Source organism: Danio rerio, chromosome 14 (genome assembly GCF_049306965.1).
Source record: "Danio rerio strain Tuebingen ecotype United States chromosome 14, GRCz12tu, whole genome shotgun sequence".
NCBI lineage: Eukaryota > Metazoa > Chordata > Actinopteri > Cypriniformes > Danionidae > Danio > Danio rerio.
The window spans coordinates 8,481,980-8,554,068 of record NC_133189.1 but is presented as its reverse complement, the minus strand read 5'-3'; the positions used below and the strand labels follow the sequence as shown (position 1 = coordinate 8,554,068).

The window sequence follows — 72,089 nt, the reverse complement described above, 5'->3', positions numbered from 1 at the left end:
GGCCTATTTCGACTGAGTGGTACAGTACGGTAAGGTATGGGTCACCTTTTTTAAGCTTGCATTCCCACTGCCAAAAGGTTACCCTTTTGGTGAGTGTGGTGTATGACAGAAAATTTCAGACGACGCCATTTTTACTTGAGGAAATGTCACAGTAAAGCCATACGGGTCGTTTACATATCATATAAGAAGCACTTTTTACAAAACAGCTGCTTTATATACCTTTCTATGAACATGATATGGTTATTACTGCAGATCAATGAGTGCAAAATAGCCTACTGTAACGACTGCAATTATGTAAAATAAATAAATAAATGCAACATATATGAACACATACAGACCCTTACAGTCTTCGATATGTGACCACTTGCAGAAAAACTACACACAGCATACATTTAGTCCTTATTTGGGTTCAAAAACAACACAAAATATTGCCCACAGTCAGAGCAAACCTCTCATCTGTGTCTTTAATCTTCACCAGCACATGTAAACTCTTATTAGAAAGCAATTCCATCATTCAGAGTTCATAATAGTCCAAAAGGTGATGATAATAATTAAACATGGCAGTTTGTTCATGTTTTAGGTTGCAGAAGCATCATTTGCTGCTGTTTTTTTCCGGCTTCTCCTTTATTTTTCCGCACTTCACTCTCACGTGTGTCTCTTTTCTGAAAGGATCAGATATCAGAGCATTTCAATGATAACGCGCACATTATTAATATCAGCTCAAAAAGTTAGTTTTTTTTCAAATATAGACATGTATAGAAATATATAAAGCAAATAAAGTAAATAAATCATTTTAACTAAGGTATGTTTTTAAAAACTGAAAGAGTACTGCAGACGAAAGTACACTGATGGCTCACTTACCACATCTGTAGAGACAGGACAATCAACACACCAACTGGAACAGCGTCATTTTTAAAAGAAGACGAGCGGCAAATCCAGATTTCACCATTCCCAGATGTAAAAAGCTCTCGGGTAAAAAATGTTCCTTACAAATGTATTTATGTCGAATGTTAGCAGACCACTGTAATCCACACGTGAGTCCAGCTGCGCTCTCATAGCGGGGAAATGGAAACAAAACCTTTGTTGCAGCACATTTATAAACGCAACACTGACGGCACATGTCTCCAAACAATTCTTTTTTTTCCCTCTTGTTTGATTTACGGTTGGCAACACAATGGGGCGTCTCTCTGCCATCTGAAGCTATCTTCGAAGCTATCATGCATATGAATGAAGTTGCACCTCATACACAATAGAGCAATTGGTTCGAACCAAGTCTTTCTCCTAAATTATTGCTAAATGCTCAAAGACGTCATGTTGTACTTGTCAGTACAGACATCAAGTCTACACACTGGAATTCACTCAAGGATCTAATCAGCGTGATGCAGCTTCAAATATTTTTTTAGAACCGAAAAACGAATTTGCTCGAAATACAGCAAAAACAACCAATTTTCACTTTTTTGAGAAGTATATGTGTCCAAATAGAGTTTTTAGCAGCATAAGACACATCTATGACTGTAAACAGCTCAAAAATGTGTTTTGAGACCCTTTAAAGTGCTGTATTGTTGCCATTTGTAAGCTGTTTGGGGTAAAACATTGACAAGGTAATAAATATAAATGTTATCTGGTGTATATTGCGGCCTTCATGGCTAAAATTTCTTAAAAAAAACTTATAAGTATCTCAGCTCTGCAGTGGAAGTTGGATCTGAAACCTGTCAAATACTATTGACCTTATTCTGAAATGCGGAAGTGTGCTCATTGATTCAGTTGCCATTTGGAGAAATGACTAGGAATAATAAACAACAGAAAACAGTCAAACTACAAGCTCTACAAACAAGTGTGTTCATGATTATACATAAAAAGTAGAATATGACAATAAGAAAATATTAGTTTGCAACATCAAGCAGCATAAAGAGCTGTTTTTAACATAAAAAAAGGAAATGAATGAGACCGTAAGTCTTGAGCCAAAAAGATTTCAATGGCTGCACACATGAAGAATAAGGTCAATAGAACCACTCCAAACATCTAAGCAACCACATAGCAATAACTTGGCAACACCCCAGAACATCAGAATGGGGGAATATCTCATGCACCAGTAGGCAATCCACCCAAAACACCCTAGCTATCATAAGGCAACACATTACAAAGCAAAACCTCACAACAGCATAATGACAACTTTTGAAAATACTTCAGCAACAGCAGAGCAACACCCTGGCAACCAGCCAGAATCTGAAGACTACCGCCGAGACTGGAGATTTGGTTTTCTTAACTTGGGCTAGTGAGTAACAACCTAGCAGCTCCCTATAAAGTGACCACACAGCAAAGTGCTAATAACCTCTCCCAATGCCTTAGCAACCACATAGCAACAACCTGGAAACCAGCCAAAACACTGCAGTAGGGAGAATCTAACAGAGACTGGGCTTTCAGAAAAGTGCCAATGTACCACCTAGCTATCACTCATAAGCCTATAGCAATACATTAAAAATGACACAGACGACCTTAGCAGCTACACAGCAATGTGCTGACTACTCAATTGGGCTAGAGAGGAAACACCAGCAATGCACTAGCATGCCAATATAAGAAAAGAAAACAGCTAAAAGCACATGGTGGAAATCCCATAGCAACACCCTAGCAACCAGATAGGAACAGGCTAAAAATCAATGCTGTTCCTAAACGGAATGGTCCAGAGTGTGTTTTTAAGGATTGATTGTATGTATAAGATGCAAAGAAATGTGTGCTCATGCTTCATTTGTAAATAATAACATGATTTTTTCATATTTCTTACTTTGATTATTCAAAGCTACTCAGCTAACATGAAAATGACTACCATTTTTCCTAATTCCTCTGAAAGCCCTGCTGAAAAATCCAGCTTAAACCATCCTAGGCTGGCTGGCTGGTTTTAGCTGGTCGACCAGGCTGGTTTTAGAGGGGTTTTGGCCATTTCCAGGCTGGTTTCCAGCCATTTCCAGCCTGGTCTTAGCTGGTCAGGCTGGAAAATGACCAGCTAAATCCAGCTAAAACCAGCTTGACCAGCCTGGTTTAAGCTGGACATAGCTGGTTTTAGCTGGTCATCTCCCAGCCTGACCAGCTAAGACCAGGCTGGAAATGGCTGGAAACCAGCCTGGAAATGGCCAAGCCCCCTCTAAAACCAGCCTGGTCGACCAGCTAAAACCAGCCAACCAGCCTAGGCTGGTTTAGGCTGTTTTTTTAGTAGGGAGGCCCGCCCTCAAGAGGCTCTGATTAGTCATCTAACATAATGTGCTGTGACCGTTATCTGTGGTGTGTCCGCATCACCAGGAAAAGCTTCACACCTCTAAAGCCCCGTTTACACTTGTGCGTTTTAGTTTTAAAACGGCATTTTAGAATGAAAACGATCCATGTCTACACTAGCGTTTCACTAGCGTGACCACACAAACACACACACTCTGGCATGCGCTGCAGCATATTTACCCAGATGAGAGCTCTGCTCGTCAGACTGCTCATTAAGCATCTCCCGCTGGATCTAATCTCACTATATTTGTTAAACGTGGTATTTCATTCATCTTGTTGTCTTTATCTAACGACATATTCCTCGAGTTTGGTCTTTTGAATCTATTACTTGTTCTCAGGTATCGTGTTTTGGCTGAGGGCAAAGATAAGTTAATGTAACCACGTACATTCTGTATATTGACTGATCGCTTGCCTTTATTTCCTTTAATGTATAAACTTATTGTACGTTACACTTTTATAATGGCCATTATTGATTATTAAAATTAATATTCAGGAAAAGAGTGTATGTCTCGTATTTTTAATGAAAATGAAAGGAGGCAGTGATGTGATAGGCTCTGTCTTGTTATAAATATCAACACAGTGAAGATGACGCTCATGTATGCTGCACGACGCCTCAACATTTCAGCTTTCTGTTAAGTTGTTAATATCAAGTGAAAATAGGCAGTTCCTTAAATCATGTATTCATTTTGTTGTTGAGAAAGTTAAACAACATAGCCAGGGTGATGTAAATGAGATTATAAAGTACACTGTTCCCTTTGAAGAAGGAGAGGATGCAAGACTGAACTGTGTGTGTAGGCTACGTAATATTGAGGAAAAGCCCCAATCAGGTAGGCGAATGTCTGCAGCTCCACCTCCGTTTTCAGATTTCTCTGTTTTCCCCCATCCACACTGAGACGGAGTAGCAACGTTTTAGAATGAAAACGGCCTCTTCAGCGTTTCCAGTGTGGATGAATGGCGTAACCGTAGCAAAACTTTTACATTTTAAAACGAAAACGCATTAGTGTAAACGGGGTCTAATAGCATATGCTTTGCCTCTGCTGTGTCAATATTGTCAGTCATAGTAGCTGTTGGCTGTATCTACGGTGGCCGAGAAAGCTTAACACGCTGCAATTTAGGAAAGCACATGCAATTACAAAAAACACCAGCAAATAAAGAAACGATCTGAGCGATCTTCATCAATTTGACAGAACGTGTTGCAAATTCTCACAACACAATCGAAGAAATGCGCAGCAAATTGGTCACAACACTTGCAAATATGCACGTAGCACAACAGCAATGTTTCAAGGGGACCCAAAAACATGACGGACCCTGCTGAGATTTATTTTTTAGAAATTTAAAAATAAATAAATAAATAACACAACTGTCCATGTAGCATCGCCAGAATCACTGACAGTTCACATGACTTGGTGGTATAGGGGGAATCCTAATTATTATGAGAACTTTGATATTTTCCCACCACATATATATATATATATATATATATATATATATATATATATATATATATATATATATATATATATATATATATATGTCCCGTGTTTTTTGTGGGAAGGGAAAGCATAATTCACATGGTGCAAAGCTATAAAATCTTGCACATGAAGCTTTCTAAACTATTTCTCTTTGTGCTCTGTGGGCTCTCTCTTTAAGCTCTCTCAATTGAAAATGGGCTCTAAGCAAAGGTTTTCTGTCAGAGTTTTTGTCACAGTTTTTTGACATTGAAAGTGACACAGAAGAGGATGTGTTTGAGACAGGATAATTTTGTGGAGGACCCTTATTATGGGGAATCCTCCTCAAATGAGAATGAGACTCCTTGTGTTGACCCTCCTATTGTCTCTCAACCACCAGCAGACACATTACATCGTACCACACAACAAGAGAGTTAAACAAACGTCATTTTGACGTCAAATACAGACACTTATGGCAAACAAAATCCAATGTCTGACAGACGTCATAGTGGTAACGTCCACACAATGTCAAGCTGTAACATCGTTGATATTTTGTTGTTTTTAGGTTGTGTTGGAAAGTAACCAAAATGCAATGCCTCTCTGACGGACATTGATGTTGGCCTGACATTGGGTTCTGACGTCAACTCGATTTTCATTTCCAAAAAAAATGCAACGTCCCACGACGTTGGGGTTCAACATCAATCTCACGTCATGTTGACATCCTATGCCTGCTGGGTAGATTGTAATCTTACAGCTTGTCATACGATTTTAACTCTTGTACGTAACTCGATGCATACCCTATATGTTTACATTTACTAGGCTTAAATTCGTTTTGGTAGTCGTATTGTACACATTTGTTTCATTGAACAACATTAGAAAGAGAGTAAAAATTAAAACATACAGATTTTAATCTAGATATAAAACTATACTCAATACAGAGATATACCACATATGACAATTCAGCTTAAATATTTTATATGTTTATTTATTTATTTACCTAATTATTTAAATGTAAATGTACTTATTCATTTTTAAAATATCGCCCAAACCCTTATAGCAACAACTAAAAATTATCTGGAACATGTTGATATCTTGATAGCAGTGCCCTGACAACCAGAAGACCAGACAAATGGAAACTTCACAGGCATACAGTGCAAGCTACATTGCAATACCCTAGCAACCACATGACAATATGCTAAAAACCATTGAAAGAATTTTCATAGCAGTCCCCGACAACCATCCAGAACACCAAAATGGGGGACTATATTAAAGACACTGAAAAAAAAACACCTAGCAACACCCTAGCAACCACATAAAAGCATCCTAAAAACCATCCTAGCTGAGTGGCAGCATTTTGGACTGAAAAACAGAACTCCAAAATCTAGTTTTAAGAGGAAGACTGTTTCCTACTGCCACCGACAGCAGAGAGGCATGTAGAGATCACATTGATGGGTTGTAGCAAATAAATGTTAAAGACAGATAGACAGAGAGAGGCATGATGGCCCAGGAGTGGAGAAGCAAGACACTGAAATGGAGAAACTGGCAGAGAGGAAGAGAAGAGAGAGAGAAAGAGTGAGAGAGAGAGGAGAGAGAGGACAGGCGGCTGTAATTGGCAGTCATTCTTTGTTGGAGAAGGCCGCTGGCTTTAATAGGCTCTGTTGGTGACTCGAGCAGTGAGGTGAAAACTGTGTACACATACACACACACACATACACAAGCACCCATCCCCCAGATCTGGGAAGTGCCTGACCGCCCCTCTCACCTCCCATTGCCCTGCACCATACCATCAGAGCGAGAGACCGAACGCTCATGTCGTATTACAACAACAGCAAACAAAAACACATAAACACACATAAAACATCCTGAGTTGGTGTTGATGTGGATATGAAGCAGGTTTCACTCTGATTTTGACGTACCCACTGGTCAAGCAGAACAAGGCTGTTGTTGATTTGTGAGCGCACACGTGTCTCACTGCATTAGGGTGTAATTGTCGAATGGGCCATAATTCCCGTCGGTAAATGCTGTGTATTGATTGGTTTGGAGAGGAGATTGTTGGATAGCGGCAGTGTCCAATTAGAAGCCAGATGGACCTCTCACAGTTCCCAAGGCTAAGAAACATGACATCATCATGTCTGACGGCCACATAAGATGTGATTTTAACACTGACCACAGTATGTTTTGTCACATTACTAATTAACTTCACTGTGAAAGAGAACCTATATATATATATATATATAGATAGATAGATAGATAGATAGATAGATAGATAGATAGATAGATAGATAGATAGATAGATAGATAGATAGATTGATTGATTGATTGATTGATAGATTGATAGATTGATAAATATGAAGAGTTTAGATGCAAAAAACTCTAAATGCCGTTTGATATTTTCTTCTAAAATTAGCATCAGCTAATTCTTCTAAAATTCCTGTAGGTAGTCGATAATTTTACTTTTATAGTGACAAATAAGTTATTTTCATTGCCTTTAAAGTGAAACGTAAACATAGGAGACGGAGAAAAAACTAATTTTAAGATAAATTTTCAGTTTTTTTTTCAGTTTTTTTGCCTCAGAACTCTTCATTTATATAAATGTACATACTTACTGCCCACTTTATCAGGTACACCTTACTAGTATCGGGGTCGACACCTTTTTGCCTTCAGAACTGCTTTAATCTTTTGTGGCGTAGATTCAACCAGATTCTGGACATATTCCTCAGAGATTTTGGTCCATATTGTGGTCATAAAGGAATGGAAATGGTAAGCAACAATACTCAGGCAGGTTGTGGCGTTGACACAATGCTCAATTGGTACTAATGGGCCCAAAGTGTGCCAAGAAAACATCCCCCTCACCATGGAAGAAGCGCAATGTTTATGAAAAGTGGATGGGGGGGGGTGCAAGGTGTTAGAAACATAGTGGCAGGCCATATAGACCGTCAGGCCACCAGGAAATGTCCCGGTGGTCCATATGGCCAGTCGACCTCTGGATGGATCCATGCTTTCATGTTGTTGATGCCAAATTCTGAACCTACCATCCGAATGTTGCAGCAGAAATCAGGACTTATCAGACCAGGCAAGGTTTTCCAATCTTCTATTGTCCAATTTTGGTGAGCCCGTGTAAATTGTAGCCTCAGTTTCCTGTTCTTAGCTGACAGGACTGGCACCCGGTGTGGTCTTCAGCTGCTGTAGCCCATCTGCCTCAAGGTTTGACATGTTGTGTGTTCAGAGATGCTCTTCTGCATACTTTGGTTATAACGAGTGCTTATTTGAGTTACTGTTGCCTTTCTATAAGCTGCAACCAGTCTGGCCATTCTCCTCTGACCTCTGGCATCAACAAGGCATTTGTGCCCACAGAACTGCCACTCACTGGATATTTTCTCTTTTTCCGACCATCTCTGTAAACCCTAGAGTTTGTGCCTGAAAATCCCAGTAGATCAGCAAGTTCTGAAATGCTCAGACCAGCCCATCTTGCACCAACAACCATGCCATGTTCACCTAAAACCCCTTTCTTCCCCATTCTGATGCTCGGTTTAAACTGCAACAGATTGTCTTGACCATGTCTACATGTCTAAATGCATTGAGTTGCTGCCATGTGATTGACTGATTAATAATTGGCTAATTTTCCTATTTAAAGCTCGATACTTCTGTAGTTAGACTATGTACTAAAGGCCAAGACACACTAAACTGACACCAAACAATTAGCGCAGACAAAAAACAATTGTGTTGTCGCCTCACATTGGTTTGCGTCTAGTTCCATATAGACCAAAAAGCTGCCTGTGAACGCACCAAACGAACATCGGTGAAAACAATCAAGAGCATACATTCTGCATCTGCGTGAGAGGATTTGTCTTTCTGCACCCTTGGGGGGCAGTACTCTGACTTCTCATTCCACTAAAGGAATATGGAACTTCTAACGCGCACATGCATAGAGTAAACAAAGCAGCATTTAGCACCATTTGCCGATGTAATGTAGTGAAATTACTGCTGGCTTCTATGTGTGTTCCTCCTTTATTTAAATTGTCAGCTTGCTATATAAGCTGGGTGATACAGCAAAAAAAAAAAAAAAAGTTAAATCACAATATAATATTACATATAATTCGGTATTAATAATTATCGAATACTTTTTACAACACATTTAGGAATATTAAGATGTTTTTATTTATTTAACCACTTTATTTTAATTCATGAGCATTACTAAGGCAAATCGTTTTAATCTTAAACTTGATAAAGAAAGTGTTACAATGTGTGCAATGGTAAAGTGAAAACTTAAGAATCAAAGCAAAAATTAAGGTAGAATGACATCTTTTATATGTCAGTAATGATACAGTAAACCTCAAAATTTGTAAACAAAACAAAATTATGGTAATCAAATCTGAGCTTCTCAAATAAAGGAATTCAAAAACACACTGCAACATTGATGAAGTTGAATGACTTTATTGCCACCTATGCTAAATAACTCTTTCAGATGGGGTGCTAGTGGCTGGATGAACAAGAAAAAACAAAAAGCCACTCTGGCGACATCCGTACTGTACATCCTTTTTTATTTACAATCTCCTCACTGCTGCTAGTCACAACATTGATTTCTGCGTGTGTTATTCTGACCTAAGGTGGTGATGACGCAATCCAACCTGTGTCCATTCACATATTGCATCTAAAAGCACATGAAAAGCACTCCCCTGGCATCTCTCATAACAAACGGACAAATTATTGTTGAAGTTCTGATACAAGTTTTATTTATGGAGGAAATTAAAAAGCACTGCAGTGTTTGGGTATGTTTTTCTAAAGTAATTAGTCTGCCGTTATTACTGAAATGTGTATACACTATCATACAAAGTTTGAAGTAGATTGATTAGTTCTAGTTACATGAATCGTCATGCGCTCATGGCATTCTAGAAAGTTGGAATGTTTTCAACTGGTTGCGCCTGGAAAATGCGAGAGCATCATGCACACCATGTGCACGTCAATCCCTTTTTGCGCACAGCCTTGATTGGAAATAACCCTAAGCTAATTGGCATTTCTTCCAAGGCACACGCTCAGCAGCCACATTTTAATAAACTATAGCACCTCATATCAAAACTTCATACCAAACATTTAATTTATTGTTACTGACAATGATGTTTGGTCAATAAATACTGATACCAGTTTTATCGGCCGATTTTCGGACATACTCATACTATGCTATTCGAACTGTGCCCAGACCCGTTTCCTGGATCGTTTGAGAAATAAGTGTGACTGCTCTGAATCGGGCTCAGGCGCGATTCAGTGGGCCGGCCCTGGCCCAGTTGGAAGAGGTGTGCCAGAGTGCTGCTCACTTGGGCTTTGGGGCGGTATGCTTGTAGTGTGCAAATCGCACCTGAGCTTAAAACTGAAGACGAGACATATCTTTTAAGGGACTGTTTCATATGGATTTCAAGTGTTGACACTTGAAATGCTGTCCCGGGAGAGAACCCTAAGCTCATAAGATCCTCAAGCCCGAGGCTCCCTCCCATTTGCAAGGCGAGAGAGGAGTTTAAGCTCAGGTAGATCTCGAGAACTTCCCTGCTGTAGCAGATGATGAACATCATCTACTTACTAAGAGCATGCCTATGGTGCCGATTAAGATGAGTCAATTAAATTAAGTTGCATGTTTTTGGATGGTGGGAGGAAACTGGGGAACCCGGGGGAAACCCACGTGAGCATGGGGAGAATGTGCAAACTCCACACAGAAACATTGGCTGGCTTGGTAAGGACTAGAACCAGTGACGTTCTTGCTGTGAGGCAACAGTGCTAACCACTGGGCCACCGTGCCACCCATCTGGGAACGGTGGAGGAGTAGGTGTGGAAGGGGGATTCTTCAAAATAAAGATGGCTGTTATATAGAACTTAGGGTATTTAAAGTGGCTTAGGAATCATCTGGTTGGTGAATCATAAATTGGATAATGCGGGACCTGCTGCAAGCAATCATAAGCACGTAATCCTCTCGAAAACAGTTTATAAATAAACTTCACTCATTAATCATTCTTACTGTTCGATGAACGCAAACTGTCATAGATTATTAAATATGCAAACCCCTCACTGCACGACAGCTGCACCTTCAGCAAACCTCTTAATTCCTGCAGCACAGGGACGTTTATATTTATAAGCCTCAAAATTGGCTCATCTGTTTGGCGAAATATTTGACTACGTGTCACTGCATCCCAAATGACTAAAACAGTATAACTGAAGAAATCTCCACTGTGCTGAGCGAGAGCGCTTCTTAAACTGAACAGTGCATAATCGATGACGTAAGCGTGCTCAGGCTCGAACGCAATGTGAGTGCAGGATGTCAGAGGAGACGGGAGGAGGGACAATCGTGCTTCGGCCCGGTTTATGGCAACTGTACATAGTGTAAAGGCTGATTTATACTTCTGCGTCAAACGCTGGCGTATGCTACGGCGCTGACGCATAGCCCTTCGCCGTGGCCATCGGCGCTGCTGACGTGCACCTCTCAAAAAATGGAACTACACGTCGCAACAACGCGTAGCGCAAGCTCTGTGATTGGTCGGCTTGGTAGCGCTGACGAGTCTGGGCGGGACCGAGAGCCACGCGAATGGCGCGAGCGATTGTTTACAAGTGTGGAGTCCCGTGAAGGAGCTCCGGATGGAAAGTTTTGTTCGGTGTTTACCTCATGAATAAAGTTGTTTCACGTCTGCCAATTCCTGCCTCAAAATGAGCGAGTTTGAGTCACGTGTACATCCAGGAAGTGTTCAGGAAAAGCAAAACAGCAGCGAAGAAACTCGACACAGAGGAACATTTACACCTCACTGCCAACTAGCGTTTCGGAAGTGTTAATGCAGACCAACAGAGACAGCGCGCAGAAGTATAAATGCACAGCTACGTGCGTTGCCTGCGCCGTGAGTTGCGCCGGTCACTTGACGCAGAAGTATAAACCAGGCTTAAGTATGCCCTTAGTTTTATTGGCCCAGCCCTACTTAGTATTTTAAGTTTTTGCTCTTGCACTCTGATTTGTTGCTGAATAACCAATCAGATCGCTCTCTTTAGCTGATGCCAGAAGCCAATTCTACACGCTGAATTGAGACAACTACCTCCAATATTAGGCGACGAGTGGAACACACCAAACCAACTAGCCCAGGGGTGTCAAATTCAGCTCCTGGAGGACCGCAGCCCTGCACAATTTAGTTCTAACTTTAACTGAAACACACCTGATCAAACTAATTAAGTCATTTAGACTTGTTTAAAACCTACAGGCAAGAGTGTTGAAGCAGGATTGGAACTAAACTGTGTAAGGTTGCGGCTCTCCAGGAACTGAGTTTGACACCCCTGAACTAGCTGGACTGATGCTGACTGACGATCTAACAAAGTCTAACAGCTGACTCTTTGCTTGGTGTATCCCGGCCTTAAGACAAACAGCAAATAAAATGTTGCTATTTTCCAAACCAATGTGGAAAGGACCTATGCTCTCATTACAGAAATAGGACAATTATCAAAACACATTCAATGACTTATGCTAAGCTAAGCTAAAAGTGCTCCCACCAGACCCAGCTATCACCTGAAATTTAGTAAAATTCAACTTTTTACCTCTAGGGATGTATACCTTTAAATGTATATTTGGTGCAGGACTTGTGGGTTGTGTGCACTGATGTTGTTTCAGTTGTAAATATGTGTGTTGTGTGTATTACAGCAACTGGTAAACACTGTGGCGCAAGATCTAATCTGAATCTGACATGGTGTTTGAGCACTGATGTGTGTTCATGTTGTATGCAAACAACCTTTTACTGAACAACCTTTCCAGTACTTGTTTATTAATCATAATTAAGTGTCTGAAAAGTCCCACCCATGCTGACAATCTGCCCTATTAGCATAGATCAACCATATTATTCTTATTCAGCTACTAATGTTCAACAGCATAGACAACATTAGGCCAATCATTTGAATTTAAATATCAAATTTAAATGTGATTTCGTTTTTTTTTTCAGCTGGTTAAATCCACTAAGGTAACAGGCTGTGTTAAAGTGAACTTATTTGTGTGTGTTTTTGATAAAACATTATGACTATTTAAAAGTTTTGGTTAAATAAGATACTGGCTTCTGTATATATATGTGCACAGAAAATAGTATATCAGGAGTTAAAAACAACAGGCTAAAATATCTGCATGATTCAGAAGTTGCTGCAGTATTATGATGTATTTCCAATCGAAAACAGAGTATTGATTTTTTTTTGTTTGTTTGTTTTTTGGTGAGGGGGTTACAAAAGCATGCAGTTAATACACTTGCACAATTTACCGAACTATTAAAGTGAACTGCAATATAAACCAAACCAAAGAGCTGTTCTGTCTTGAGAAAATCTGATAGACTGGCTGTAAAGGCTCCACCTTCTTCTGAAAAGGGGTGGGGTACAACAGCTCATTTGCATTTAAAGAGATATATAGGGAAGTAGCAAGTTTTTGCTTCAAATTAAGCATTTACAGTTTGGTATGGTAAATTATCTAAGGGGTATTTACAGCTGAAACTTCATAGATATATTCTAGGGACACCTGAGACGTATTATAGGTCTAAAATATTATTATATTTCTTCACACAGAGATTTTTTTTAAGTTTTTGTCAAAACATAAGCATAAAATGTTTACCAAAGTGACAGTGTACTTATTGGCTTTAATGAGGGAAGGAACTACAGCGAAGAACTTTGACTGTCCCAATCACAGTAAAAATGACATTCATTCATTCATTTTCTTTTCGGCTTAGTCATTGTGAAAAGTGCTATTTAAATATGAATTTATTTAAAAATTTAATGGAAATACTCAAACCATTTTTAGTCTGCATTGACTCACTTAGTGTTTTCCCTTTACAAGACAGTGGAAACCATCAGTTTTATTTGGTTTCCAACATTCTTCAAAATATCTTCTTTTGTGTTCACCAATAAAAAACATCATATGCCTGGAATAACTTGAGAGTGAGAAAATAATGAGTAAATATTTATTATGGGTGAACTACCTCTTTAAGAGCTGTTCGGTAATAACTAACACAATAGCTAGACCTATACTGTTTTAATAATCATTGTATCTCCATCAGAACAGGAAAGTCCTCATCACAATTATAAAGATGGCAACACAGGGAAGCAGTATTATTGGAACCACTTTCAGAACATATTATCCCCCAGTTAGCTGGTTTTATGAACCATTAAAACACTGACAATCAGAATCCAACATATTTTAAAGTGCTTAAGCATTTAAAGTGGCATACGACATAACTGCAGCATGTGCTTATAATAAACAGACCATAATTGTCCGTTGGTGGATGCTATTATAGTTATTGACGTAGATGTATTTATAGTTTTCATTCTTCATGTAGACAATCTGTTTTTGTCAGTTAATAGACTTCATGCATATATATTGAACGTCATGTGGCTATTTGATTATTATTGGTTAAAATCTCATTTGGTCTGTCTCCATTCTATCATGTCTAATTTTCTGTTTAACTTAAAAACAAATGATATATTAAAAGAAACTGTTGCATCAGCCTTGGAAGAATGATTATTATTTCCAAACAGGTTTCCCTTCGTTAACATATCTATCCCATCATAGCGTCACATTCAGTGTGTTACAACGAAAAGGTTTTGTACTGATACACCAACACAATCTCACGGCAATTCGAAACTTTTTCATTTAGTGGCTAATTCATATGAATTCGTACGATCTAATTCGTACAATTTAGTACGATTTGCTTATCCCCCAATGACGGTTGGAGATAGGGGTGGGGTCAGGTGCCATGCCTCCTTTTTAAAATCGTACCATTTCGCACGACTGAACTCTGGCAAAACATAAAATACTTATGTTTTCTCGTGAGATCAGGCTGGATACACTCTCAGAAATAAAGGTATGCTAGCTGTCACTGGGGTGGTACCTTTTGAAAAGGTACAAATTTGTACCTAATAGGTCCATATTTATACATTAAGCGTAGATATTATCTAAAATAGTATAAAAGTGTTCCTCCTAAAATTTAAAGGAACTAGTATATACTTTTGAGGTACCAAAATGAGCCCTTTAAGTATAAACGTGTATCTTTTCAAAAGGTACCACCCCAGTGACAGCACGTGTACCTTTTTTTCTGAGAGTGTGAAAAGAGCTCAATAGTGATGATTTAAGCGCATAATCTAAAGCGCATGGCACTGGTGGATTTAGGGCATGTCCAAATCCACATTTTACATTTTAAGGATGGGTCTAAAAGGGTTTCTTTTTTCTCTCAATGATTTATAGGTGTGTTTTGGGATCGGCGTGATGGCACAGTGGTTAGCACTGTTGCTGGTTCGAGTCCCAGGATGCCTTTCTGTGTTGAGTTGGCTTGTTCTCCTTGTGTTCACGTGGGTTTCCTCTGGGTTCTCTGCTGTAGGTTATTTGGATAAACTAAATTAGCTGTAGCCCATGTGTGTGAATGAGTGTTTCCCTGCACAGGGGGTTTATAAGTTGGTGTAATAGTGTAATTGGTGATTCATTTCACTGTTACGACTCGATACGAAAAGTGGAATATTTCACTAAAGATGAAATGGATCTGAGAGGTTTAACCAGACCATCTACAGCTGGGATGTCCAAACTCGGCCCTGGAGGGCCAGTTTCCGGGAGAGTTTAGCTCCAACCCTAATTAAACACACCTGATCCAGCTAATCACGCTCTAACTAGGTACAGTATACTAGAAACTCCCTGGCAAGTTTGTTGAAGCAAGTTGGAGCTAAACTCAGCATGACACCAGCCCTCCAGGACCGAGTTTGGACACCTAGGATCTACAGTAAGATACCACAAAAATCTTCTAAGGATAAAGAAGGCATGGAAGGAGGTGTATTTCTTTAAACAATAGTAATCTTTTACCTTTTATGTAATTTATGTAATAATGTATGTAATAATTATGTAATAAAACAAACATGTTTGTGTGCAGTCTATTGGTCGGTCAGTCGTTCAGTCACTCAGTCAGTCATTCAACAGCGGCCTCTGGTGGGTTTGTGCGAGAACAGCAGGCGCAAATGGCACTGGCCAGAGAAATTTGAGATATAAAAAAGTGGACACTGCAGCTTCTCGAGGATTCGTGAATACAAAAAAATATGTACCTCCTGGGACCTTTTTCGCGGTCTCTAAAAAAAGTATATAGGACTACATTTTCAGAATAAGCCTGGGTTGAAAACATCTTAACACACCTCCTGATCAGACCAGCACACCCATGGGTGCAAATATGGATGCAAATGCATGCTATTTAAAAATCATTGCAAACACTGAAAATAAACCTAGTGCTGGGCTGAAACTAGCAAACAAACACTTGCGTCAATTTGGCCTGGTGTCACATTGAGCCAGGTGTATGATATCTCCCAAAATTGCGGTCTCAAGGTGTATTCAAAGTTTTGATTTTGTATTGTCTTTAAAGTAAGTAGAACGGTGGCTCAGTGGTTAGCACTGTTACCTCACAGCAAGAAGGTCACTGGTTCAAGTCCCTGGGTCAGTTGGCATTTCTCTGTGGAGTTTGCATATTCTCCCTGTGTTGGCGTGAGTTTCCTTGAGCTGCAGTCCAAAGACATGCGCTATAGGTGAATTGAATAAACTAAATTGGCCATATTGCATGAGCGTGAATGTGAGAGTGTATATGTGTACTGTGTTGCAGCTGAAAGGGCATCCGCTGTATAAAACATATGCTTAATAAGTCGGTGGTTCATTCCGCTGTGGCGACCCCTGATGAATAAAGGCACTACGCCGAAGGAAATGAATGAATGTTTTTAAAGTTGTGAGGTGAACTGATGTTTTGGGCCATATTGCCTTTCATTGAGGGTGAATAATGTTGTCATTTGGAGTGTACTATCCCTTCAATGCCTCATTATGAAACCAAATCCATATGTTAAGGAAAAATCAATCAACCAATGAGAAGCCTTGACATACCAAGAGCAAAGGTCAAAACAAAGGTAATAAAACTAGCTCTAGCATCATAATCAACAAAGCTGTCTACTTACAAGTGCGCAAAGACGTTAATCAGTGTCACATTGTCAGTTATACGGGACTAATGTAGTTATATTGTGATGTAATTCTGTCACATCTCATGACAAAACATACTCCTATTGTGCAGTGTAGTAGTGGTTACACCAAAAAATAAAAATACATTATGTCTACTAACCTAGAGAGGATTACAATAATGTAAAATGTTGACATTTTCAGAGATTATTTTACTATTTTGTGTGTTCAAACATGAAAGATGTGGTCTTATGTGTTGCCTGTGTTTGACAAAGGAGTGAAAATCTAGAGAAAAGGTCGCAGGAGATTCAGCTCGGCGTCAGCTGTGCGGCTTGCGTGTTTGCGGCGTGGAAAAGGAGGGGGGGGGATGAATTAGATGGCTTCCTCTCCGAGAGACCTGACCGTGGCCAGCAGCGTTTCCCTGCCACCGTACGCAATTAAAGCCAGACACTGCCTGGACAAAGGGGGGTGAGGGGGACCGGCAATCTCCAAGAGAGGAAAAAGAAATCTCTCTTTCCGTCTGTGGTGATAGCCCTCTCCTGAGCCTCCGTTCTGCTAGATTGGCCTGCGAAAGCCACTGTCACCCTGTGAGGTTTCACTTCAAAAACGTTGGGTATTTTTGCAGATGGAGCCAAAATTACACGTCCCTTTTCCAGTGTGTGCTTTAAATGAACTCAAATGACAGCGTGTGATTGTTTCCCCCCCCTTGTGAATTAGTGGTTGATTCTTCAAATTCATCGAATGTCTGAGATTTCTGATTGGACGCGCCACTGTAAATAGCCAAATTATGTAGTGTTCACGTCATGTTGGAATTACCGTAATCATGGGTAAATAAGAACTTTGGGATTCTGCTGAGGGCGGTTCACGTCCGACTCCTCAGACTCTAAGTTATTTGTTTCTATGGCAACGAACGCCAACACTGGTGCATGTGAAACTTTGCTGCTATTGTTTACACCAAAATAAGTAATCAGTGAATCACCTCTGACTTCTATTTAAGAACTTAGAAAATACAGAAGGAAATTCATTTATTCATTCATTTTCTTTTCAGCTTATGCCGAGTTCAGACTGCTTGATTTTCAAATTAGTCGTGTCACAGATGTTTTCACACTGCATGACTATCTGGGCTAGCGTTTCGTCGCTGCTTTGTTTACACTGCAAGATGGTTCGGCGACATGGACATTCACATTGCATGACTTTACTATAGGGAGAATCGCCGACAACTTCGTCCAAACTACGTCTCACAGCCAAAAACATGTAGTATATCTTTTGTTATTGACTACATAATGAGAAAGAAGCCTTTAATGGGGTAGAACATGTACATGTTTGCTCACCTGGGTTTAAAGGGAATTAGCCATTTCTCCTCAACTTAAGTTGATAATAAACTAATTTCTTTCTGTATGAAACGTCAAACAGACACGGTTGCTCCTGAGTCCTGTCAAACCTCCACTAGTTTTTCCTCCATTTCGTGGGTCCAAATAAACCGAAAAAGAGCGCTTTTAACTTCTCCCCCAGCCTCCCGCTGGCCTGCAGCAGGTATACACACACGCACACACAAGTGAAAGCTGCTCTCTCATTGGCTGTAGGCGATCGCTGATGTTATTTTCAGTCAAAACTCAATTCACACGGCATGATTTGAATCGCCGACAGCTTCAAATATTTAGCACGCCAAATATCTCGCAGGCATCGGCGACTCATCGACGATTCTCTCAGATCGCGTCTTTGATCGTTCATACTGTGTGATTGTCACTCACGTGCGCGAGCAGCGATTTGCCTGTGATTTCAGGCATTTGTCGGCGATTTCTCAAAACCTGTCGGCGAGCCAAAATCGGGGCTAAAATCACGCAGTCTGAACTAGGCATTAGTCCCAGCAGAATGAATCGCCAACTTATCCAGCATATGTTTTATGCAGCGTAAGGGTGTCACGATCATCCAAATCCTCGATTCGATTACATTTTTGATTCTAAAGTGACTGTTCGATTCAATTCTCGGTTTAAAAAGGAAAAATTTGAAAGCACAAGCTATGCCATTTTAAGACAATATAATAATGTCTGACCTTTGTGCGCTGTGACAGTCATGAAGCTCTGTGTTGCTCTGGAGATCCAACAATCTTCAATAACTTTCTTCTTCACATTATTGTAAATGTAGGGTCTCATCATAGCTGCAAAATGTGTTCTACTTGGGATTTCGCATTGTGGTTCTAGCACGCTAATTAAATACCTAAAACTGTTTTCTACCACTGAATAAGGTCACATGTTCGTCGCTATAAGTACGTCTACCATGCTGGTAATTGACTTTGCACGTGTTGAGTTACTTGGAAGTTTTATTCCAAATGAAGACAGGAGAGTAGTTTGTGTTACACTTGTCGGTTTAACAAATAAATCTGTTTCAGCCTGATCTCACGAGAAAACGTAAGTATTTTACGTTTTGCCAGTTTAGTGGCTAATTCGTACGAATTCGTACGAGTTCAGTCGTACGAAATGGCACGATTTTAAAAAGGAGGCGTGGCACCTGACCCCACCTCTAACCCCAACCGTCATTAGGGGAAAAGCAAATCGTACTAAATTGTACGAATTAGATCGTACGAATTCATACGAATTAGCCACTAAATGAAAAAGTTACAAATTGCCGTGAGATTGTGTTGGTTTTTGTGGTGCCTGCGGAGATGCCCTGCCATGTTAGTCGTGCCCCTGGTGGAATAATGTGGTATACGTACATAGCAGAGCTTGCAGAGCTTTTTTTTTTGTCCACAACACGTAGAATGTGAACATAACTCACTGGAAATCCAAAATATTTGCTCACTTGACATGGGGGGCGTGGCAGCACCGACGATTCCATTTTTTGATTCGATAATCGAATTTGTGCATGAATTTCGATCGATTTCGATTTATAATCAAAATCGTGACACCCTTAACACAGCGGATGCCCTTCCAACTGCAACCCATAACTGAGAAACACCCATACACTCTAGCATTCACACACATATACTACAGACAATTTAGCATACCCAATTCACCTACAGCACATGTCTTCAGACTGTGGGGGAAACCGGAGCACCCGGAGGTAACCCACATGAACATGGGGAAAACATACAAACTCCACACAGAAATTCCAACTGACCTGACATCTGAGGCTAGAACCAGCGACCTTCTTGCTTTGAGGCGACATCACTACCCACTGCGCCACCACGTCACCATTAGACGCCATTAATCAGATATTACAGCATTTTTCCCCACTCATTTTTAGCATCATAGGAGTAGGTGAGGCGATGGCTTACTTTTCGTGATTTTGATGGCTTTACTTTTTACTGATCGTGCGTAAGGTGAAGGAGCGTAATTTGTAGTAAGTTAGGGTCGTAACTTGCAGTTATCGAAATCCCATTGAACCATGCAAGATGTCACAACCACATGTTGTTGGCAAAATGGTGGAAATACTAACCAGAGAACATTTTCACCAAATGTTTTCATGAGTTTTCTTCAAATTTATCCACAACTCATTCATTTGATATATTGTTATTTTCATTAATTTAGCAACTCCACCATGTAACACCACTCGCTGACTTCTTCATTCGTTTTGTCATGACAGTTAGCCTACTCAGCGTTGTCCCATGTGGTTGCAAATAACAGTACAATGGCGCGAAAGTCAAGTATGAAAGCCTCCGCAACTCGCGGCTGTCAATAATGGCTGTAATGGTTGGGTTTAGGGTTGGGGAAGGTGTAGATGTTTATAACGATGATGGTTGGGTTTAGGGTTGGGGAAGGTTTAGACATTAATAACTGTGATGGTTGAGTTTAGGGTTGGGGAAGGTGTACCTTGTTATAACTATGATGGTTGGGGAAAGTGTAGATGTTTATAACGATGATGGTTGGGTTTAGGGTTGGGGAAGGTATAGAATTTAATAACTGTCATGGTTGGGTTTACGGTTGCGTAAGGTGTACCTTGTTATAACTATGATGGTTGGGGGAGATGTAGTTGTTTATAACGATGATGGTGGGGTTTTGGGTTTGGGAAGGTGTAGACGTTAATAACTATGATGGTTGGGGAAGGTGTAGACATTTATAACAATGAAAATTGGGTTTAGGGTTGGGGAAGGTAAAAACATTTATAACGATGATGGTGGCGTTTAGGGTTGGAGAAGGTGTAGACGTTTATAATGATGATGGTTGGGTTTAGGGTTGGGGAAGGTGGAGGCGTTAATAACGATGATGGTTAGGTTTAGGGTTGGGGAAGGTGTAGATGTTAATGACTTAAGGTTGGGTTAAGGGTTGGGGAAGGTGTAGACGTTAACAATTATGAAGGTTGGGTTTAGGTTTGGGGAAGGTGTTGACGTTTATAATGATCATGGTTGGGTTTAGGGTTGAGGAAACTGTAGACGATCATATCGATGAAGGTTGGGTTTTGGAGAGGAGTAGGTGTAGACTTCAATAACTGATGTACAGAGCCATCTTGCGACAACATAGTTTTGACATGCAGGTCTTCATAACTTCAAGTTACGCCTCTAACGTACTACAAGTTACACCCCTAAGGCCCCTTTATATTATGCCCCTGTCTTGCAGTCCGCATGCAGACCCTACTCCACTTTTGTGTCATTTTGAACTCTGTACACTATTATATTAGTAAATCTACACTATTGAACACTTTTTAAAACATTTCACTGAACATTTCCTATTTTGTCACAGTGTACAGAACATTTTAAAAGCTAGGTAAAAGGGTTTGTCTTGTTTTTGTTAAGTAAACTAAATAATCTGCCAATGGGGTAAAAAAAATAATTTTGTTTTTCTTTTTGACAAGATTATTTTGCTTATAATAACTCTAAACCTAACCCACATTAAGCTTTTACCAGAAGTTCATTATTGGCTGAAAAACCTTAGCTGTGCACATAGCCCATTTCCAAACCCTCAGTTCAAATAGTTGGGTTAAAAATGCCCCCAACATTCAGTATAACCCAACTATAGGTTATTACAGCACCTTCCCGACTAAGGGTTATTTTAACCCAGTGGATTAGGTTAGGTTGGGTTATTTTGAATAAATGTTTTTTTTTTTTTTTACATTCTGGTTTTACTATTTTCAAAAATATTGAAAATGCTTTATTTTCATTACATTTTAAGTTCCAGACACTTAAGTTTTTATATAAAAATCTATATAATATAGATCGGCTATGAAGCGTGCGTTTGTATCATCAGCAATTAAGAGTGCCGGTGAAATTAATATAAAAAACATGCCAAGGAGAGGTAACCTGATTTTAAAATAAACAATAATATTGTGTTATAGCTTAAATAAACACTATAACGCAAAAACAACATTACACACGCATAATAATACAACTGTCCAAACCCAACTGGCTGAGTTATTAAAACAAATCACCTAATAAAGGTTCAAAATAACCCAACAAAGCACCAAATATTTAACCTAACTGGTTGAGTTATTAATAAATGATCCAATAAAGGTTAAAAATAACCCAACAAAGCAACAAATATTTTTAACTTAACCATTGGGTTGAATAAATAACTCAACGTTTTTTAAAGTGGATTTGTTGTATAATTTGAATTATATTACTGTCAAAAATAAAGTATTTTTAATTGCTTACTTGGTGCTTATAACCTAAAGGAATATCTTTCTTAGAAATATCTTCTTTTTGTTCAGCAGATGAAAAGAATCTAAAGAGGAAGACATAATGACAGAATTTTCATTTCTGGGTGAACTGTCCTTTTAAAAAGTTAGACTTATCTTTTGTTTTGCACTATCATGGGGTAAATAACTCCATATTTAAGTTTTAAATGCTGTGAACACTTTTAAGAACATGACATTTGACTTTAAAACTACTCACACGGTCAGGCAAAATTAGGATGTCAGTTTGACCGAATTCACTTCATCAAACACAAGCCCGCTGTCATTATTTTGTTGCTAAAATAAAGAGGACAGAGAAATACGGGGGAGCAGGAGGATGGAGGAGATGAGAACCGGACACGTTGTGCTTTTCCGCCGTCTCCCAGCGGGAGTGTAATATCGTGGCTCCTGCGCGCTGACACGCGCACCTGGAAGTGCCGCTATGCTGCTCGCAGCACTGCACCAATTATAGCGCAACATCTCGCTCTGCCGTTACCATAGTAGCGCCGTGCTCCCGTTCCCCTGGAACGAATGAACCGTGGGGGAGCGAATATCTTATCAACCATCGCCCTGGTTACCGCGCGCGCTCTCTCTCCACGCGCGCCCCGTCGCTTGAGCGAGAGGCCAGAGCGGCGCCCTATAGCTGTGTGTGTGTGTGTGTGTGTGTGTGTGTGTGTGTGTGTGTGTGTGTGTGTGTGTGTGGATGTGTGTGTGTGTGTGTGTGTGTGTGTGTTTTGGACAGAGCTGCAGACGTGAGCACAGAAGGGTCTGGGTGATGTTGATAAGACTGAAGGAGCCTTTGCCGCGTCCCTGTGATCGTGGGCCATCATTTCGCACGTGCACACACGCACCCCCAATTGCATGCTAACGAATCTGATTTGCGCGGATATACTGATTTTGACGGCCTTCACGTCGCCGTGCGGGGCAGAGCTGCGTTCAAATCGTTTCTGATAGCCGTGCACCTGGAGGAGAACAAAACATGCGCGGCCCCCTCTCCGCGCAACCCCCACACACGCCGCGTTTGCTCGCTCCCCGTGCGGCCCTCATCGGATTGATGGCCGCGAGGAGTGAGACAGACAGACGCGGCCTGCAGAGAGAAAAAAAAGCTTTCACACTCTCATTCACTCCTACACTACGGACAAAAATATCACGCGCAGTTCACTGGTTTAACCCACCCACAACACAAACACACACACGCACACACACACACACACACACACACACACAAACACACACACACACACACTGTCTCCCGTACTCGGTTCAGTCAGAGGAAAATTATGAGTGCTCATTGATTTCACCTCACATGACTTCTTCTGTCCATGACTTTCTTTGTGGACACAAACCAAAAAGTTAAATATCAAATAAGCTTGTGAAAGGGCTTAACACTATTAATAACATTCAACTATTTGAGGCTTCATTTTTGCCAACTGATTTGTGTTATAAATGTGTCCATTAGCCTACACTTGTCATAGTTAGTTGGCCCTGCTTACACTTGGTATTAAGATGTATTTTTATTCCCATCATAAGTGAACGATGCTAAAAAAATAGCGTAAGCTTTCTGATCATGACTAGGGGTAGTCTCAAAAAATATTCTTGCTGTTTATTTAAAATGAACCAAAACTAAATGTCTTGAGCTTTGTATTGGGACAACTTAATTGTTTAATGTTTATTCAACTCTCCATTATTTGCAGTGTACACTAAAAATATGCTGGCTTCCATACAATTCCTTCATGTGGTCCCAACACAAATCAATTAATTTAAATTACACATTTAAGTGGACTGAACATAAAAAAATTAAGTTGCCCCCCCCCCCCCCCCCCAAAAAAAAAAAAACACGTAGGAATTGTGTTGTTACAACTCGTCTAAAATAAGTAGTTTGAGCAAGCAGCAATATGTATATATTTTTGAGTGTAGTCAAGCAAGAGTAAATGCTTATGTTGTCAAATGTGTTCCAACAGCCACTAAAAAAGCAGTCTGATCCAAATCCTAAACATTTGGAATGTGTTGTTGAAGTGTGCTAGCAGAAAGCATTTCAACTTTCCCATCGTACGCTTGGTTTGAAGATGAAAAAATGTAAAGCAGAATGTTTAAAGTCCTGATCATTTCCACAGGGTTTTTTGTTGTTTTGTGGTTATAGGAGCCGAAAGCCACAGCTATCTGTCACTGTTTTGTCTCCTTTTGGATTCATTTGTAAATTGTGTAAACTTACATTAGCAAAATTACACTAAAAGATCAGTATGTGAAGAGTTCAGATGCAAAAAAATAAATAAATAAATAACTAGGTAACACTTTACAATAAGGTTCATTAGTTAATGCATTTTCTAACATGAACAAATCATGAACAACACATGTACAGCATTTATTAATCATAATTGAACATTTACTAATGCATTATTAACATCCAAGTCCATGCTTGTTAACATTAGTTAATGCACCATGAGTTAACGTGAACTAACAAAGAACTACTGTATTTTCATTAACTAACGTTAACTAACATGAACAAATACAGCAGTAAATGTATTGTTCATTGTTTGTTCATGTTAGTAAATGCATTAATTAACATTAACTAATGAACCTTATTGGTAAAGTGTGACTAAAAATTCCATCTGAAATGTTCTCCTAAAATGATTTTTCTCAGCCTCATGTTTATGTTCAAGTATTTCACTTTATAGGCAATGAAAAGAACTTATTAATCACAATAAAAGTAAAATATCTGAGCCGACACACAAGAGTCAGAGAAAAATGCTAATTTTAGAAAAAAATATCAAACGGCATTTAGAGGTTTTTACATCTAAACTCTTCATATATGTGTCTGCTGATAGTTAGCATGTAAATATGATGCTTTGAGTTATATGTACGCAAGCAACTTGCGACAAAACACTTTTGCTGCTAGTTCAGACTACTTTTTTAAAATGAGCTGAAACAACACAATTCTTGAGGGTTTTGTTTTGAGACAATTGTTTTACGTCCAGTCAACTTCACCTCTTAAGGCCCAAAGGTGTTTTTTTACATGCATTTTTTATTTCTCTTTGCTATTTGGGCTTATTGGAACTTAATTAGAATAAAACGTAAATATCATCTTTTAATATGATGTACTTTAAGAGAAAATTGATGTCCATATATGAGGACTCGTGGTCCCAGTTTACATAAAACACCTTTTACTGACTGTTTATTAATGCATATAAAAGATATACATTTTTTAAAAAACGTTTTGACTATCAGAGAGTAAAAACAATTTTTTTTGCCCATTTTGGACAGTTAAAAATAGTGTTTGAGACTTTTCATATGCTGTAAAACAGTTGCAGAATACACTGGATGTCTGTAACAAAATATTAAACATTCAAATTATTTGAAATAGACACTTAAGAGCTAAAATGAGCTGTTCACGTATGTGGCCACTAAGCCCTAGGAGGTTAAAATTGTAAAAAAAAAAAAAAAAAAAACATTAAGTTAATTGAATCAGTTTGCACTAGGATAACATGAAGGAATTGCGTGGAACCCAGCATTTTTACCGTGTAAAATAAAGTTCTACTAACTTAACATTAACTGAAATATGAGTTTAGTTCACTTAAATATTTTGAGTATTTGGAACTTATCTGCACTGTAAAAAAAAAAAAACAATCTGTAATTTTACAGTTTATTTCAGGGAGCTGGGGTGTCGGAAAGCTCCCATGAAATAACAGCCGTTAAATTACAAAAATTTACCATAAAATAACGGATATTAAATTATAGAAATATACCAGAAATTTAAATTTAAGGAAATATCTGTAATTTAATATCCGTTATTTTATGGTATATTTCTGTAATTTAACAGCCGCTATTTTAAGCTTTTTTCCAGCACCCCATCTGGAATTTACAGATCAAATTACAGATTTTTTTTAAAGTGTGGAAATAAATCAGAAAAGTGATGGTTTTAAAAACACAGGAATTCGTCTCCCTCATCTACTTGTGATCTAGTCAATACAAACATCCCAATACCAATGCTTAAATGCAACAATTTTTTTTCAGATTTTAGTTTTAAGAAACCAAAATGAAAATGAAAATGCTGTTATTAATTACTCAATCGCATGTAGTTCCAATCTCCCAGGAACTTCTTTCATTCTTCAGAACACACGTTAAGATCATTTGGATGAAATCTGAGAGCCGCCATAAACAGTAATTGTTTTGACTCGTTCAATGTCAATAAAGGTTGTAAAAAACAGCATTGAACAGTTTCTTCTTCTCAGTGTCAGTATATTGTGCATGTTCATAAGAACACTGCACTGATATATACCCAGATTCTGGATTGTGTCTCTCTTTCTTTGAAATGTGTTTATGCCAAAAGTATGACCGACTACGACAAGTATTACATCGCACATGTGATTGCTTGGCCTATACTGACACTGAGGAGAATTGTTTTTTTTTAATAAAGTTGTTCATTTTGTTCCACTAGTGCAGTGGTTCTCAAACTGTGGTACGCGTACCACTAGTGGTACGCGGGCTTCCTCCTAGTGGTACGCGGAGGAATCGCTGAATAATGAAAGAAACAATTAACACTTTTAATCCTTTAATGTGTAATATAACATTGATGTGATCAGCATTGGCTGTTTTGTGAAGCGTACGATCACAGCGTTGTGCTTGGAGTGTTTATTTTAGTGCATTGTGTCATAAGCTGCTGAAAATCAGTTTCCGAAGTTTAAGAATTGATTCTGAAGGGTGATTTGACTGACATGAAAAGTGGCCAATCACAGTCGACCTTGTCTAGTTGCGTGAAACGTAAGGGCGGGACAAAGGCTTTCTGTGCTGCAGAGACAGAGAAAACAACTTAAAAACAAAAGTTTTGTTGGAATAATGCTTCTCGGATGTTTTCACTATAGAGATGTCTAGCAGAGTAATTAAACTGCGGACATATTTCCTGCCTATTTGATGATCTTCATACACGTTTCGCTCTCCGACAGCCAGTCGACTCGCCTCTCACCTGTCACTCCTCTAAATACATTCTGAATGGCGGCGCGGGAATGAAGGTATTGCGCAATAACTCATTTCTGGAAATGCGACGAGTGCTTTATTTTAACACGAGAGCGCATTCATGTACGCAAATCGCTAAAACAGATATGCGAGCTCTTAAATAGGCTTTTTTTCAAATGAACTGCAAGTCCTCTCATGATCGCCTGTGTGCTCAGATAGAATACAATCGCGATCTCTCCACTATTAAAGTAGACATTATTTATCTTTGCTCCTTAACTAAATTTAGTCAAAAGTATTCAAAGTTATCAAATATTTAGAAATAGATTGATACATGATCGATGACAATGCTAATGGTCTTCTTATTTGGCTGTGTTGTGAAGTGAAACTTACTTTTAGCAAAGGTGGAACATTTTTTTATTTCTTTACGACAAAATAATTATGCTGGAAATGTTTCTGGATGAGGTATTTGTGTGATTTATACATTTAGCTGTATTCTGATCTGTCTTAAAGCATTACAGGTCAAAGCAATCCATTGTTAGCCTACTTATTGTTTATTTATCACAATTTACAATAAGGCTCTTAAAGCACTGCTTTGATAAATGTAGTGTCGTCATATTTCAAATACCTCAAGTAAAATGAATTCATTTGTTTTATTTTTTTACTGACAGTGTACTTGTATTTTTTTACGTTTCTATTTTAGATTAAGATCAAGTGTAAAATAAAATCTACATGTGATGTACAGCTATTTAAGAAACAAATTTGCCATATTGTAAAGAAAATAGTGTAAAATATGTAAATAAAAGGCTAAATTTAAATCTTTTTACCATATACTTTAATTTAACCTTTCAAAGCTTAAAAATATATATTTTTAAAAATGGGCAAAAAGTGTCTCTATGGCCTTAAAGATTATTTGGTAGTTTTACCAGTGCTATTGAAAAAGATTAATTGTCATGAAAGGAAAAATTGACTATAATTCCTTTGTTAGTGCAAATTATACATCTAGCTTTGGGATGTAAGCAATCAAACCATTAAATCAGGTTTACACTTAAAAAAAAGTGATTTCATAATGAAAATCAGATTTTTTTTCAAAAGTAACCAACTAGTACTTTTTAAAAGAGTAATTTGTATACCTAATATTAGTATTATTTACTAAAATTTTTGTTATTTTAGCTGTGTAATAGTATTTTTACTTGAGTACAAAAAAAATTTCACAAGCACTTAGTGCAGGTTTATTATATTATTAATATATGATTAATAAATATTATTATTAATGGTTTTTATTTGTATCTATTCTTATGCAATGTTTTATGGGTTGCTGAGAATACATTTCAGGTCTTCAATACATAGCATGTCAGTCTTGAAAAAAAAAAGGTGCTGGAATTGATTTTCATTAGGCTGTGCCTGTATGAACCCTGTCATGTACATTTAACATTTATTTCAAGATTTGTCTGAAAGTGTAGGAATATGACATATAGCCTATATTTATAAGGTCCAAGCAGCATCTCCAGCTTTTGATGAATAGGCTACTATGAATACTTTAGATTTAAGTACAGCAGTTTTCTTTTTACTTTTTAAGAACAGCGCCATTTTTTATGAACTTTTAAAAGCACATTTTAACTAAAGCTTTTTTTTTTTAATCTGCAAGCACAGTTAATGTTCAGACTATTTCAAATGTTTAAAGTGACTGACAATAATACATATTCTTACTAATAGGAAGTAATCTGCATCGTTTTAAAACTGTGCACACCTGTAGCTGCTTAATTAGGCTTACGACGCTATTTTTTAATACTGGTTAAAAAATAGCGTCGTAAGGTGGTACTTGGAGAGACGATTTTTTTCTAAGGTGGTACTTGGTGAAAAAAGTTTGAGAACCACTGCACTAGTGCATAAAGTATTCTCGTAGCTTGAAAATATTCCAATTAAACCACTAAAGGCACACGGACATTTTTGAGGGGTTTTTGTTGGTATTTTTATTCATTTTGAATGAGTCTCAGGTTTCATCCAAAATATTGTAATTTTCATTCTGAAAAAGAATGAAGGTTTCAGGGTGTTGGAATAACATGAGGGTGAGTGATTAAAAACAGAATAAATTTTTTGGTGAACTAACCCTTTAACCTATCTGGGGTGCGTTTTCGAGAACCATCGTTATCCAACTAAGGTCGCAAGTTGCGTCGTTACAAACATAGTTCGTTGATTTGGCGTTTTCCAAATCCATCGTTCCAACAAACATTCGCAAACTGCATCACAAACTTGTGCACTTGCAACTACACCTCTAGAGCTGTAGATAGAAACATAGTTCCTGGTTGTGTTCTATTCCCAGCTATCTACTCTTTGCACTATTCATTTCAAACATTCCAACGTTTAAACTTCGAATGTTTAAAAAAAAATACTCTTAGGTGTAATTTGTTTCAAAGTATTTTTACAGTTCAGTTTAAGCGATTTTCAGATTGACAGTTGCGTTCCCTTCGTAGTGCACTTTAAAAACATTGATGTCATTTTAAACAGACGTGGCTCATGACGAAAGCTATAGGTGACCTATTATTTAAAAGCGAAATTTATGTTGCGTCTCCAAAGCCTGTGAAAACAAAAATATATAGCATTCGGCATTGGTTTTAATTTAATGTAGCCTTCTGACATGGCTTGTTGGTTAGAAGATTTCGGCAGTGATTAGAATGTGTTCAAGTTATAAAAGTAGACTTAAAAAATTAAAACAAATAAATAAACAATATCTTTATAATAATAGAAATAATAAAAATAATAATAATAATAATAATAATAATAGTAATAAATTAAAAACTATAAATTAATAATAAAAATACTTCTACTACTACTTATAATAATAATTACTATTATTGAGTAGGATTTTTTTTCATTTCTTAATAAATAGCCCAAATAACAAGCATTAACAATTTATGATTTATATATGAGATTAGAATTTGTGTCGGTTTTTTGTACGTGGTTTTATGTTTTAGAATATGGCATATTTATAGTATGTGTATATATTTCCGTTCATATGGCGAGAGCATGTTTTTATCCAAACTAGCCTAATATTAAGTGCGTACATGTAAAACAATATAATTTGCACAAAAATTATGTTCTTTTTTCTCTAAAGAAGTTGTTACTTCGTCCCATTTAGATCGTGATTTTGAAAGTTTTATGTTAAAACTAACATGGTTCAAATAATGGATCTGCAACAAAGCAATTACGGTTTTGAAAAACACTCGTCACTACATCGTTCATTTCCCAAATGATGCATCGTATTATGATAGTTCAGCCATGAGTTATATTGTTGTTTGGGAAATGTACCCCTGATTGTGACAAGGCATAAAAATGTAACCAAAGGACTATAAATTCATTCACATTTATACAACAGAGAGATAAATCCATCTTTGCTCTAAAACACTCTAAGAAACAAACCAAAAAAAATTCCGTAAATCTATCATTTTTTTAAAAAAATCCAGTGGTCATCACTCTTGAAATGCTCTAGAATGTAACATAGTTCCACATCGACTATAGAAATGTTTGGTTTGCACCTCTGTTTATTAAATTGAGGACTGCCAAGACCTCAGAACGGTTGGCTTTGGACACAAATACATGCATTCATTTTTACGCAGACCGATAAATTTGGCCCCATACGGCACGGGAATGGCGTGCTGTTGGATACTGCCTCGAAATCATTTTGGTATTGTGCATTTCACTCAATCTAGATCAGTGTTTCAGCTGGGGTGATCCAGTTAAGTAGGGTTTCAGAATGAGGGAGAAAGAAGAAGAATAAACACCAAAATTACATTTACAGCTAAAAGAAAAGCCTCAAATGTTCATGTTATGTGGTGTTCATGTTATGTGGATGACCAAAAGTCGCTTTCACAAGACTTGAGTTAAGGGATTTAATCTATGTTTTGTGCATTTGACTCTCACAGAAATTGTTATAGAAGGCCAATTTTACATGGCTGATAAGTAGTGGACAGAAAATAATATGAAAAGTTTTTGATAATTAGTGATATATATATATATATATATATATATATATATATATATATATATATATATATATATATATATATATATATACACACAGTTGAAGTCAGAATTATTAGCGCCCATTTGATTTAGTTTTTCTTTTTTAAATATTTCCCAAATAATGTTTAACAGAGCAAGGAGACTTTCACAGTATGTCTGATAATGTTTTTTCTTCTGGAGAAAGTCTTATTTGTTTTATTTTGACTGGAATAAAAGCAGTTTTTAATTTTTTTTAAAAACCATTTCAAGGTCAATATTATTAGCCCCTTTAAGCTATATATTTTTTCTATAGTCTACAAAACAGACTTTGTCATACAATAACTTGCCTAATTACCCTAGCCTGCCTGGTTAACCTAATTAACCTAGTTAAGCCTTTAAATGTCACTTTAAGCTGTATAGAAGTGTCTTGAAAAATGATCTAGTCAAATATTATTTACTGTCATCATGACAAAGATAAAACAATTCAGTTATTAGAAATTAATTATTAAAACTATTATGTTTACAAATGTGTTGAAAACATCTCTCTGTCAAACAGAAATTAGTGAAATAAATAGACAGGGGGGCTAATTATTTAGGGGGCTAATAATTTATATAATTAGTGTTATACAGCTTTTTGTGCTGCAGTGATAAAAAAAGGTATAGTCTTGAAATCTTAATCTATTTAAAGATGTCGTCAATTTAGTTTTTGTTTTGAAGTGTTCTCTGAAGTCCACTAATAATGTTTTTAATATTTTGTATGTCCAAAAATGTCATAATTAAGAAGCAATTGACTATTATCTGTGCTCTTTTTGATCAGAATGCTGTTCAAATGGGCGTGGCCAATTGTTATTTAGAAATATATGCCTGCTGCTCTGATTGGCTGACAGTTTTGCATATTAGCAGAGCTAAACAGCCAGTAGAGTAGAAGTGGGTGATGATCTCTTGTGTAGGGGCTTATCCATTCTATGACATCATGAAGTACAACATTCCAGAACCTGCGGTTTCGGCAGACTGCTTTTCACCATGAGTTGATTTTAGAGAAACCACAAAGTGTTGAGTTCTGAATCTTACAGGATGTTTTTATAGTACTATGAGCTCTTGCATGTCAAAAGATCAAGTAGATTTTGCTTTCCTACTTCATGACCCCTTGAAAGCTCAATGACTTACATATACTGAAAGGTTTAAACAGTATTATTCCTTCCCCAAATCATGTAAAAGCGACTTCTGGAATTCAAGTGTCAGGGTAATTCGACAGTTAAAAAGACTAATCTTAGAAATATTATCATAACACATCATTAAATTCCTGAATTTTGGAGATCGTGGTCTGCTAATAACCTGTGGTTTCCATCTGACCAATCCCATAAGGCTACATGAAAAAGGAGGCGGGTCCTTCGCGTAGCTGGTATCCAGCTGGATACAATATTGCAGTTTCATCAGCGTCACCTTCCCTCCAATCCCAGCAATCCTATAGCTTTTAAAAAACAACAACCCCCTCCCCGAAAAAAGGACCTTTCAAGCATGTTTGAAGTCAGGGATGCTACATCAGAGTGTTTTTCATGGTCATTTTCATATCAAATATTGAGAAAAAGCTGTATGACAAATCCAAAAAAAACAAACAAACAAAAAGTAAAACAAAAGCAAACCTCAACATAAAAAGGCAATCGTAACATTGAGGCAGTCGGTAAGAACCACTGTGCTAAATTACAATAGTGCTCCTTAATTATCACAAGCTTTAAAACAGAGCCTTGGGATTACATTCTCTAAACGAAATTACGGCATTTCTCCACACATGGACAAACAAAACCACTAAAACACACAAATAAAAATGATTGTCCGTTTTCCATTTGGCGGCAAATAGTTCCAGAGCATCCAATAAAGGGCAAGATTCCGAACTCAGATGGTTCCGAAATGGAACAGGAAAAAAAGAGAAGAAAAAAAAAACGGAATGACATTCCGTTATTCTCTGTTTATTTTTGGTTCAGGACATGTTCGTCGTCAAATAGTGCTTTCATTCCTCTTTCCGTTTGTTTTATTTGTTTGTTTGCACCCAGTGTTTACAACAAGCGCCACGGCGTTCCGAGTAGAAGTGTGACGGGAGTCAGCGTACATCGGGAGTCCTTCATTATGGGATGGAAGTCATGGGGGAGGCTCCAGCTGCCCTACGGGAACCATCGGAAAGGAGCTCCGGTTGGCAGCATCACCTTCTTGGAAAGACAGGAAAGACAGGGGAAGGAAATGAGCAAAGAAAACAGCGTGAGTCACTGATAATTCAACATCAACATCAACAATGGAGCAGTAAAAAAAGGGGGAAACGTATGGAGCCAGATCAGTGTCAAAAATAATACATTTGCAAAAATAAAACTCACATTTACAAAAACCTCACAAATATACAAATTTAATTTGCAAATTCAAAAAACAATTTGTGAATTTACAAGTAAAATTCATAAATATTTGCCCAAAAGATCTGGATGTGTGCATTTATGAAATGTGTTTTGAGTTTACAAATTGGATTTGCATATTTATAAATTGTGTTTTGAATTGACGAATTTTGTTTTGAGTTTATGAATTCAATTAGCAAATTTATGAATTATCTTTTAAAATGACGAATTGGGTTTTGATTTTATGAATTGGATTTGCGAATTTACGAATTTTGTTTTGAATTCATGAATTAGATTTGCCAATTTCCTGATTTGTACTTCGAATTGATAATTGTGTTTTGAATTTACAAATTGTGTTTTGAACTGACAAATTGTATTTTCAACTTACGAATTGGATTTTCGAATTTAAGATCTGTATTTTGAATTTACGAATTGGATTTACAAATTTATGAACTGTGTTTTGAATTAACTAATTAAATTAGCAAATTTATAAATTCTCTTTTGAATTTATGAACTGTGTTTTGAATTTACAAATTGTGTTTTAAATTTACGAACTGGATTTGCATGTTTATGAATAGTGTTTTAAATTTCCGAATTGGATATGCGCGTTTATGACTATTATTTTGAATTTACGAATTATGTTTTGAATTTTAGAACTGGATTTGCTTATTTATGAGTTGTGTTTTGAATTGACGTATGAATTTATGAATTGTATTTTGCACTTTTACGAATTGTGTTTTGAATTTACAAATTGTGTTTTGCATATTTATGAATTGTATTTAGAATTTACGAATTGGATTTGTCTATTTACGAATCGTGTTTCGAAATTACGAATTCCATTTTGTAAATGTGAATTGAATAGTAATTTTATTTCGTAAATGTATTATTTCTGAGACTGATCTGGCTTCATAGAAACGTCTTATTACACCGGACTCTCAACCCTCATCTCCAGACCTTGTTCACTTTTTTTTTTTCAGTTACAAATCCCTCTCTTTCCTGCGGAGCCAGAATTACTGAGACCGTAAAGGGCTGAAATACCGCAGTGGTGCAAATGGCAGATTTTTTCCCAGCCTGCTTTGGGACTGGGCAGGGGGTAGTCTATGGCTGTGGGACTTTGGGGAGAGTGGAGACAACGGCAGCGTTTCCTGGGAAGACATCCAGAACGAAAAACCGAGGGAGGGGAGCGCGTTCCCTTCTTCGTCAAGTAACATGCACAGGCAGTGATTTCACCTTACGTGACCTAGTCCCTCTTTCTGTTTCCCAAACACTCTCTCCCACTCTCTCATTACTCTCTGACAGGACTTTGGCGTTTGTATGCGCGCACACACACATGCATCCAGACCCCTTTTCCCTCATCGACCCCATAGACAAGCCAACACAGATGGGCTGTCGGCCCATGCACATGGCCAATGAGACAGAGCGTGAGTGCATGGACAGACACACACACGCGCACACACACAGGATTAATTTCAAAGGTTATTTTTTAACCCATCATCACGTCTCTACATCACACTCAAACACATGAACGCACATACATACAGGAATGACAGTACAAAAAGTGGATCAAGGGGCCAATAAACACTGGATCAATAATATTTATTTTTATGTTTGAAGATGATCTAGAATGGTTTTACTTCGGCTTTTTAATGACCAAATGGTCAGTGTACTATAACAATAGATCAATAATAATAATAATAATAATAATAATAATAACAATGGCATTAAAAATAGCAACAATATGTGGTTTAATAATTAATAATTAAATAATCTTATACTATGCAAATAAAACTGCATTTCTTTTCTTTTATTATTATTATTATTATTATTATTATTATTATTATTATTATTATTATTATTATTTATATATACGTGAATATTTACATTTATTATTTTAATTTATTAATAAATTATCATTGTGCGAAATACACAGCGTCCAAGATAATAATAATAATAATTCTAATTATTGCTGTTGCTAATATTATTATTATTATTATTATTGTTACTTTTTTTTGCAATTATGATATTTTAGTATTAACATTTTTTAAGATTTTACAAAAACATTGGTATACTCTAAGACAATATGCAAATTACATGATTATATACTATATACCTCTTATATTTTATTATTAATAAATGTATATATTATAAATGCAATTATATGTGTTATTAATGTAAACTTTTTATTTAATAATAAATAAATGACCTATGCAAATAAACCCACTTATTTAATAATAATTTAAAAAAATATCAAAATATGATGTCATTTTGCTACATATGATGCTAAAAATAATATTACCAAAAATATGCTGTATGAATATTTTAATACATAATTCAAAATAATAATAATAATAATAATAATAATAATAATAATAATAATAATAATAATAATAATAATAATAAATAAATAAATAAATAAATAAATAAATAAATAAATACACTACCGGTCAAAAGTTTGGGGTCAGTTGGGGGCATGTTTTCTTTTTTTAATCAAGGCGACATTCATTAAATATAAAAAATAATAATTTTAATTTAAATAACTGCTTTCTTATTGTATGTAGTTTCAAATGAAATTATTACTCCAGTTATTACTGCTGTCAATACTCCAGTCACTAATAATATTAATAATAATAATAATAAGAAGAAGAAGAAGTAGAACAACAACAACAACAATAATAATATTAATAATAATAATTAATATTAGAGTGATTTCCTGAAGGATCATGTGACTGAATACTGAAGTAATAAGCTGAAAATTCATCTTTAAAATCATTGGAATAAATTATTAAATTAAATTATAAACTACTTTTGAACAGTAATTTTATAGTGCAATATTATTTAAAAATTTTTACAGTTTTATTGTATTTTTGATAAAATAAATGCAGTCTTGGTGAGCAGGAGAAGCTTATTGACTGACCCCAAACTGTTGACGGTAGTATATGTATGTATAGTTAAAGTCAGAATTATTAGTGCCCCTTTGATTTCTTTTTTCTTTTTAAAATATTTCCCAAATGATGTTTAACAAAGCAAGGAATCACATTATGTCTGATAATATTTTTTCTTCTGGAGAAAGTCTTATTTATTTTATTTTGGCTAGGGTAAAAGCTGTTATTAATTTTTTAAGAACAATTTTAAGGACAAAAATTATTAGCCCCTTTAAGCTATTTTTTTCCGATAGTCAACAGAACAAACCATCATTACACAATAACTTGCCTAATTACCCTAACCTGCCTAGATCACCTAATCAACCCAGTTAAGCCTTTAAATGTCACATTAAGCTGTATAGAAGTGTCTTGAAAAATATCTAGTCTAATATTATTTACTGTCATCATGAAAAAGATAAAATAAATCAGTTATTAGAAATGAGTTTAAAACAATTATGTTTACAAATGTGTTGAAGAACACTCCACGTTAAACATAAATAGAAAAAAAATAAACAGGGGGGCTAATAATTTTGACCTTAACTGTATGTATATATATATATATATATATATATATATATATATATATATATATATATATATATATATATATATATATATATATATATATATATATATATATATATATGCTCATGATCAGATGGCCAGAACTTCATGAATTTTTTTTTATAAATTGTTAAAATACCGGTGTCCACGATGCAGCAAGTACAGCGATCATAGAGTGAACCATGATGAGATTCATTGTAATGTGTTATATGACAAAAAATAAAGTACTCAAAAATGTCTGTTTTCTCAATTGAAATGAATAGAGGCTTGGATCTGGAAACAGTATTGCATTTGTCAAGAGGATGAGTTCCTAGCCACTTTTAAGTGTTTTTTTTTTGTTTGTTTGATCTATTGCTAAGGGCATGCTAAAGTGGTCTAGCTAGTTGAGAGCACTTTTTACAAAACATCTCTTAATTCGAAGTGTCATTTATGTCTGCAGCTCAAGTATGAGCAATAGCTATAACGATACCTTAGCAAACACCACTCAAAGAAAAAGTCCAAGGAGAAAATGTATGTAAATGTAAGCAGATACTTATATATGTTGATATATAGTGTGTCTGCCTGTCTGTAGATCTCCAGCACACACACACAGACACACACACACACGCTGTTCCTAAAATACTTCAGTCGCCTGGCTGTGAGGCTGAGATTCCTCTACAAGAGGAAGGGGGCGGAGCAATGTCTGAGACCCCACCCACTCAGCCGCCATCTACTTCCAGCTATCAGGGACTTTCCAAAACACACACACACACACACACACACACACACACACACACACACACACACACACACACACACACATTGAGATGAGTCTTCATGCAAAACACACACACATCAACAGAAGTCGCAAGCAATGACATGCAAGGTATGATCAATGACCAGCAATCCAATGAGTTTTACACAACATACACGCCTAAGCTGGCTCAGAACACATGAAAAGCTTACATATAAAACGCATCTATCCATCCCAAACACACACACACACACACACACACGCATGCACGCACGCACGCACGCACACCAAGCAGTCAATAGACCCCCACACCACTGACTGTGACCTGTCAATAAAGGGCTCTTTAAACTCCATAAGTCCTCTATGCCTTATTCACCAGACCAATCCCGCAGTCAATAAAAAGCACTCACAAACACACACCGAAATATACGTGAACACCCCGTCAATATATGGCTTAACATTTATTCAAAAACACATAACAAGCTGAAAGCACTACTAAGATAATGCAAACCCTAACGATGCTAGGCATGGGCCAGTATAAGATCCTGATGGTATGATAACTGTGGATAAAAATATCACGGTATTGTGATTACTGTTCTAAAATATGTTCTTCTTAAATGTCTTGGTAAAAAACAAAGACTTTTTCCCCTTTTGAACGCAGTATATTTTATTTTGAGAAACGTTTAAAATATTTTGGAGCAATAAACGTGTCAGAAACAATGAATAATTGAATTTTGCTGTCTTCATTTGTTTTAAAAACATATATATATATTTTACAATTTTACAAAAACACCATCTTTTCTGCTGGACATACTGTTGTCCTAAACAACAACAACAACAACAACAAAAACGTAAATAAAAAATCGTACACATACCTGAGGAACGGTATTGCACAAAATTTTGAGGGTTTAAAAACCACGTAATACCTTGAAAACATCGTTGGTGGGGTGTCAAAATTATTGTTTCTTCGGTGCACCCCGATGCAATGCAAACAATTTGGTATCGGTTCAGTAGTAATCATAACCAGTTATGAAGTAGTGACGTCATTTATCTCATATGCGATATGTCACCGTAGTTTACTATGGCGAGGGAGGCGAGCGCGAGTATTTACAACACTCCAACTACTTAATGCAGAAACTGCACAATTTCACTGTGTGTGTGTTTGCTGGACAGTTTTCCCAGGGCCGTGCACAGGGGGGTGGCCCGGTGGCTAGAACCACTGCCCCTCTGCCCTCATTGGCTGAGGTACTCCTCTCAGAAGCACTTGCTATTCACTTTGCGATGGCAAAGAGCACCTGCCCCTTAAGGGTCTGAACTCTGTGCATGGGGCTGACACAGACACAGACACACACACAAAACGCACGCAGGTAAGGACAGGGCAGCCGGAGCGACTCCCTTCAGATTCAACACGCATGATCGCGTTCATCAAATTAAAGTATGGCTATATTTCACACGGATTTTGATACAACAACGCGAAGCATACGCTTTACAAAAGTTGCTTTTAAAGAGGAAACACGTCAAACTTGATGACACATTTGAGGGCTCATGCTGAAAGGCATTTGAATGGGCTGTCTGTGACAGCTCGCGACTTCATCTTACACTTTCTGAGTACATTTACATGGACACCAATACTCCGACTTTCAAGAGTTCACACTTAGATATGCTTAGCATTATAGCAGGTTTGGCATGCTGTCCCGGGAGAGAACCCTGAGCTCGGAGATATTTGAGCCCAGGGCTCCCGCCCGGTCAATAAGCATATCAGAGGATCCGAGATCAGGAAGTTCTCGATAGTTCCCCCTTTTAGAAGGGGGAGAGAAAGGAGGAGATGGGGTGGAAGGGGGGATACTTCCGAAATGAAGATAAGGAAAAAGTTAGAGAGTGATCCATTTATAGTAGGCTAGGATCACTCTGATTGGATTATTACTGATTACAAATGAGTGGCCAGCTGTGCTCAATCATATCACGTGCTCCTCTCGAAATTAGTTTATGAAACTTCACTTAATATGATTAAGATGATACTCTTTTTAAGAGTCCACTATGTAAGCAGCTATTTTTGATTATCTTAAAGGACCACCGAGCCACGAAATGCAGAGGATTTTTTTTCCGTTTGCCATACAGTATCAAATTCTATTAAAACGAAGTCGAAAGTCAAAAATAAAACAACCGAAATTGCATGAAACTCTGGATAGCCTGGTGATGCGACATTAATTAATTTATACTGAAACTTGCCTTCAAAAAGCGCTTCCTTGGTCTTATCCATATTTCTTTGCATGTTAAACACACGTTGACCACAACAGGAAGTAAAAAAAAAACCTACAACTGCGTTAATTGCGTAAATTGTTTTACGCATTAATTATTTCAAATTAATCGCATGCGTAATGCACTAATTTTGACAGCGCTAATATATACATTTTAAAACAAGAATTGCTGCTTTGAAGAAAATATAAAACTGTGTAGGGAAAGCATCGTCAATGCACCATGATGCACCAAGAAATCAAATTGAACCGAATCAATGGCCTGATAATCTTCATATGCGGTGAGGAAAGTAATCGAATAAAATCGACCTGGAAAAATTAAACCGATTATAGGTTCAGAATGTCGATTTCCATTACTTTTAAATTAATCGCCTTGCCCTATGCCCTACTGTATTTCTGTAACTGATAGAAATTCTCACAACACATGCAAATATAGAAACGCACTGCAAATAGTGCAGACCACAACAGACATGTGTCGGGGACTCCGAAAAACCCAACTGCTTTCTGATTAGGAAAAAAATAGCAGTGTTGTCAGAGATCTGAAGGGCTGTTAAAACAACACTTTTAGCCAAAAATGATAAAGTTTTTGCCTGTTAGTTTACACAACATCAGCATTTTTGGGACTGAAATGCATCCATTTAAAAACGGGTTTCAAGGTGGACATCTTTGAAAATGCCGTCATTGTTGTGTCTGTGCAGATAACCTAAAATGAAAGTCTTTGAAAACTGACATCATGCATGTGCAGGTTACAGGCAAGAGCAAACAAACACACAACAATAGAGGACTACATGGTAGTGCTGTTGTTGCTTAAGCAACAGTGTGGATTTATGTAACATTACAGCCAACAGTGGACACGCATCATACACACACAGCTAATTATACACACACACACACACACACACACACACACACAAGAGCTGAGCTGCTGACTGCACATCAGCACTTCCTTACAGGTATTATTTACTAACAAGGTGACAGCTGCATATGCTGGTCTGGCATACGTAATACAGAGTTTTGGGCCGTTTTGTGAATGTGTAAATGCAGACTGTTTTGAAAATGTTGTTGTGTCATTTTAAAACACAAGCGTAAAACATTTGAGTTTTTGGCAACATTTTTGTAGTTTACACTGCCTGACAAAAGTCTTGTCACCTATCCAAGTTTTGGAACAACAAATAATAACTTGACTTCTAGTGGATCATTTGGTATCAGAAGTGGCTTAAATAAAAGGCAAAGGCCTCCAGATTACGCTTATTTTACCAAAATTAAATATGATCGTGCCTTGAATTTTAATTATTTCATTAGGACAGTAAGGTCTGACTTTGCTTAGACATAAGTCTTGTCACTTAACAGAAATAATGTACTGTATAGAATATAAAGTCATGATGCAGTGGAGAAAAAAATAATATTGTGTATGACTCCCATGAGCTTAGAGGACTGCATCCATACATCTCTGCACTGACTCAAATCACTTATTAATAAAGTCATCTGGAACGGCAAAGAAAGCGGTCTTGCAGGACTCCCAGAGTTTATCAAGATTCTTTGGATTCATCTTTAATGCCTCTTCCTTCATCTTAGGCATGCTCAATAATGTTCATGTCAGGTGACTGGGTTGGCCATTCCTAGAGCACATTGACCATTTTTGCTTTCAGCAACTTTGATGTGGAGGTTTAAGTATGAGAATAGGATTAATAGGCAATGTTACCTACTGTGGACTTCAGGCTCTGCATTGTACCAATGCGCCTGCTACGGCTGTGGCACAACAGCAAAGTTCCTTGACTAATACGCCAGCATAAGAGCATAGTTCCTATCCATATTAGCTTAAAAAATACACAATTGAACTATAGAAAAGTCAACTTTTAAATAAAATAAATAAAACTTAGTAATTTTTCTGTTAGATACTAATGGTATAATCTGATTCAATGATTTATGCTAAGCTAAGCTAAAACTGCTCCCGCCAGACCTGGGTAGACCTGGGAAACTTTGCGTACGCCAGATTTCACGCTCACGTGTGGATTTACTAATGATGAAATGAACGTAAGAATATGCGTTGGTCCACGCCAACTGCATGTCTGGCGTACGTGCATTTCTTGTGTGTGTTTGTTTTATTTCCATTGGCAACTCCTAGAGGAAATTGGGTTAAATTGCACACCACAAAGTATCTTTGAGCTGTGCAATGGCAGCTGTATGGGACGGGATCATCTGCATGTCTAGCAGGTATATAAGATTTCCATTCAGTTGACCAGCCAAACATTAAAGGGCAATTTGCATTGATCGCCGGTTTTCCCAATGTAATCGGAGCGATCTACTGTACGCACATTGCTATAAAGACGCCATCTGAAGACGTATTTGCATACGTGAATAAGAAACATTTCCATTCAATAAATGTGCAAATAATATGTGATGCGCTTAACATAACACACACACTTATTAATGATTTCTATTGTCTTCCTCGTGATGACGAGTAGGCAAAATCTGATATGTATTGGGGGAAAAAAGAAGAATGAGTTCATCAGATGCTGGATTCCAACCGTGTTCATGATCGAATGTGTCAAAACATGTTACCATGCGCCTTACGAGCTACGCCACTCACGCTGCTGTTTGTCTGGTGATGGGCGGGAATCACTCAACTAGCTCATTCCAACAAGGTGTGCTATTTACACTTAGTCTAAATAGACACAAAATTTCTCTAAACATGCACTAGATGGATGTGTTTTAACATTATGCTCATGTCTTTTTGCAGATTATGCAGTGCTCAAGTTATTTTTTCCCTTATTTCTTATCTCCTGTTTAAATTGCTTAGCATGATTAACCGTTGGCCGTCATGACAGCCGTTGACTTGAAAGACTCACTACAGCGCCACTTGTGGCCAATATATTTGTGTTGCATTATAGATTATAAGTGCTATAAAGTGAAAACATAGCTTGAAGCCTTTGTGTTCACATGCATTGAATCTGAATGTGTTTTGGACCTAAGACTTCATAGAGACACATAAACACAAACACAAGCTGAGCCCTCTAAGCTCCTGCACACACCAGCACCTCAATCTCTACCCCTCGCTGCTGTAATTCTCAAAGAAACAGGCCTGGTCAGTGGTCAACACACACACACACACACACACACACACACACACACACACACACACACACACACACACACGTAAACACAACCCTTCTCACACAAACACTACAATGACTTTCATCAGGGCTGTGTTTGCCTCTTCCTGCAATGTTACGCACACAAACAGACACACAGACACATACACACACACGTTTCAGGGCCTCTAGAGGACAGGAAAGAGAGGGGTTCTGGGACACATTGACACCTGGTGCTCCAGATGACAGACGCAAAGGCCAGATGGACCGCATGAGGCTGCCACACAGACACACACACACACACACATACACACATGTACATGCATTTATGTGAACATGCATGAAAGCATATTCTAATGTGGCAACAAAACAAAGTAAATATCAAAATATGTGTGAAGAAATACTTCACTCTCATGGAAATTAATATATAGATTCAATTTTCTAATATATATTCATTAATTTCCTTATTTATCAGAGGTCACCATAACAGAAAGAACCATCAACTACTCCAGCATATGTTTTTCAAAGCGGGTGCCCTTCCAGCCACAACCCAGTACTAGGAAACACCATACACTCTCACATTCACACACTACGGCCAATTTTGTTATACTTATACTGCATGTCTTTGGACTGTGGGGGAAACTGGAGCACCCGGAAAAATGCCAACTGGCCCAGTCGGGATTCGAACAAGCGACCTTCTGGCTGCTAACCACTGAGCCACTGTGAAAATCTGAACATGTCCATGAGGGATAAGTATACATTTATGTTTGTGCAATGATTTGTGCAATATCCTCCTGAGAACCAAAGAATTATTTTTCTTGTTTCGGTGGTTTCCTACATCCTCTGGGTTAAAAAATCTACAATTTAGAGTTTTTACATTTTGTTTTTATTTTTTATTTTACAGCATGTCCACTGTAGTGGACCACAGGAACATTAGTCCGAAATGACCGCCACTCAGACAACAAAACTGTACAGGATATGGCTGTAAAAGGGTATTAATCCAATATTATTCATTCATTTTCTTGTCAGCTTAGTCCCTTTATTAATCCTGGGTTGCCACAGCGGAATGAACCACCAACTTATCCAGCAAGTTTTTACGCAGCAGATGCCCTTCCAGCCGCAACCCATCTCTGAGAAACATCCACACACACTCTCATACGCTACGAACAATTTAGCCAACCTGGAGGAAACCCACGTGAAGGCAGGGAGAACATGCAAACTCCACACAGAAATCGAGGTTCGAACTAGCGACCCAGCGACCTTCTTGCTGTGAGGTGAATGTGCTACCCACTGAGCCACTGCCTCGCGTAATATTAATGTAACCAAAACAAAACAAAAGCCATTTTTCCCCTTTGTATTGAAATTTCTGAAACTGTTTAGTCTGAAAGAGAGCCGAACTCAAAAGAAGTGATGTTAATCCAAAACAAATTTAACATAAAATCGATTTAAGACTGATTGTCATTCTCAGATTGTCTCTAATTGTCTGATTGTCAGACTCTAAATCAGAGTCTCCCTCAACTATCTTATATAGAATCCTCTCTGCTTCAGTTCTGCCTCCTACAACATGCAGTCATTAATGAAATTAAGATGGTCCGTGTGTCCACTATAGTGGACAATTGAAAAAGGATGATATTTTGAAACACAAACAAATTAAAAAATGGCTGTGATTTTTACGGTAAAAAACTGTAAAATGCTACAGTAAAAATCCGTAGCCTGGTTAACAGTATATGTTTCCTTAATATAAACGGCGAAAAAACGTAAATGGACTTTCCCAGAACTCTCTGCATGGCACATGACTTTTTATGCCTTTTGTTGACATTACTATGGATCTTTTTAGTTGTTTCCCCATCAGTTATGTACATTAGAGATCCATGTTACATCTAATGTTGATAAACTGTTTATTGCATGACTTTAATTTTATGCGCGTTACCATACTGGTGTTTAGTAGCTGTGTGAATGACACTGAGCACCTTCTATATGCTAATATTCTTTTCTGCTTGTGGGAAAAGTTGTTTGTGATGAGCATGGGTTTATTATGTAGCTTTCTCATCACCACCTGCAAACTTGGGGAGAACATGCAAACTCCACACAGAAATGCCAACTGACCCAGCTGAGGCTGGAACCAGCGACCTTCCTGCTGTGAGGCGATTGTAGCTAGCTAGATAATAGCTAATTTCTAATAAGTAATTTATTTTATCTTTGTCATGATGACAGTGCGTCATAGCCTCCTAAGACCCAAAGAATGTTTTTTTTTTTCTGTGGTTTCCTCCATCCTTTGGGTTAAAAAAAAATCTACAATTTTGAGTTTTTACATTTTGTTTTTATTTTTAATTTTTCAGCACGGTAGTGGACCACAGGACCATTTTAGTTCGAAACGACCGCCACACTTATAACAAAACTGTACAGGATATGGCTGTAAAAGGATATTAATCCAATATTAATGTAACAAAAACAAAACAAAAGCCATTTTTTCCTTTTGCATCGAAATTCCCGGAACAGTTTAGTCTAAAAGAGAGCCAAACTAAAAAAAAAGAACGAAAAAAAGTGATGTTAATCCAAAACAAATTTAACATATAAAAGCAATTTAAAACTGATTGTCATTCTCTAATTGTCTGATTGTCAGACTCTAAATCAGAGTCTCCCTCAACTATCTTATATAGAATCCTCTCTGCTTCAGTTCTGCCTCCTACAACATGCAGTCATTTATGACATTAAGATGGTCCTGGTGTCCACTATAGTGGACATTTAAAAAAGGAGGATATTTTGAAACAAGTTTTTCAATTAACAGCTTTGAAAGTTATATGTATTGTTCCTGACACTTTAATAAACAAATATATATATGTAATAATAGTGGTAAAAAAACATTTAAAAAGCTCAATTTTACATGCCTCTCACCTTCTCAAAAAATGTGCTTTTTTGTAAGTCGGCCATTTTGGATGCAGTGTAAGAAGTGGTTCCTAGCATGCCAGCCAATCAAAAGACATTTCACTAGAAAGCCCAGGATGTCCTCTGAACAGAACAACAGGACTTGACAGAGTAGCTCAAACAATTAAAAGAAAACTCATGAAAACGCAATGTCCACTACAGAGGACACAAGTCAATGGGCGGGGTCTCAGGAATGGTAATTCGCAATAACGATACAATAATTTAAACAATATTTTGCTGAGTGTGTTTGTTTTAGTCACTGTTTTAGGTTTAGGTCCAAGCAGGCACCTTGATGTCAAAACAACGTCAAAAAACATGACAAAAATGCCAATTGATTTGATGTCAAAACCTTGACATCTATTTAAAATCCACACATTGATGCCCTTTCGATCACCAAAAAAACGACATACAAAGTATTAGAACATCAGAAAAATTGTATTCATCTAAAAACTTTGAATCCCCGCAAAACATTCAAACTACCAAGACATTAAAACGACATCTAATTGACATCTAACATTGTCATCAAAAACACATCAATTACAGCGAAGCTCTGTAATGGATATTTGAAGTGTTTTTTTACGCCAATGTTAATTGTCAATTTAAGTTTTGACATCAAGGTAGTCGATGGACACTAAATCGATTAGCATTTTTGCCGTTTTTATTATGTTGTTTAGACATCAAGGGTGGCGAGGCAGTGGCGCAGTAGGTAGTGCTGTCGCCTTACAGCATGAAGGTCACTGGGTGGCTGGTTCGAACCTCGGCTCAGTTGGCGTTTCTGTGTGGAGTTTGCATGTTCTCCCTGCCTTCGAGTGGGTTTCCTCCAGGTGCTCCGGTTTCCCCCACAGTCCAAAGACATGCCCTTCAAGTGAATTGGATAGGCTAAACTGTCCGTAGTGTATGAGTGTGTGTGTGAATGTGTGTGTGGATGTTTCCCAGAGATGGGTTGTGGCTGGAAGGTCATCCGCTGCGTAAAAACTAGCTGGATAAGTTGGCGGTTCATTCCGCTGTGGCGACCCCAGATTAATAAAGGGACTAAGCTGACAAGAAAATGAATGAATGAATGAAGACATCAAGGGCATCCACTGGGATCTGTTGTGGATAAATAAATGACACTAAAACAACCAGTAGGTGCTGTCAACTCCCAATAACTCATGTATTCAAGTGATTCATTCAAAAATGCTGATTCATTTACACACTCAGAAATAAAGGTACAAGAGATAGAGATGGGAAGTAAAGAAGGACAAGTACTTCGTTACTGTACTTAAGTAGATTTTTCTGGTATCAGTACTTTACACCACTACTTATTTATTCATTTATTTTTGGAAACTTTTTACTTTTGCTCCTTACATTTTTACACAAATATACTCCTTACATTTTTTAAAGCACAGTCGTTACTTTTGTTTTCATGTGTTTGAGAGTGGAATCTAAATAATTTTATTGTCATTGCGCAACAATATGAGCATCTTTTTGATGCAAGCAGTCTAATTTTCCTCATTGCGCGCCTGCGTGCTACAGTGCACGGCTATCGTGCACTATATGTGGGCTAGTTTATGAATATTACTATGAGAAAGGCTAGGATGACTGCGGAGATGTGAGAGAGAGAGTCGGCGAATTTAACATGACTGATGCTGCACTGTTTGCAGAGTAATAAGACACCTTTTGTTTTCACAGGTAAACAAGAGAGACACATTCCAGTTCAAAAACATGCCGTTTAAATGCTTAGGCCTTTAGTCCACTTCCGATCATTACTGCACAGGCTTTCAGTCTATTACCACGAGAAATAGTGCTTTTTTGTAAAGATTTGTACATTTAGTAATAAAACAATCAAACACTTTATAAAAAATGTATGCATTGCAGTTTATTTCCTTTATTTCTGGGTTATGTATAAGAGCTGCTCTTTGAAGAAATAAGCAGCTTTAGCCTAATGCAAAAAAAAAAAGTTTGCAGTCAAATTTGATAAGGATTTATTTTAGCAAAAGAAAAAAGTTGTATATATTTTGGACAGAATTCAGTGTAAAATGTAAGACATTATTTATAAAGATAGACTGACCAACAGAATAACTTTTAGAGTGAATCAACATGAACGGCAGCTGATTTTTTTGATTGAACAGCCAAAAAACTACATGATGAACGCTGTGAGTTTGCGACAGGATGATGATACATGGGCCGACTTTTTAAACAATATTGTTAGGCTATATTGCAAAGTTTGTTGCTGCTTGGCTACTTTCATAAATTTAGCAACAAACATTTTACATTAAATTGGAGTTATTTTATATGTAACAATAGGATGTGAGGACTAGTTACCTACCTATCCACACTCACTATCCTTCAGCTTCATCCCTGATTTATCAAGGGTGACCACAGCAGAATGAACCACCGATTATTCCAGCATATGTTTTACACAGTGGACACCCTTCCAGCTGCAACCTAGTACTGGGAAACACCCATACTCATTTACACACTTATACACTACTGCCAATTTAGTTACCTATTATTCACCTATACCGCATGTCTTTGGACTGTGGTTGAAACGGGTGCTTTTTACTTTTTTACTCTTGTACATTTTTGACGCTGTACTTCTTTACTTTACAATTGTGTAGTCAGTACTTCTACTTTCTACGTTTACGTTTTAAACATGAGTATCTGTACTTCTACTTAAGTAAAGGATGTGTGTACTTTTGCCATCTCTGACATGAGCTGTCACTGAGGTCGTACCTTTTCAAAAGTTACACATTTGTAACGGGTCCTTATTAATACCACATAATAATACCTAAAAATTACAAAAGTACAACATGTTTAGGTAATAATGTTAACCTTTGTGGAACCAATATGGTACAATTTGAAAAGGTACCACCCCAGTGACAGCTCTCATACCTTAATTACTGAGAGTTTAGAAACAAAGAAATTTATATTAACTTTATGAACAAATCACACTGAATGACTCAACTAAATTCAGCAACAACACAATGCAATGCTGCACAAATGCGCAGTTTGTTTAGAATTGTTTTTACTTTCTAAAAAGTAACTCACTTTAAAGTTTTTAACAATATTAATTTCATGTTTGTTGAACTGCTGGAAGGGCGACAGTGGCTCAGTGGTTAGCACTGACGCCTCAGGGCAAGAAGGTTACTGGTTTGAGTCTCGGCTGGGCCAGCAGCCATTTCTGAGTGGAGTTTGCATGTTCTCTCCGTGTTGGCGTGTTCCTCCAGGTGTACGTTTTCCCCCACAGTCGAAAGACTTGCAATAGTAAATTTGCAGTTGTGTGGGAATGTAAGAGTGTTTGGGTGTTTCCCAGTACTGGGATGCGGATGGAAGGGCTGTGTAAAACATATGCCGGAATAGTTGGCGATTCATTGCTCTGTGACGACCCCTGAAAAATAGAGAGGGGTCTGGCTGCAGACCTGGTGCAGTGCAATCTGGGCTGCATCCAATGCTTTTAATGGGCTCACCTAACCCCACCCCTAACCCTACCCGTCACAGTGACGTTACTAGCTCCATTTGAGTGCATTGTGTCTGACATTGCATCGCTGAGTGATGCAGTCTCAGCTTGCATCATAAAGGCTGCATCCAGATACTATTGGAAAAATAAGGGACTAGGCTGAAGGAAAATAAATGAATGAACTGTTAGATAAAATCTTTAACAACTTTTTTATGTCTTATTTTTGTTTCTGTTTCTTGCTTTAATAAATCAGATTGCAGTTCAAAGAATGACTTCAAGACACTAAATAATACAACAATTATGATACTAATGTAAGCAAAGCATATTAATGATTACCAATTGAAAGGTCTGTGTGAATTGTGCTTCATACTTTTTCGACACTATCGACTACTGTGTGTGAATGTAATGTTTAACAGTGTTTTAATGTATACACATCTTTAGCTATTAAATATCCTAATGTATGCAGCTGTATGGAGCAGGATTTTGGCCAATAAGATTTCTCTGTGGGCGGAGCCATTCAGAGCAATCAAACAAGTTGTTTAAAATATCATATATGTACACTATGGACTATATGCAGGGCTCACCAAGGTTATATGTAGGTTGTGGAGACGTTTGTGTCTTGACGCTCGGAGTGAGGCATCTGTTCCAGATGTTTCCTCATATTCCCATGAAAACATTTCCCAAACACGACACATGCATTTAAAAAAAGCATGTTATTTTGACAAACAGCTTCACTAATTAACCCACAAGGTTGCTTGTTAATATTCAGCGAGCTCCAAATACCTGGATGCCAGATCTAAAGCAGTACACAAGAGTATCTGTGCTTGATTTTAAAATCCATTTCCAATGTAGGATTTTTATATTTCAATATTTTGAATAGAACATTAATTCTGAATTAATTAATTAATCATTAATTAATTCTCCCGTAATTCTTAAATAATTAAATGTCCAGTTCGAAAAGACAAAGGGTGAATTAAGAGTGAGTGGCAATAGAAACAACAAGCAATAATTAATATATTAACATTAATTAATAAATATAGCATAAGATTATTTCAACTTAATAATTTATTAATTAGTATCTTAGTAATTTTAACACAATTAAAGGCAGCTCAGAGAATGTGGTTCCAGTTGTTTAATGCAAAAGTTCTGAATGAATCGTAATTTGTTTCTAATAACAACACAGATTTGTGTGTGTCCAAGCTTTGTAAATGAGACCCTGTGTCTGATTCATCTATTTTTGTTAGATTACTAACGTGCCATTACTAACATACTAACTAACGTGCCATTTTATTTATATAATTCTGTACTCTACTCATTATTAAAAAATGTATTAATAAGTAATGCAATGAGGTTAAGCGACAACAGTTTAGCGTGATGCTGTTTGAAAACACATAGGGCTAGATATAAGACCATCTTGTGGTAACTGTCACTTTTTACTAAACAAGGAGGAAGGTGTATCACTGAAAATAGCTATTATAGTGTTTCACCTTACTGAATATGCATTTATAGGAGTTTCCTGGTCAGACGCAAATTTTATGGGAGGGGAGTATTTAAATGAATCACGCAAAACGATTAACTAACATTTGTGCTATTTGAATTACAGTTCTTTTTATTAAAGGCAGTATGCAAGTTTGACACCCAGTGGTTGAAGTAGGTATTGCATGCCTGGTTCAAAACACATGCAAGCTCAGGTTGCCAGATTGATGACGTCAACAGCAGTGTGCCTGACTGTCGAGCCTAAAGGCTGATTTAAGTCGTGTTCTAAATAAAAGCAACGGCACGTGATAGAAGGATTATTTTCCATATTAAAAGGAGTTTGTCCTAACCTGCACCCATACCTGCCATTTTTACTGGTAGTCTCCTGTATTTCAGGCCCATCTCCTGCAACCCTCCCGTTTTGTTATTTCTCCTGGAAAACTCCCTACCCCATTTTTGATACAGTCTGTAACACCCCTAGGTCGCCAACTTTAGTGTAGTATCCAATCGCAGCGGCCGCCAGAAATCCGCTCCATAGTAGAGTTATTCTTTTTGGTATTTGTTTTTAAAATAGCAATTAGTTATGGAAGAAAATATATTATTTAGCAAAAGATGTGCAGCATTTTGTTGAAAAATCATGACTAAATCGGATTGTGAGATTAGTATCATGAATCGCATTGAATCGTGAGTCAGGTGAATCGTTACATTCCTAGCTATAGTTGCACAGCCTTCACTGTCGTAACATCATCCGAAATGCGACACAACAAATGTGCGACACAAACCAACACACAACACAGCGGCAATAGATGCTGACTGTTTACATAAAGAGAGATTGGTGTCTTAAGACGCAATTCCAATGACGCTGGTAGTAGCGATTTTCTCAGACCAATCGGTGATCAGCAGTATGTAAACCTGACATTTTGGTAACAATACAGCTCGCTTGGAACCTCACTTGAGGTGGTGATAAAAATACCCAGTAACTAGGTATGGAACGCAGTGGAATGCAGCTCCCAAAAGTGAGTTACACTAAACCTTGCCATACTATGAAGTGGAAAGGTACCTATAAATATGTATAGGATGCATTAAAAAACAAACAAAAAAACCTTAAGATTTATATTAAACAATAAAAGACATTTTGGTTTGTTTGTTTGTTTGTTTAAGTAGGGCTGCACGATATTGGAAAAAAAAACTGACATTGCAAAATTCTAATCACTGCAATAAATTCATTAATTCATTTTCTTGTGAGCTCAGTCCTTTTAGAAAGGAATTAAATAACTAAATGCACTACAGAATGTTACGTTTACACACATCCACAAATTACATGTGAATGCATTAGCTTTAACAGCGTAATACTCACTGCTCACCACTCTTGCGTAGTTTTGATAGGTCTACTATTTACTCATACTTTGAGTAATATTTACAACAGATACATTTACTCTAATTGCACTACATTTCTAAGCAAGTAATGGTACTTTTACTTAAGTATGATTTTTCAGTACTCTTTCCAACCACTGTCAGTAAGCAGTATGCTATTGTTCCATTTCTGAACAAATCCAAACATATACAATTTGCATTTATATATATTCTATTTTAGTCTACTCATATTTTCTCATGGCTTAAAGCAAAACCAGGAGTTCCCCGAATATAATTACAACTTACTGGTGGCATTCGAGTGTAAAAATATGATCTTTTCAGCATGACTTGAATGCACCGCATGCTATTGTCTTGTATGAGTTGCATAGCTCCGCCCACAGTAAGAATATATCATTGGTCCAAAGTTCCACTTCAGTTTTTCCCCCACATTTAGTGCTTCCATTAACAGACAGAGCACTTGATGCTGAAAACTTTGACATTGCGCCTGTTTGGAACATGGTGTGATTTCCACATTTTATATTCATCGCATTCAATCATAGTCATTAAATGTGATAGCTGAAACTCGGAATCATCTCATCAGAGCGGGCAGCGGAGGGGAACCTTACCTGTGCAACATCATGATGCCTTAACATTTTCCTCGCAAGGAAAAAATAAACAGCCAACTAGACCGATCTTACCATGACACCAATCTCGCAAAGTTAGCCCCTAACTAGCTTACATCAGCACAGACCCGAGAGCTAATTTTCCCACACCTGAACCTGCCTGTAAACAAGGCAAAAACATCTCAAGTTACGCTTGCCTGAGAGATGGGAAACTACATTCGGCTTGCCATTTGTCAGGATGAGTAATGCTCATATGCTAACACTTATGAAACACAAGCAGCATTAATTTCCGTGTAGACCGCTGGTAAAAAACCAGGGCTGTCGATCGATTAAACATTTTAATCTAATCAAGTACGTGATATGCAGATTCATTTAGTGTAGTAGAACCGAACGTGTCAATAATTGTTGAGAATTTTAAAAGCCATTATATAAGTCTGGCCAACACAGAAGAAACATTAACTAATTCATTTTTTATATGTTAAGCATGAGATTTCTTTTCATTATGCCAGATATACACCAACGTGATATATATTCTTAAATGTATATGAAAGGAATTACTTGAGTCTTCAAATGTCACTAATACACTTAAATACTGTAATTTAAGGCTTAAAATACAGTTAAAGTCAGAACTATTAGCCTCCCCCCTCCTATTTATTTTTTCCCCAATTTCTGTTAAACGGAAAGAAGATTTTTTTTCAACATTTCTAAACAAAATAGTTTTAATAACTCATCTCTAATAACTGATTTATTTTATCTTTGCCATGATGACATTAAATAATATTTTACTAGATATTTTTCTAGACACTTCTATACAGCTTAAAGTGACATTTAAAGGCTTATCTAGGTTAATTAGGTGAACTAGGCAGGTTAGGGTAATTAGGCAAGTTATAGTATAACAATAGTTTGTTCTGTAGACTATCGGAAAAAAAATGCTTAAAGGGTGTAATAATTTTGTCCTTAAAATTATGTTTAAAAAATTAAAAACTGCTTTTATTCCAGCCGAAATAAAACAAATAAGACTTTCTCCAGAGGAGAAAATATTATCAGACATACTGTGAAAATTTCTTTGCCCTGTTAAACATTATTTGAGAAATGTTTAAAAAAGAAAAAAAATTCAAAGAAGGGCAGATAATTCTGACCTGATATATAAATAACAGGGCTCGAAATTGCGACCATATTGGTTGCAAATGTGCCCAAAATTTAATCTACACAGGTTTGCAAACCCACCTAAAGTTACAAATAATGGCGCCGATGACAGCGATCATGTGGTAAATTTTGATCCGCCAGCCAAGATCAATCGAGTGTTTTCGGAGAAAGTGCCTGAATCTCGAAGCGTTGCATTCACTGTAAAAAGCAATACATACATACAAAAAAAAAATAATAATAAAAAGAAACTGACCGGCCCACAATTAAAAAATGATCCGGCCCTTCTGGCATTTGCCAGAATTTCCAGATGGCCTATCCGCCCCTGACTGTACATATATTTTTTGTTGTTTTAAAAAATTTATATCAAAGCTCGAAGCAGCTGTGCCGCTTATATTTATTTTTATTGTTTTTGGACACTATGATTTGTTTTTTTACCAGAGCATATACAGGAATCAGAGAGGCAAATTCGATATCTTTTAAGGCATTTTTTAAGACTCTTCCCATACATTTTAAAACCTCATAAGCACTTATAACGAGATTTTAATGTACAGTATATTTACTAAATATTTACGTGAGAATCTAATCCAAAACTCAAACATTACTCATATACTGAATAAAAATCTATTAAATCTAGCTAATTCCGCAGGTTGGCGCCTATAGAACTGCAGAAATAATGTTGTTGCCTTGGTTGCTGCAGTAAACAAACCAACATAATGTCAAATCTCGCTGGATACACAGCATACTGATAGATTTAATTCAGGCAAACTTTAGAATACAACCATACATTGCATAATCAAAAATTATATATAATTTAATACCATGCAAAATAGCATTTAAGACTTTTTAAGGGTCTTAAATTTTTCTATATTGATTTATTAACTATTAATACATTTAAAGACCGCGCGAACACTCTACATTTCTGGATGAATGGAAAGCTCAAAAGAACAAAGTTTATTTGAAAGATATTTTTGTCTTGTTTTGGTCAGATCAACTTATAAAGAAACACTCCACATTTTTTTACATATAGGCTCAATTTACAAGTCACCAAGAGTTAAACGATCGAGTTTTGCCATTTTTTGAACGCATTTAGCCAATTTCCAGGTTGGGCGGGAGCATGTTTAGCTTAGCTTAGCATAAATCGATGAATTGGATTAGACAATTAGCATTGCTCTTAAAGAAGTTAATTCTAAATAGTGTTTAGATCATTTTCCTATTTAAGACTTGCCTTATTCGTAATTACACTGTGTACTAAGTCCGACAGAAAATGAAAAGTGGCTATTTTCAAAGCTAATATGGCTAGGAACTATACTCTCATTCCAGCATAATAATCAAAACAGTTTGCTGCGGTATCAATGCTGCAGCAGGTGCAATGATATTATGCATTGCTGTTACCTATTTACCTAGCTGGGGTTTATTTTCAGGCGCTACGTAATATCATTGTGCCTACTGCAGCCATGGTACAGCAGCTAAATTTCACAAGCTAGCTACACAGAATTGTCCTCTGCTTGCATTTCAGAAATTTCATCTTCATCCCTGTGCTACTTAAATTGATAGGGATAATAGAGAGAGTGTAATATGATAAGGAGACGAAGGGAAAGAGTCAAAAAGTGCACAAATCAAACTTGCAACACCTGCATGTGCGGCTCAACATGTCAGATATGCAACCTACAGATTTAAGGCCCTTTCACTCTGAGTGGGAATTTATACTGCGGCAACAAACTTGAATCAAAACAATACATCAATATGGAGTAAAACATATGGAGTGGGATTTTTTTTCTGACCAGTATGTCGATTGTTTTTTCAATCGCCCTGCATTGAAATAGGCCGTCCAATTGAATTTGAGCGTTAGATCATGTGCCCTGTAAAACGGCGAGACTGGTGATGCAACACGGCAGAGAAAACCCTTTTACAAACAAGTGTAGATGCTGAAGTACAGTGTCCCATAAAAGAATTGATGTCACGCTTTTCATCTGCCGTGTCTGAGAGCAGAGGCTGATCTAATAAAAGTCACAGTAACAACTAAAAACATCAACAAAAAGAGGCTGTGCCGCAAGCATGTTTAGAGAAAATGGGGCTCAATGCCATGTTTTTCAATAATTTAGAAATGTTTAAGGCATGAAAGAAATTTAGTTCAACTTTATTTAGCTTAATTTACTATTGTATACATATGGGGGGGGGGGGGGGGGGCGTGGGGGAAGATTAGAATGTCAAAGCATGCATTGTTCCCTTATGAAAATCAGTATGTCCATATATTTGAACATACAGTTGAAGTGAGAATTATTAGTCCCCTGAATTATTAGCCCTCCTGTTTATTTTTTCCCCAATTTCTGTTTAACAGAGATAAGATTTTTTAGGCAAGTCATTGAATGGTTCGATGGTTCGTTTTTTTGCTTAAAGGGGCTAATGACCTTAAAATATATATATATATATATATAAAAAAGACTTAAGAAGAAGAAATATTATCAGAAATACTGTGAACATTCCCTTGCTCTGTTAAACATCATTTGGGAAATACTTAAAAAAGAAAAAGGGGGCTAATAATTCTCATTTTAACTATATGTTTGTGTGTATATATATGTATATATATATATATATATATATATATATATATATATATATATATATATATATATATATATATATATATATATATATATAAATAAATCTAATATAATATAGTAGTAATATAGTAATATATTATTATAATATAATATAGTAGGGCTGGGCGATTTATTAAAAATTAATCAAAATCGATATTAAGAACCTACAATCAAATTTTTCCAGGTCAATTTTTTCAAATACTTCCGCTACCATGAGTGGAGTCATGTGACCTATCTCTGTTAAGGCAACTATATACTTGTGTCAAAGCCTTCGAGTGGTTTCATACTTTTGTGAGTACATTACATGTGAGCATATTTTTTTGTACGAAACCTATCCGTGAACTATGAGGACAAAAAAATTAAATAAATAAAATAATCGTTCATTAATTGTAATCGAGTTAAAATGTTCAACTAATCAAGATTTAGAATTTAGGCCAAATCTCCCAGCCCTAATATATAGGAGTAGCTGACAAATAGAGAGCAAAAATGCCATTAAGACATAATTTTTAAAGAGAATATTGTTTAAAAATTAATAACAGCAGTTTTTATGACAAGAAGTCCGTGAATGACAAAGTAATGTTTAATCGTTTATTGCATTTTAACTGTCACACATGACAAAAATAAATATAGGTATTGTCATAATTTAAAATGCAATACAAGATTAAACATTTCTTTGTCATTTGTCATATATATATATATATATATATATATATATATATATATATATATATATATATATATATATATATATATATAGTTAAAGTCAGAATTATTAGCCCCCCTGTTTATTTTTATCTCAATTTCTGTTTAACGGATAGAAGATTTTTTCAACATATTTCTAAACATAATAGTTTTAATAACTCATTTCTAATAACTGATTTGTTTTATCTTTGACATATATATATATTTTTTTTATATATGTATGTATATATATATATATATGTATATATATATATATATATATATATATATATATATATATATATATATGTATATATATATATATATATATATATATATATATATATGTCAAAGATAAAACAAATCAGTTATTAGAAATGAGTTATTAAAACTATTATGTTTAGAAATATACATACATACATATATACATAAACACAAATATATATGCAATATTTTAAACAAATTTTGCATATATGATATATTTTATACATGTGAAATCTAAACATGATCTTGAGTATGTCATGTAATTAGCATATATTACCATGTATCAGATTCATATATGGCAACACAGGCATGAATTTGCCATAGGCGGTCATTCATTTCCTGTTTGATGTGAACACTGAGTATGTCAGTGATTCACCTCGCTTTACCGCGTAACGCTCAATGTGAAAGGGCCTTTAGTTCTCAGGCATTCAGCTGTGGTACCAATGCAGATGACGCAAGTTTGAGTCTCGCATTCAGTCAGAACAGTTGATGAATGTAGTGCTCATTGCTCACCATCTTACCTCCAGCCCGCCGGCGGGTTTCTTTTTGAGCTCTTCGCACTTGCGGAACTTGCAGATCTGATGGCCGGTTTTGCGGTTGCGGCAGCTGCTGCACTGTTCGCAGTTAATCCTGCGCCGGCACGGAGGACACAGGCCGCACCGCTTCCTCTTTTTCTTTCCGTTGGCGCTGATGGCCGATGAAATCTCGCTCTGCGTCTGCTGGTGTTCCGATGCGCCCGTTACATGTGAAAGAGCCCCGTCTGCGAGAAACACTCCCGCCGGCGTCATTATGAAGAGCCCCGGGTGATACGGAAAGCTGCCGCCCACTCCGCCGTTACCGAGCAACGGGAAGTCCATCACACTGCCCAGCGAATCAGAGGCTGAGACTGTCTCCATGTCTCCGCCCACATTAACATTGGAAGGGTCGCTAACCGGAAGCAACATCCCGGCCCGCCGAAGGAGCTCAGCAGCCTGAGCCAGATGCAGGCCGCTAGGAGAGTCCAGGAGACCGGACACCAATGCGCCCCGGTCCAGTTTGGCGTAGCCGACCTGTGACCTGTGCTGGCTGGCTGTAGGATGAGCTTTGACACCTGAGGCTACCATGGAGCTCTGAGCGAGTCTGTTAGCGTTAGCAACACTAGCCACGGCGGCAGCCGAGCAGGTGGCGATATACTGCGAGAGAGCCCGAGACCGCTTCAGGCTCTTGCTGAGGGGAGCACTGATGATGCCGCTGCGGTTCCTCCGTTCCACCACCGGGGATGAGTCTTCCTCCCCGCAGCAGCTGTCCTGCGCCTCCTCGTCCTCCACGGCTCGACTTCCCTCCATGGACCCTCCGCTGGCAGACATGGGCCCCGGCGTGAGGGGGAGGGAGAGACAGATGAGGGAGATACGATGGATGAGGGATAAAGTCACAGCGTTCCTCCAACCACCGAGACCAGATTGACACGCACGCAGCTGGAGAATCAGTGGTCCACACTAGTCGAGCCTCATCAACATCTGACGCATCCGTTCACTGAGGCCTCAGAATCCTAGAAAGGAAAGATGGAAACACACGGGGAGGTTAAAGCGAGTACAGTCTGAATTAACGCATAGTTTGTGTATGAAAGTTTTGGATAATAATGATTTGTTGCTCACCACGACTGCATTAATTTGATCGAAATTAGCTGTAAAAAAAACAGTTCTACTGTTTTCCATTTGAATATTCTATTAAAGAAAAACCATGTGAGCTTAATTTGTTAAAATTGCACATGAAACACATATGAAACACACAGAAAATGTGTGGTTTTGGACATTTTCATGTGAAAGAAGTAATCACATGATCACATTTTCAAAGGAAATGGTTACAAAACTAAACATTTAATGCATGTTCCACGTGTTTCATGTGTGTTTCATTTTTTAAAATGACCAGTGACACGAAAACTTAAATTCACATATTCAAATGAAAACGCTACAAACTACACATTTCATGCATGTTCCATGTGATTCATTTATTAAAATGACAAGAGAAACATGTGGAACACATATGAAACACACAAAATAAAAACATAAAAAGCGCACATTTTCAAATGAAAATGTCACAAAACTAAACCTTTTATACTTGTTCCATGTGTTTCCTTTATTTAAATTACCAGTGACAAATGACACGAAAATATAAATCATAGGTAATCAAATGTTACGAAGCTACACATTTTATGCATGTTTTATGCGTTTCATTCACTACATTACAAGTGAAACATGTGGAACACACATGGCAAAAACGTAAAACACACTACACATTTCATGCATGTTCCAAGTGTTTCATTTATTAATATTACACGTAGAGCATATATGAAACACACGTGATATAAAATCGTATAAAGCACATGTTTTTTAAATGAAAATGTTACAAAACTAAATGTTTAATGTGTGTTCCACGTTTTCTTTATTAAAATGATCAGTGACACAAAATTGTAAAACTAAAACGTAAAGCGCATGTTTTAAATGAGACTGTCACAAAACTACACGTTTCATGCATGTTTTATGCGTTTCATAATAAAATGACAAAACATGTGGAACACATATGAAACGCACATATGAAACACACATGACACAAAAACGTTAAACACATATATTCAAATGAAAATGTTACAAAACCACACGTTTCATGTGTATTCCACGTGTTTAATTTATTAAAATTACATGTGGAACATATATGAAACAAATATGAAAAGTGCATGTTTTCAAATGAAAATGTTACAAAATTAAACGTTTAATGTGTGTTCCATATGTTTTATTTATTAGAATAACAAGTGACACACGAAAATGTAAATGTTAAAAGCGTAAATTTTCAAATAAAAATGTTACAAAACTAAATGGTTCCATGCCTGTTCCAGGTTTCATTTATTAAAATTATCAAAGACACGCAAAAACATTAAATGAAAATGTAAAACGCATGTTTTCTAATGAGAATGTCACAAAACTACACATTTCATGCATGTTTTATGCATTTAATTTATTAAAATTACAAACTGAAATTACATATAAAACCAGCCTGTTCTCACGAGGAAACGTACGTATTTTCCGTTTTTGTTAGTTTAGTGGCTAATTCGTACGAATTTGTACGAGTTCAGTCGTACAAAAATGTACAAATTTAAAAAGGAGGCATGGCACCCAACCCCACCTCTAAACCCAACCATCATTGGGTGATGAGCAAATCATACTAAATTGTACAAATTAGATCATATGAATTCATACGAATTAGCCACTAAATCAAAAAGTTAGAATTGCCATGAGATTGCATTGTATGAAACACACGTGACATAAAAACGCAAAAAAAACACGTTTACAAATGAACAGGTTACAAAGCTACGTTTCATGTACGTGGTACTTTTTAAAGAATTTACTCCTGATTAACTCACCCTCAAGCAGTTCTACTATAGAAGTCATTGCTTACCAACATCAATATATCTTCTTTTGAGTACAACAGAGAACATCAAATTTAACAGGTTTGTGATACGTGAAGGATGAGTAAATGATGACAGAATTGTTAATTTTGGGTGAACCATCCCTTTAAGTAACCAATCTAATGTGCCGCCTTAATTATGCACAATTATTTCTGATTGTCATTATAATTAGTGTTTTAAAACATTTGATAAAATTAAAGTTGTTATTGTTTTTTTTATCAAATAAATGCAGCACAACATAAGAATCTTTTTTTTACCAAATATTTGTCCAAACCTTTGATCAGTGATGTGCATCAAAACCTTAAGTTGGTGAAAAACAAGTCAGGTCGACTTCATCATTCATCATCAACCACAAAACAATAAATAATAATAATTGGCTACAACATCCCACTCTGACCTCACCTGCTACAGATCTCATTTATTCCTTTTCCTTTGGTAAATGTCTCTATTTTAGAAGTTGCCACGGCGGAATGAATCACCAACTATTCTAGCATATGTTTTACACAGCTGATGCCCTTCCAGCCACAACCCAGTACTGGGAAACACCTACACACACACACACACACACACACACGCACACACACACACACATACACTATGGCCAATTTAATTTAATCAATTCACCTATTGCGCATGTCTTTGGACTGTGAGGGAAACCTTAGCCCCTGGAGGAAACCCACGCCAACAAGGGAAGAACATGCAAACTCCACACAGAAATGCCAACCGGTCTAGCCAGGACTCGAATCAGCGACCTTCTTGCTGTCATGCGACAATGCTAACCACTGAGCCACCCAGATCTCATTTTAAAAAAAAATGTAATTCTCCCAAAATAATCAATTACATAAACATACACTATTTCTACTAGCTTACATGTTTGGTCCGCGGAAATAAGTTCACTGTGACAAAATAATCCACCGTGGCCTCATCTGACCTCTTTTGATTCTTTAGCCAACATGTATGTATTATACACAATATCTGCCCTACATCTCGGTTTTAGTGACAATTACGCTTTGTTCGCTGTGCTTCCAAGACACTCAAACTAACTGTGAATCTCAGGAAGAAGAAAAAAAAAAGAAGAAGATTTAGTATGGATATTGAATTGGATGGTTTGAGTCTGTTAAATTGTTATATTTCATAACCTTTACGTGCAAAAGCCCGTTCCTTGTGACAGCAATTCGCCTTCAGTGAGAGACGTCTATCAGGGTCCACAGGCGGTCTGTTCTATCACGAAAGCGGAATCGTGAGCTCAAGCGCAAAGCCCCTGGGGTGAGCCGACAGTGAAATCAGGATGTCTAGGTGCAAACTCAGCCGCACTGACGCACATACACACGCTCGTCCACGACTTAACATTTCAATTAACTGCCAGGCCTCTGTATAGTGTGCTATCGCTAATAATTAGAGGGGAAAATTACTTCAAGTTATGAGTGACAGTCATTAAAGATAAAGGTACTATGGCTACTGATTCAGGGGAAAGGTATATAAGTAATGTAAGTTTACAAGGGGCTAGTTGTCACATACATTTTTGATCTTTGCAGTCAAATATCTAGCATCTATAGTTTATCATATTTCATTAAGGCATGTTATCACATGTTTGAAATGGCAGAGATCTGCAGTTTGCATCCTCTTAGAGTGAAAACAGACTTGCAGAAGTAATCATTTTTGGATAAGAATAGGGTAAATAAGACTTTAAATAGGTCTAAAATATAAATTATAAAATATTTAGTTTATATTAAGTTACATTATACATTTTTTCTACACATATTTACACATTTATTTACTTAAAATAACAGAGTAAATAAATAATAGTATGATTATTTATTTACTCGTTTTATATGAATTATTTTTAAATATAAATTTTAATGTATTTAAAATTGTGTTAATTTATTTCTATTTTATTTGTGTTTTTTATTATTTGAATCTCATTTTAGTTAATTTATTAAAATCATATTTAAATCTAATTATTAATTTTTTATTAATTATTTATTAGAACATTTTAATGAAAAAAATTTTCTTTTATTTGTTTTATAAATATTATGTGTTTGTTTATATTAATAAGATTTTGCTATTATTTATTATTTAAAATGGTTTTATATTTTCTATTTGTCAAACATTTTGACTGAACCCCTGGTATATAATATAATATAATATAATATAATATAATATAATATAATATAATATAATATAATATAATATAATATAATATAAACATTTTTGTTTTCTTTTTTAAACATTTCCCAAGTTATGTTTAACAGAGCAAGGACATTTTCACAGTATCTCTGATAATAATTTTTCTTCTGGTTTTATTTTGGCTAGAATAAAAGCAGTTTTTCATTTTTTTAAATCTATTTTAAGGTCAAAATTATTAGCCCCATTAAGCTATATTTTTTGATAGTCTACAGAACTACAGACATATCTAGTCAAATATTATTTACTGCCATCATGGCAAAGATAAAAGAATTTAGTTATTAAAAATGATATTATGTTTAGAAATGTGTTAAAAAATCTTCTGAAAAAAATAAACAGTGGCTAATAATTTTGACTTCAACTGTATATATATATATATATATATATATATATATATATATATATATATATATATATATATATATATATATATATATATATAATTTGATGTTTCATGTATTGCTTTATAGCTACTATTTAAATGTTCCTATTTAATGTCAGAGTCTATTGTGACCACTTACCCCATGTGACATCATGACCCCCCTATAGGACCAAAAAAAGGGCTTTTTAAGTTAACAGAATTGAATTCTTTTCCAATAACATTGAACCCATTCATTAACTTCTTAGTAATCAACACTATAAAAACAAAAATCACGTTCAAATATAAACACTAACACTCGCTGAGCTGTAAAAGTGAGCAGATGCCATTTCTGGCGGATCCAAAAACTGTGTTAATGAGTCTGCGTTAAAGTCTTATACGCGCATTTCAGCTGATTGAGTCAATTAAAACCTTCTGTGTCACGTTTACCTGACAAAACCTTTTTTACAGCTGTCATCAAAACACCTGACCGTATCCATTATGATTACATCACATCCACTTGAAAGAGTCACGATGGGAATAAAAACTTACTGGAGACGGAGACCCCTGATCTGCAGGTAAAGCAGGACAAAAGCTGCATACAGTGAGGGTTTCCGTCAATCATTGACCTGCCTTACAGATAAACAAGTTCCTAGCAACAGTTTGAACGGCGATGCAACGCTGGACCTCCTCATATGTCAAACACACAGACGAGGCTCGCATGCACTCGGAAATTGCTGTGTCCAGTATTGCGGCGAGCCAGAGGGGACAATAGCGCGACGTAGAGAGATCTGGACATCACCAGGGAACAATGGCCAAACCTGCACAAATAGCCCAACTGTGCCTAAACAAGATGACCTGCTTATCAAGATCTACGTGCTCCGTCAAACAATCCCCTCAATTAAACCCCCGCCGGATCAATCGGAGACACAGACCTGGGCTGATTGCATATATTCACGTTGGGTGGTTGAGATAATTAGAATGCAAATACGCAGCACACACAAAAAGTTTGCATGCAACTCATAATGGATTAATGATAAACAGCGCGTAGCTTGATTTACACTTACCTCTCTCCAAGAGGGTTTCTGAATTATTCACACATTCCCACTCGGTATACTCCACGTATTTTTATTTATTTTTTTATCCGGACAACCGACAAATGTCACAATGGTATGTTTACAGTGGCAGCCGAATAACAAACAAATACCCGTAAATGCAAGTATTCCGTGCGCCTATTTGATTACGCGTGGCAAAGTTGCACCGATGCATCTAACGCATACAGGCAAATTGTCACGCAGATGAACCGCGGATCATTTAGAAAGTAAAACAAAATCCCTTTTGTCTCATCTCGAGCGATGTGTCTATGGTGACAGCGCGCGGTATGCGCCAACACGTCGCGTTGGTTAGCCTAAGCGCATTCCCTTGTTATTTCCCTGCCAACTTATTCGTCTCGGCTGCATGTCATTGTAACTTTGAACAGTCCTCAACAAAGTCTCGTTCCCCTCGCTTTGATAAACACGGCGTATCTGCATATTCGCCAACACGGGCGTCTTTTCGTTCGCGCCGCTCGCGTGAGCCGAGGGGAGCGTTCCGACTGTCCGAGCGGTCCGGTGCTCTCACGCGCTGCGGAGATTTAAAGAAAAGAGACGGAGAGAACGCAGTGTAAAAGAGGCAAACGAATGCAAATGCTCACCCAGACAGAATTGTGCTCGCGGTTTCCTTCAATAAAGCCCAAACGCCGGCAGATACGCGCAGAACGCACTTTGTCCGAGAGCGAGCGCGTGCGCTCCTCCAGCCTCTCGCGTCTCTCTATCCCACCTCCACATCCTCGCGCCCGGAGAAGAACATGCAAACACATTTCATAGATTTTTGGAGCTTCACACAAAAACCGAAGTGGACTTTCCGTCGGGGACAAAATAAATAAACCTTCAAGAGGTGTGGATGAAGGCGAGGGGCGTCTGCGCTGCTGCTGTCGCTCTTCTCTGTGCATATGAGAGAGGAATAATGAATGAAGAATAGTTTTGAGAGGGCTGGACGCTCTGCCCATTGTTGACTCCATTCTTAACGGCTGTTGGCTGCGCGCGTGATTGATTTATTATATCAGAACTTTTGCACATTCACGCTTTCCAGGAACTTGCTGCTGATTGACATAATATGCAGAACACGACACCATTCACTTATAAGAGATATAATCCTGAGGGGTGCTGTTATTCGGCGTAAAATTCAAATTGCGAATAATAATCATGTAACTAAATGATAATAATTAGAAATAATATTAGTAGTAGCCTAATAAAAGCAAAACGTGCATTCACGTGCATTATATTGTTATTGCTTGTAAAAAAAAATTATATTAGTTTATAATTGGTAATATTATTAGCCTATTTTATGCGTGAATAAATCTATACGGCTTATGGAGTATTTTTATTATAAGTATTTTATTAATCACATTTACACTGTTACTTGATTGTTGTTTAATCGTAATAAGACATGACATTTAGATTAAATCATTTCACAATTGATTATTTTATTATCATTCAATCAAATTAGAAAAGCCACAGAGTATCTTCTCCAACAGTCATTCATCTGTGCGGTCGTTACCATATTATCGTCGTGTTTCTCTGTGGCCGAAGAGCCATTTTGCTGTGGGTCCATTTGTCCGTCGGTCCAGTGGCTCGCGGACGCTCCTCCTCGCTCTTCGAGTCCACTCCACCTCTTGTGAGCGTCCTGTGAGTCTGGCAGGCGGCCAGCTGAAGTGTGGGGAAGTGACACCGCCAGGGCGGCAGAAATTTTCCTCCGTTTCGGGCTCCTTCCCAATCGCAGACGGGCGCGCGTGCATTGGCTGGAAAGTGGAACAGCTCGTCAGGGACGATCAATGCGGATCGATCAGTGCGGCGCTGCCGGCTGCGGGTTTGAGAGGGGGGGTTGCGTGTTTCAGACCTCCACAATTGCATTAACGGGAAAGTTTAAGCTTGAGTAAAGTGACACTACTGCTGCTGCACTTCCCATCATGCTTTTTTCTTCATTCACCAATATTCACAAAATGCTTATGGGACAAAGTTTAACATTATGAATTAGCCTATACCACAACATTAAATAAAAATGACCATATACAGTTGAAGTCAGAATTATAGCCCTCCTGAATTATTAGCCTGTCTATTTTTTCCCCAATTCTGTTAAACGGAGAGAGAAAAAATATTTACATTTAGAGCACATTTGTAAACACACACTGCAAAAGATGTGCAGATTTTTACAACATGTTATTGTAATTTTTCACAGTGAATTACATTAGTATTTACAGGATTTAACTGTAAAAATTCACAGTAATGTGTAGTATTCATCATTTTATTGTGCAATGAATGTGGGTAGGATGATTACAGCAAATTACTGTAAAAGGGCTATATCTTTTGCATGTTAATTCAAACTCTTTTTATTTCATTCAACATAGACATTGGTACAAATAACCTTTATGCTAGTTTTGGCACTTTTTGATATTTAGAAACAACAGAATATTATTGCAGCCATAAAAACAATTTGGTCTTCAAAAATAACTTGAAAGAATATCGTCCTGTTTTGAAACAACATGAATGTCATGGTAAATTTTCATTTTTAGGTGCACTGTACCTCTTTTTTTTATTTTTTACAGTTAACATGCAAATATGAAATAATTTTAACATAACTTTGTGCTTAGCAAAAAATGTAATAAACTGGAACAAAAGCAATTGATTCATGAAACCAAAGATTGCTAAATGCACCCAAAATCATTTCAAAATCATGGTAAATGTTAGAATGACTAGCAGAGGAAAGCCTGCTTCACAGTAAAATATAGTTAATTCTACAAGACAAATACTGTGAAATCACAGTAATAAACTTCACTCTCTACTATGAAGTTAAACTATATGGCTGTAATTTTACAGTAATTTAATGTAACAAAATCACAGTAAATTACAGTAAACTACCTCACAGTAATTTGCTGTGAATTTACGTACAGTATTTTACTGTTAATGTAATGCAATTATTAGCCAGTAATTTACTGTGAATTTACGGTAAAACAATTACAGTGTAGTTTTAATAACTAATTTATAATAAATGATTTCTTTTATCTTTGCCATGATGACAGTATATGTTGTACTGTAGTTACACTGAACAAAAATGTGTCTCAATATAACTATCATAATTTATTCCAAAGATTTTTTTTTTCAAATGCAGGCCTGCTAATGATACTAATATTCGTTTGAACACATAGAATAGGTATAGCTTAAAAAGACAGTTGCTTTTTGGCATTACTGTAGTAATTATAGGGACTAATATGGCAGCTAATGTACCATAGTATAATTCATAACACAACAGTAATACAACTTGTAGAAATAGCACTTAGAGCATTCATGCTTATAACAATAATAATAAAACAATAGTAGTTTTTGAGATAAAAGAAAAGCCGTCCATTAAATACAAATTAATATTTTACTCAAAACACCTGAAATGATCTCCTAATTCATATTTTCATTAAATATATAAAATAACTAACTGATCACATCACATTAGGCTACATTGTATATTATTAAAACTTTGACAAATATAGTGGCAATAAGATTTAAACTTGTACGTTCAAAAAAAGTGGTATTACCCATGAATGCTTGAAAAACCCCTTTTGTCATATTTTTAAATATTTAAAGACAATTAAAATATATTATTGAAAAAATATATATTGATAATAGTCACTTCCAGATTTATTCATTCATTCATTTTCTTGTCGGCTTAGTCCCTTTATTAATCTGGGGTCGCCACAGCAGAGTGAACCGCCAACTTATCCAGCAACTTTTTACACAGCGGGTGCCCTTCCAGCCGCAACCCATCTCTGGGAAACATCCACACACACAATCACACACACACTCATACACTACGGACAATTTAGCCTACCCAATTTACCTGTACCACATGACCTTAAGACTGTGGGGAAAACCGGAGCACCCGGAGGAAACCCACGCGAAGGCAGGGAGAATATGCAAACTCCACACAGAAACGCCAACTGAGCCGAGGTTCGAACCAGCGACCTCCTTGCTGTGAGGCGACAGCACTACCTACCTACAGTGCCACTGACTCGCCGTAGTTCGAGATTTAATAGCATATTATATAGTATTGAAATTAATCAAAATATTTATTTATTTATGTTGAGCACTGTATGTACACTACCTGACAAAAGTCTTGTCGCCTATACAAGTTTTAGGAACAACAATTATTAACTTGACTTTTAGTTGATCGTTTGTTATCAGAAGTGGCTTATATGAAAGGCAAATGCCTCTAGATTACGCTTATTTTACCAAAATAAAATATCATGAAGTCTTGATTTTTAATTTTTTCATTAAGACAGTAAGGTCTGACTTTGCTTAGACAAAAGTCTTGTCACTTAACACAAATAATCTACAGTATAGAATATAAAGTCATGATGCAGTGGAGAAAGAATTAATATTGTGTATGACTCCCATGAGCTTGGAGGACTGCATCCATACATTTTTGCAATGACTCAAATAACTTATTAATAAAGTCATCTGGAATGGCAAAAAAAAAAGCTTTCTTGCAGGACTCCCAGAGTTCATCAAGATTCTTTTGTTTCATCTTCAATCCCTCCTCTATGATCTTACCCCAGACATGCTCAATAATGTTCATATCAGGTGACTGGGCTGGCCAATCTGGGAGCACCTTGACCATCTTTGCTTTTAGGAATTTTGATGTGGAGGCTGAAATATGAGAAGGAGCGCTATCCTGCTGAAGAATTTGCCCTCTCCTGTGATTTGTAATGTAATGTGCAGCACAAATGTCTTGATACCTCAGGCTGTTGATGTTGCCATCCACTCTGCAGATCCCTCGCACACCTCCATACTGAATGTAACCCCAAATCTTGATTTTCCTTTACCAAACTTGACTGATTATTGTGAGAATCATGGGTCCATGTGGGTTCCAACAGGTCTTCTGCAGTATTTGGGATGATTGGGATGCAGTTTAAGAAATGATTAATCAGAAAAATGTACCTGTTTGTAAATGTACCACTTTTCCAACTTGAAGTCAAGTTATTGTTTGTTGCTCTCATAACTGGAATCGATGACAAGACTTTTGTCAGGTAGTGTATGTATATATAGTGCACAACATAAAGGAGTACACTTTAAAAATGAATATTTTTATCAATTTCTCACTGAATATAGGTCCTATATTTTGGTGCATTTCAACAAAACAGATTTATTAAACAGATACATTTATTTAAATAATATTTTAGTCACCGAACATCTTTAGAAATAGAATTAAAATACATTTAAATTATTGCAAAATATTTGAAAAAAATTACAAACTATAAAATTTTATAAAATTTTTGTTTCTCTATAATTTTGCTCTTTTTACATTTTTTATTTAATATTTGTTCCGAACAATTTAAATTTTTGTGTGCTAATTTCTGTTAGATTAGCTTTTGATTTGGCTTCAGTCACGACTAAACTAATGCATATGCACAAATATAATATTGTAAAGCTTCCTTTAGAAAGTATTGATCTAAATGGGAAAACTGTCAGGCGTGTACTTAACATATGTTGAGCACTATATATATATATATATATATATATATATATATATATATATATATATATATATATATATATATATATATATATATACACACTGTACATCATTTCAGTGAAATGGATGTGACATTTGCAGTAAAATCTTAAAGCATAAATTCACAAAGAAAGTATACGCTAACATTATATAAAACATCTGTTCATATTTTCCAAAACAAATAACCACAGAGTTAAGGGACCAAAAAAACATCAGTCTGTAAACATGTTTTGTGGGAAATAAACATGCGTTATGGATGCAACCAAAAAAGTTAGAGAGTTTACAGTATACAACACACTTTGTAGAAATTCTGTAAATGAAGTGGGCTATATGCACAGTGACTTTTAATTTTCAGACAGGCAGTCCAAGGGCTTCCTGGTGAACTGTCTTTCCATTACAAAATTGTCACTTTTAAGATCTGATTTCTTTAAAAATCAGTGATCTTCACTGCCTGTTAGATATACGATATGAAGTGGGTCTCAGATCGGACAAGAAGCACTGCATTAAATTCTATGTCCCCTCACCTTGTCTTTAAAATATGACGGGTGATTTTATCCCAGTGTTTTCAATGGAATTTCTGCGATAGTGTATTGCTACTGACAGCACTAGTGGTTACAATGGTCTTTCATCTCGTTTTACGCTTGAACAACTAAATGAATGCTTAAGTCTATTCAACTAAATGTATTGTAATTTACATTACAACATCGATGCAGTAAAAACAACCTTGTGAAATTTAAATTAGTTACATGAATCTTTCACCGGAAGTTTATCGCTGGCTTTAAAACTCTAGCTGTGCATAAAGCCCATTGCACAACCCAAAAGAAATAATTATAATCAATAGGATAAGAGTTGGCTCACTACAGAACTGATTTTATTTTATTTGACATTTTTTGAAAAATAAAAAAAAGCTTTGTTAAAAATGTGACATCTCTCCATTATGGATGTGACAGATTTAAAATGATAGATATTTTGGTGAAAACCTTTTTTTTTTCATGGCAAGGTTGACATTTGCATGGAATTGCTCATATATAAAAGGTAAAATTATACATTATATTGAATTATTTTTATTTTTTCCAAAAAAAAAAAAAAATTATAATATATATATATATATATATATATATATATATATATATATATATATATATATATATATATATATATATATATTTGAATTGAAGTCAGAATTATTACCCCCCTGAATTTTTCGCCCCTTATTTTTTACCCAATTACTGTTAAAAGGTGTTTTTTCAACACATTCCTAAACAACAGTTTTAATATATCATCTCTAATAACACAACTTATTTTAACTTTGCCATGATAGATTTTTCAATACACTTTCATACAGCTTAAAGTGAAATTTAAAGGCTTAACTAGGTTAATTGGGTTAACTAGGCAGGTTAGGGCCAGGTTAGTCAGCCAAAATAAAACAAATAAGACTTTCTCCAGAAGAAAAAGTATTACTGTGAAAATTTCCTTGCTCTGTAAACATCATTTGGGAAATATTAAAAAAAATAATCTGTGCTCTACTCCAGGATGCTTGAGCCAGGTTTGTTTGCAAGCTCATTGATCAGACCTTTGGATCCTGAGTTTCATCATACTGAGTTCACTGTGAAGCTCCACACACACAGAGAGACGCCCTGAAAATGTGACAGGACACAGATCTTCTCCAGAAATGAAACCACGACACTGATTCACCAATAAACCGCGTGAATAAGTAAACTAATAAACACTTGCCTGTATCCTCGTGTCCACATGATTTCCAACTAACTTTGCGTCCTCCTCCCGGCCTGTGGGAAGGGGAGGTGGATGAGGACGCGGGATTAACGTC

At 36.7% G+C, this 72,089-nt stretch overlaps 1 protein-coding gene across 12 annotated transcripts; it reads right to left on the bottom strand.

Annotated features, from left to right (window-relative positions):
* Positions 1-31,437: 31,437 nt before the first annotated feature.
* cxxc5b (CXXC finger protein 5b) lies at positions 31,438-66,442 on the bottom strand. 12 transcript variants are annotated; one of them, XM_073922521.1, is made up of 3 exons: positions 66,260-66,442; positions 58,191-59,205; positions 31,438-33,431 (listed from the first exon to the last, which is right to left on the bottom strand). In XM_073922521.1, coding segments are annotated over exons 2-3 (834 nt in total). In that variant the 5' UTR covers positions 59,024-59,205; positions 66,260-66,442; the 3' UTR covers positions 31,438-33,430. The 12 variants fall into 12 exon arrangements, with proteins under 12 accessions (XP_073778622.1, XP_021336782.1, XP_073778620.1 ...); XM_021481107.3 differs by having other exon boundaries at positions 58,199-59,205; positions 66,260-66,395; XM_073922519.1 differs by having other exon boundaries at positions 31,438-33,428; positions 66,260-66,376.
* Positions 66,443-72,089: the final 5,647 nt, after the last annotated feature.

Bases quoted from the DNA above. Each gene is read 5' to 3' on its own strand.
- cxxc5b (XM_021481107.3), bottom strand. From the start codon at position 59,023: ATGTCTGCCAGCGGAGGGTCCATGGAGGGAAGTCGAGCCGTGGAGGAC. The intron at 33,432-58,198 runs GTAAGATGGTGA...TGTCTTTCCAAG, and splicing joins AACCCGCCGGCGGGCTGGAG to AAGGTGATGCTGCCAACCGG.